Source organism: Neofelis nebulosa, chromosome 6, assembly GCF_028018385.1.
Source record: "Neofelis nebulosa isolate mNeoNeb1 chromosome 6, mNeoNeb1.pri, whole genome shotgun sequence".
NCBI lineage: Eukaryota > Metazoa > Chordata > Mammalia > Carnivora > Felidae > Neofelis > Neofelis nebulosa.
Window position 1 is genome coordinate 54,079,080 of NC_080787.1, and position 72,089 is coordinate 54,151,168.

At 41.8% G+C, this 72,089-nt stretch overlaps 1 protein-coding gene across 3 annotated transcripts; it reads right to left on the reverse strand.

The window, feature by feature from the left end:
* Nucleotides 1-4,409: 4,409 nt before the first annotated feature.
* On the reverse strand, nt 4,410-54,933 carry GCM1 (glial cells missing transcription factor 1). 3 transcript variants are annotated; one of them, XM_058734266.1, is made up of 6 exons: nt 54,611-54,933; nt 23,003-23,218; nt 11,088-11,340; nt 9,935-10,047; nt 8,787-8,915; nt 4,410-7,036 (listed from the first exon to the last, which is right to left on the reverse strand). In XM_058734266.1, exons 2-6 carry the CDS (start codon nt 23,075-23,077, stop codon nt 6,299-6,301), a joined length of 1,308 nt encoding a protein of 435 aa, XP_058590249.1. In that variant the 5' UTR covers nt 23,078-23,218; nt 54,611-54,933; the 3' UTR covers nt 4,410-6,298. The 3 variants fall into 3 exon arrangements, with proteins under 3 accessions (XP_058590249.1, XP_058590248.1, XP_058590246.1); XM_058734265.1 differs by lacking the exon at nt 54,611-54,933 and adding an exon at nt 52,158-52,523; XM_058734263.1 differs by lacking the exon at nt 54,611-54,933 and adding an exon at nt 26,447-26,874.
* Nucleotides 54,934-72,089: the final 17,156 nt, after the last annotated feature.

Consider the following 72,089-nt stretch of genomic DNA (forward strand, 5'->3'; position numbering starts at 1 on the left):
GTAAGCACCTGGTGCTTATATAAAGACCCACATCAAAGCTCATTAGCATGAAATCTCAGATAATCAGAAATAACAAAAAATATCTTAAAAGCTTCTAAAAAGGGGGGTACCTGGGTGGCTCAGTGAGTTAAGCGTCCAACTCTTGACTTTACCTCAAGTCATGATGTCACAGTCATGAGATCGAGCCCCATGTCAGGCTCCACACTAAGCATGGAGCCTACTTAAGATTCTCTCTCTCTCTCTCTCTCTCTCTCTCTCTCACATAAAATAAAATTTTTTTAAAGCTTCTAAAAAGAAAAAGTAGGCCACATTCAAAAGACCAGAAATCAAACAACATCCCACTATTCTCAATAGCAACATGGAAGGCTAGAAGATGACAGAATACTTTCAAATTGTTTAGTGAAAATACTTCCAACTTAGACGTCTTCTTCTTCTTCTTCTTCTTCTTCTTCTTCTTCTTCTTCTTCTTCTTCTTTTCTTCTAATTTTGAGAGAGAGAGAGAGAGAGAGAGAGAGGGAGGGAGAGAATCCCAAGCAGGCTCCATGCTGTTAGTGCAGAGCCTGACTCGGGGCTTGATCTCACAAAGTGCAAGATCACGACCTGAGCTAAAATCAAGAGTCAGACGCTTTATAGACTGAGCCATCCAGGTGCCCCACAACCTAGACTTCTATTCTCAGCTAAAGCCTCAGTCAAATATGTGAATAGAATTAAGACATTTTCAAATATCCAAGAGTTCAAAAACTATCTCTCATCCATCTTTTCATAGGAAACTAGTGGGGTGTGTGCTCCACCAAATGAGGAACTATACCAATGAGAAAGATGTGGAATCCCACAAAAAGGAGAAGAAAGTCCAAAGAAGATGGTGAAGAGAAACAGCAGGACAGGAGAGCATCAGGATTATTGCACAGTCTGTCCACAGTTGAGGAGAGATGGAATGTTCCAGGATTGCCTTTCAGAAAAATATGAGGGGCGCCTGGGTGGCTCACTTGGTTGAGCATCTGACTCTCGATTTCAGCTCAAGTCAGGATCTCATAGTTGGTGAGTTCGAGCCCTGCGTCAGGCTCTGCACCAATAGCGTGGAGCCTGCTTGGTATTCTGTCTCTCCCGCTCTCTGCTTCTTCCCCACTTGCACCTCTCTCTCTCAAAAATAAATAAACAAACTTGAAAAAAAAAGAAAAAATATGAGAGAAGGACTTGGGGTGCCTGAGTGGCTTAGTTGGTTGAGTGTCCAACTCTTGATTTGGGTTCAGGTCATGATCTCACATTTCATGGGTTCAAGCCCAGCATCAGGCTCCATGCTGGCAGTGTGGAGCCTGCTTGTATTCTCTCTCTCTCTGCCCCTCCCCTGCTCACTCTCTCTCTCAAAATAAATAAATAAACTTAAAAAAAAGAAAACAACTTGTATAGCTTGGACAGTGTTTGAGGATAAACTATTGCTATATAGAAAACTAAGCAATAAAAGGAGACAATTATTAACTCTGGGATAAACAATCTGTTGTTTAAGAAGGGAAAGATAATTATAGTACACCAAATGGTCTACCTGTAACCATAGTCATAAATGCAGAAATTCTGAATATTCATTTAACCAAAGATAATAATTAAAATTTGATTCAACAAATGGTGCTGAAACCATTTTACATCCATGTGCAAAATAAAATGAAGCTCAGTGCTTACCTCATACCTTATAACTAGAAATGGAGCAATGACCTAGATTTAAGAGCTGAAAAATAAAATTGCTAAGAGAAAATCTTGGTGGTCTTGTATTTGATAAGACACAATAACTGGAGAAAAAACATGCAAGACATGTCCAATTATAGACTTTTATCGAAAAGATATAAAGGAAATATCTAGGGCACCTGGGTGGCTCAGTAGTTAAGCATCTGACTTCAACTCAGGTCATGATCTCACAGTTCGTGAGTTCGGGTTCCACATCAGTTAAGCTTGTGCCCCACTTTGGGTAAAATGCAAGCCCCAGGTGAGCCCCGCTTCTATCTCTTTCTCTGCCCCTCATGGGATTCTCCTTCTTTCTCTCAAAAAAAAAAAAAAATCAAACTTATATCTGATAAGAGACTTATAACCAGAATATATAACTCTTACAATTTTTTTATTGGGAAATCAACCCAATAAAAAAGTGGACAGGGGCACCTGGGTGGCTCAGTCAGTTAAGCGTCTGACTTCGGCTCAGGTCATGATCTCGCGGTCCATGAGTTCGATCCCCATGTCAGGCTCTGTGCTGACAGCTTGGAGCCTGGAGTCTCTTCAATTCTGTGTCTCCCTCTCTCTCTGCCCCTCCCCCCACTCGTTCTCGCACTCTTCCTCTCAAAAATAAATAAACGTTAAAAAAAAGTAGACAAAGGTTTTGAATAGACACTTTACCAAAGAGGATATACAAATGGAAAATAAGCATACAAAAAGAAGTTCAACATCATACATCATCAGGGAAAATGCAAATTAAGGCCACACTGAAATAGCACTACCTACCTATTAGAATGGCTAAAATTTAAAAGACTGGGTCAAGAAGCAACGGGAACTCATGTACATTACTGGTGAGAATACAAAATGATATAGCCATTTTATAAAAACAGTTTGGCAGTTTCTGCTAAAGTTAAACATGCACAGGAGATAAAATGAAACTATATATTTGCAAGTTGCTAAGAGAGTAGATCTTATAACGTCTCATCACAAGAAAAAAACTTGTAACCCTGTGTGATGATGGATGCTGACTTATGGTGGGGATCATTTCACAATATATACAAATACCAAATCATTATGTCGTGTAGCTAAAACTAATATGGTAGGGTCAATTATATCCCAGTTAAAAAAAAAAAAAAGTTAAACCCACACACTAATCTACTCCATCCCTGCTCAGAGGTGGAACAATAAAAGAATAAGAATTCTCCCTTTGAAAAACAAGGAAAATCAGAACATTCAAGGTACATTAAAGTTCACTTTAAGTCTATTGTTTTTATTTGGTGATTATGCTCTAAAGAAAAGAACCTCCCTTCTCTGCAAAGCAATGAAAACATGCTGGGTAAACTTTTGTTTGGCAAATAGTAAGAGAGATTCTTGTGTCTTCAGACACTTGTTGCACAAGTGACCTTTAAACTTAGCTCAAACTCTCAGATTCAGTGGTTGTATATACTCAAGGACCATGCAGGATGAAGAGATACAAAATCCTGGAAATCTCAGAGAGGAGCTGAATTTCATGACACACTACTTTCTCAAAGAATTTTGAGCCAAAATTTTTAGCAAGCAGACACCTTATTTTAGAGCATGGGAAAAAGACATTTGGGGTGAAATAAAAATAAATTGAGGAGCACCTGGCTGGCTTACCATGTGGCTCTTTATCTTAGGGTCAAGTTTGAGCCCCACGTTGGGTGTAGAGATTTCTTAAATAAAAAAACTTAAAATAAATGTGGGGCACCTGGGTGGTTCAGTCGGTTAAATGCTGACTCTTGATCTCAACTCAGGTCATGATCTCGCAGTTCGTAGTTTCAAGACCTGCATCAGGCTTTGTGCTGATGATGCAGAGCCTGTTTGGGATTCTGTCTCTCCTTTTCTCACCTGCTTGTGCCCCTCACCTGCTTGTGTTCTCTCTCTCTTTCTCAAAATAAATAAATAAAATTAAAAAAAAAACCTTTAAGAAAATAAAACTTCCAAAAAGAAAAAATAAATAAATGTAATGTAACAGTGAAAATAACCAGCTACAACCACACACAACAATCTGATTCTTACGGACACAATGTTGAGCAGAATATATGCTAACCAGGTGATGGCTAGATTTGTGTGTGCTTGTGATTTATTGAGCTGTAGACTATGATTTGTGCACACTTCTGTACGTATGTTATATTTTAATACTTTTTTTTACAGTCTCCCATATGATTCTATTTGTTAAGTTCCCCCCAAAAGACAAAACCAAACTGTCCTTTAATAGTCATGCAAAGGCAGTAAAAATATAAAAAGTCATTCCAGCAATTACCTTCAGGATACAGGAAGGGGTTTAAGATCAGGAGTGGGTGAGATTGGGGGCTGCCACCAGGGGACCTTGATTTACTGAACTAGCAGGAAGTTCTATTTCTTGACCTGGATAGTGTTTGTATAAGAATTTGCTTTAGAACTCTGCTAAACTGAACATGTAAGTTTTATGCACTTGGACAAAAAATAAAGTAGATTCAACCCAATCTAAATGTCTACTAATAGGGGACTATTTAAATTAACTATAATACAGTCATGTAATGTATTCTGTACCATTGAAAATGAGGCAACTGTGGTCCTATGTGCTTACAAGGACCTGATGTCCAGATTGTGTCCCCAAATGACAAGAGACATGCTAGCAATGAACCTGGTATGATTCTCTCTCTCTGTCTCTCTCTCTGTCTCTGTCTCTGTCTCTCTCTGTCTCTGTCTCTCTCTCTCTCTCTCTCTCTCTCTCTCTCTCTATATATATATATAGAAGAACAGACAAGAAATGAGTCAATATTCCCTTAAGGAGGAGACCGGGAACCAAATTTTGTATTACGTCCATTGGTTATCATTCAAATAGCAATGCAAATTAATTTTGGAAAATATTTGTTTATTGCACAGTTCTTTCCAGATTCTATGTCCAGGTTCATCTTTCACTATAAAATACTTTAGCAAAGAAGAGGAACTGGCAACCAGATACAGGGGGCCAGCCATGGCCATGTTAATTACATAAGGACTTTTCTAAGAAAGCATTTCTCAAGCACGTATCATGAACTTGGCACTGGTTAGGCCCTATAAAAGCAAAGGTAAGTAAGACAAAATCTAAGACTTCACGGAAGGGGAAGGCAGCGGGGAAAGAAGATCAAGAGGCCATTTGGCCCCATGGGAAGTTTTCTTTCTGTGGCTGTTTAATCTTGCTGCTCATGGTCTTAGATGCAATTAGTTCATACTCCTTGTCTTGACAAGTCTTAGAAATCAACCAGAAAACACATATTTCATGAACAAATCCCACAATACTAGACAAAGCATTAAATACCTCAGTGGTAGAATCTTCATCTTTCTACACCTCCGAAGCTCTTTTACCCTTAATCTCTGTTGCTTCATCCTCAGTTTTCAAGAAGGCATATGTGAGTTCCTAGGTAGGTGGGCTTTTCACATCTCTGCTGTTTGATAGGATTCAAGGACAATGAAAATGTAACAGTTAAGGCAGCAGAGGTGCCGAGAACCCCACGTAGTGTGGGGGGAGAAAAAAAAGCAGAGGCCATTTCCTTCCACAGACGGGACGAGTTCCTCACTAAGCATGGGAGGACTGGAATGGAGGAGCACCCAAATTCCTTGTGTGAGGAAGGAAGTTGTGCCTTCTGCTTGTTGTCATAATTTCGATTTATGTGTGGTTATGTTTTTGAAAACTCTTTCCCAAATAAATTCTTTCAGCAATTTAATAAAACAGTTATTTTGAATGGTTGTAAAAAATCTGGGTCACCTTTTTCTTTTCTTCCAGTTTTATTGAGATACAATTAACATATAACATTGTATAGGTTTAAGATGTACAACATAATGACCCGATATATGTATTACCGCCAAATTTTCACCACAAGAAGCTTACTTAATATCCATTGCTTCACATAGTTACAAATATTGTTTCCCTTGTGATAAGAACATTTAAGATCCACTCTCTTAGCAGCTTTCCAATATACAATGATACGGTACTATTAACCAGAGTCATCATGTTGTACATTACATCCCCAGAACTTAGTTTATCTGAAAACTGGAAGTTTGTATCCTTTGATCTCCTTCACTGAATTTTACCCCCCACCTCTCATCCCCCACCTCTGGCAACCACCAATCTGATCTGTTTCTAGGAGTCTGCATTTATTTTTTTATATTCCACATGTAAGTGAGATCATACAGTATTTGTCTTTTTCTGTCTGACTGATTTCACTTAGCATAATGCCCTCAAGGTCCATCCATGTCATCCCAAATGGTAGGATTTCCTCGCTTTTGTGTGGCTGAATAATAGTCCATTGAATATGTGTGTGTGTGTGTGTGTGTGTGTGTATACACACCATATTTTCTTTATCCATTCATCTGTTGATGGACACTTAGGTTGTTTCTGTACTTTGGTTATTGTGAATAATGTTGCAGTGAACATGGGAGTGCAGGTGCCTCTTTGAGACAAGGATTTCAGTTCCTGTGGATACACACCTACAAGTAAAATAGTTGGATCGCATGGTTGTTCTACTTTTAGTTTTCTGAGGAACCTCTGTAACTGTTTTCCACAGCGTCTGCACTAAATTACATTCCTACTAGTAGTGTCCAAGGATTTCTATTTGGATCATCTTAAAGGACAGAGGTTTAGAAGCATCTCATTGTTGTAGTGATCCAAACCCATGCCCCTCATTTCTTCATTAAAATCCCACTCGCTGCTCTTGCCTGTCAATGAATATTGATGGTGGGGGTGTGGGGTATAGGTGAGGAGAAAGGGGTCTTCCTGACGTGAGTGGCATGTGGTGGAAGGGTAGCAGCTGTTAAAATCCACATGCACCTTCTCTTCGTAAAGATCACCCCCTGGATTTGGCCAGAGTGGGTGACAGCTACTTTCGGCTGCAGGTGGTTCCACGGGAATCTGCTGGGAAAAGGGTTCTGAAGAGTTCTGAGAAGGGGAGAAATCATAAGGCCAGCTGGTCAAAGCAAAAGGATAATTGGGACAATGATTGTCATTAAGAGAATTTCTCCCCAAAGCAGTGTTTTTATTCCATGTTTGCCGATCATCGTAGTCAGAGAAGACTCCAGAAACAGGATGAAGCAGGTCCCCACTATTATAAATCCAACTACTGGACAATTTGCATTTCTCATAGAGTTTAGTGGGGCCCAAGGTAGAAGCGGGGTCTACCAGATCAGTGGTTCCCCCCAAACAATAACTCTTGGAGAAGAATAAGGAATCATTCAGTGACTTCTGCTGGGGAGTGTTAGCTATTAAACGTCCACCGTAACTACCAGGCAATTGGATGCCTTCCTGGATAGACCAAGTTAAAGGTAAACTTCCCCAACTTTGTGTTTCACCTGGAAGAGACTAGAAAGGAAAGTGAAAAGCTCACATTAATAAGTTAAGCAAATTGACACAACTACCACAGGCACCCAGAGTTACTCCACACAAATCAGTGCTCTGTCCGATTTTCCTCATTCCTCACATACTTGAAGCACAAATGCACAGGGGAGTCTTACCACAACTACTTAAAGCCTGAAAGAAGCTTCTTCCATTTCCACTCTAAAGCCTACTAACCAGTAAGAGTTGAATTACTCTTACTCCTTTTACTCTGAGGAGAGTGAGTGTGTTTAAAATGTTTCATCCTCAGGGCGCCTGAGTGGCTCAGTTGGTTAAGTGTCCAACTTCAGCTCAGGTCATGATCTCACAGTTTGTGAGCTCGAACCCCATGTCGGTCTCTGTGCTGACGGCTGAGAGCCTGGAGCCTGCTTCGGATTCTGTGTCTCCCTCTCTCTCTGCCCCTCCCCGCTCACACTCTCTTCTCTTGCTCTCAAAAATAAACATTGAAAAAAAAATCATAAAAAAAATAAAATGTTTCATCCTCAAGCACAAATCTGATATTCTAACTGCCTTTGTGAGGAACTTGCAAGAGACTATTTAAGAAGAATCAAATCATGGCTTCAAAGATTTATATTATACTCAGTATAACTCTCAGGGGATCTCTCTCTCTCTCTCTCTCTCTCTCTCTCTCTCTCACACACACACACACACACACACACACATATCACTTCCCTCCTTGACTTCCCTGTATTTTAGTGCTGTTTCCAGTCTGAGAGACTAGGGTTATTTATTTTTTTCCTTCAAGATTTTTCTCTGAACTCATGGGAATTTTGTTGAATCATAAATAGGACCTGTAGAATATATAAGTAGTAAATTTATTTTTATAAATGAAGGAAGTGTACTACCTTCCAGTAAGTCACAGGAAAAGAATCTGGTTGAGAATTAAGTTATCCTTTTGTTTATGTAACAAGAGGGTAGAGGTGGAGAGACCATGACCAGCCAGAGTGACTGGGAGGAAATGTCCTTCAACCTGTCCCATGGCTTGGAGAAGGGACGAGGGACCAGCCATTTGGTTTCAAGGACTCACATTTCCCTACAGACTCAAATGACAATTTTTTCCTATGTGAGACACATTTACAACCTCTAGGGATGGACTGACTCCATCTCTGTTCTCATGAAAAGAAATGTAGAGCCCTGAGCAGTAGTAAAATACAGGAATTAGCACCACTGTGAGGCAGACATACCCACAAACCTATGGTATGATGCCCACAGACCCACAGACTTCACTTCACAGTTTGGCTTTCCCACCCCAACCCTCCAGATGGCCATTATTTTCAGAAGAGTGGGTTTTTCATCTTGAGACAATGTGCTGAGGAAATATTCTATTTAGAGGAAGAATGGAAATTTGGGGTAAAAATTCTAAACACAAGGCTAATTATTTTGTGGCGATCATTTTAGGTTCCTTTCTGATAGAACCGAAAGATAAAGTGCCAAATATAGGTTAAGTACTAATCCAAATCTTTTTTTTCAATTGTAGTGGGGATGATGATTCTAAAAATATATGGGATTTAATGAACATTTGAGAACATACCACAAAGATGGTAGAAATTAAGAGGAAACCCCCAGATTCCATTTGTTTGGTGGATGCTGGCTTGTAGATGAGCTGGATAGTATGATTTTAACTTCATTGGTAGGTGGGAAGGGACCAGGGACATCTATTGCCCTCACCACATGGATGGTGAGTTGTATGTTTTGAACAAATAGGGGGACAGGTTACCTTTGTTTCTGGGCTCCCCTTCAGCTTTAAGGAGACAGAGGAGGATGCCGTCTGTGCCCTCTTCATTGCTCTTCTTGCCTCAGCTTCCAACTTGGTTTCTGGTTTGGGATGATCGTGTTCTCCCTTTGACTTATAGGAGACAGGGAGGTAAAATAAATAACAAGATTGTACTTCACGGTATATAAAGGCTTACCCTGTGCCCTGCCACCTGACGGGGCATTGTTGCCATTGATGACTGTCATGAGACTGATGAGACCTCTTAAACCCACCATGTGCTTTCCTGCCTGCCTTTGGTCATGGTGCCCCTTCCTCCCATGGTGCCTCTTGCACATCTGGCCAAGTCATATCCACAATGATCACAAGGGCCACTTTCTAAGTGCTTCCTATGGTACGTAGAGGATGCGGTCACAAACACATGATCTCATTTTACCTTCAAGCACATTAGTATTACCACCATTATTACTGTCCCTCGCTCACAGAGTAGGAAACTGAAGCATGGAGAAACTATACCAGCCAGGCAACCCCCTTAGCAAGTGGGGAGCCAGCTCTAGGACCTGCAGGAATTCTGTGAGCTGGCTGTTAAAAATGGCTGGTGGCTTCAAGTGGGCCATGGTGGAAATAGTTGTAGCACAGATGCTGGCACACCCTAGCAAATCAGGACATTCTCTTTCTGCAGGGACACTGATCCTGACACCCAGGCAGTCTGCCATCAGAGGCCACACTCTATCCTGTTTACACCACCGCCCCCCGTAAAGTCCTTCTTAACATCCGCATTTTATGTAAAACTGTGGGCTTAGGGGAGCAAAGTAACATGTTTAGGTTTACAGAGTCGGTTAGAGGTCAGAGCTGGTATTCGACCTCGGGTCTGTTGAAGCCGACTGCATGCCCCTGCACTGCGCTAGCCCGAGTGGGATAGGAGTACTGACAGCTGCCTCTCCCAAGAAGCCCGAGGCAGAGTCAGCTGGCTCCCTGGTACATGGTGCATCTGCTGAGGTATGGGTACAGACATCTGCTTGCCCAGCGTGGCCCTCAGGCTTGGTACAGGCTCTCCACCCGTCCACTTCCTGTACGAAACTTCTCCCTGTGCTCTGTACACATTTCTTGAATGAAAGAGAAATGGCATCTCTTCACTCTAAATCCAGTCCAACCTGGAAAAATATAAAGCGTCCATCGTGCCTCCAGAAGTTGGTGACCGGGAAGCCCCCATGGCCTCGGCAAGGAATCAGCTTGAGAGGCCCATCACAGTTGGGACAGCGTTTCCCTGTAAGAGAGCAGAGGAGGGAGGCCATGTCAACTGACTCCTGACTCTGTGCGACTCTAGCAGTGCAGGCCTGATTCCAGGATGGCAGAGAATATAGGTGGGCACAGCTTTATGAGCTTTCATCCCGTCCTGGGCATTACCCCTGACCCTAGGAGGCCTGGCCATTGAAGTGTCCCAGCCCAGGTCTCACACAGGGGGAAAAGGAAGCAGTTTCTTCCACAGCAGGGTATTTCACAGATCAGGGGAGAGCTCTTTGAGCAGAAAATCCCTCCCTACTTATTTACTGATACTTGAAATTCTTGGTAGAGAAGAGGAAAGAATTCTTTCACTTCATAATTAGAATTAAGGGTCAAGGAGCAAAGTCACAGGAGAGAAAGAGCACAGCCACGAAATTTTCATTAAAGTGTAAATGACTGATAGCAGATCCTTTCCTGAGAGCAAGTTTTAAAGACAAATTACAAGGACAGAACGTGAGGTAACTTGGGGGCTGGAGTGGGCGAGACACAGGGAATGCTGAACGTATCTGCTTCAAAATCCCAGGAACACGATAAAGAAAAACCAAGCAAACGTGATTATGGCATGGATCTAAAGGACGTGGCATGGAGTCTCATCTCAAACTCAGCCCTGCCGCTCCCACTCCAGATCAAAGCATTCACTGAGTTCATCTTCGGCCCCATTCCCAAGATGGCAAGTGTGGCGAACAACTTTCACCTAAACTTTCTGTGGGTGCACGATGAACTCATGTCCGCCCCTGAAGTAACACGTCTGCTTTCTAACAGAGGCCTGGAGTCAGGTGCCTTGACCCAGGGGAGCAGTTTTACTGGTGGGTGCTCTGGGCACGGCAGATCCGTGGGGCAGATACTGGGGGTTGAGGAGGCTGGTCGGCTCTCCATAATGTGTTCTACATAAGGAACAACCTTGGTCTCCACACACTCCACACCCCTCGAGATGTGCTGGGATGTGCTGGGATGTGCTGGCCTCTGGGGAGGAGCCTCCTAGTGGATGTCAGCTTCCTCACTGTGCCAGGGGACCCTACTCACTCTGCTGCTTCTGCCGGGCTTTGTCGCAGATGGCAGGTCTCAGGTAGATCTTGCGCCCCTCCTCGGCGGAGCAGTCACGGCTGCACACCACCACGCCCAGGCAGGACTTCTTGAGGATGCGCGAGTTGTGGTTGTTGGTGTTGCGCATGGCCCAGCTGCTCAGGTGCCGCTGCGCATTCCTGTCCTCTGAGCTATAGATGTGCTTCTCATAGGAATCTGGCCACTCCTGGAACCAGTCGGTCTTTTTCACGTTCTGACAGAAACACAAACAATGTTGCTGTATTTTAAGCGAGAAAACACAACTGTTCATAGATGCGAAGATGGTTTGGCACCAAGAGCTGCCGAGACCTTTGGCAAAGACCAGCCAGGGTTTCATTCTGACGGCAGGAGCTGGGCACAGCGCGGCGGCAGGAACAGAAGATGCTGTGTCTACAGAAGACTTGCTCCCCGGACCAAAATGAGTTGTAATTTCGGAAGTTGGAAGTCTCCCGGCTTCCCCTGAATTCTACCCCACTGATGTTTCTCTAGAACTTGGTGATAAGACTTAACTGACCATTTCCCACTAAGAATTTTTGAGGGTGAGGGGTGTCTGGGTGGTTCAGTTGGTTAAGCATCTGACTCTGGCTCAGGTCATAATCTCATGGTTTGTGAGTTCGAGCCCTGTGTCGGGCTCTGTGCTGACAGCTCGGAGCCTGGAGCATAGAGCCTGCTTCAGATTCTGTGTCTCCTTATCTCTCTGTCCCTCTCCTGCTTGTGCTCTCTCTCAAAAATAAATAAATAAACATTAAAAACAAAGAATTTTTGAGGGTGAAGTAATATTTTTGTGCTCTTACACAATCACAGTGGAAAACATCGTGGCAGGGTAGTGAGATAATGTCTCATACCACACTGTAGATACCTTATTGGGAATGCTAAGGGTTTAGGCAAAGGCACCAGAGATAAGCATTGGGAAAACTGAGGAGGCCTGGTTAGGGAGGGTTCTGAGAGCTGCTGTCTCTCCTGGGGAGATTTTCTTCCTTTTTCTCTGCTAGCATATCTATGGGCCTCAAACAAGGCAGAGGAATAAGGAAGAGTTTACTTTGGCTGGAAACTTCTGTTTATTGCCCAGCCACTGGCAGTATTTCCGATACATGAACATCTAAGCTCTCCTCAAAAAGGTCAGAGAGACATTACATTCAATCCTTATAGCATATGTTGTTGGGCTTTTTCTGCTTCTGTTTCTTCATCTGCAGAAGGATAATGAGACCTGCCTACCTCAAGAGTGGTTCTGAGAAGATGATAATATATAAAAATACTAAGCATAGCACCAACCATGGATTACATTCTAAATAAATGTTAGTCACTGATGCTGAGCCTCACATTCCTTTGGCCCTTTGGTGCATAGATCCTGCATTTGACAGATCCCTCCTAGTTCTTAAGAATGACAATCAAAACATAAAAGACTCTTAAAAACTGAGAATAAACTGAGGGTTGATGGGGGGGTGGGAGGGAGAGGAGGGTAGGTGATGGGTATTGAGGAGGGCACCTGTTGGAATGAGCACTGGGTGTTGTATGAAAACCAATTTGACAATAAATTTAATATTAAAAAAAAAGAATGACAATCATTAAGTAGTCTCTATACTCAAGCTTAGATTGTGTCCATCCCCATAGCCCTCAGAGACCTGGCATGATATAAGACTTTTCATCAAGAAGATTCTAAAAGCTCAGAGAGAAGATTCTATAAGGTTCACAAGAAGACAGGGTGCTTCTCCTTTGATTCCCCAACAAGAAAGCACAAAATAGACTATGAGAAAAAAGCATTTTAGAAGGAAAAAAGCGAACATCAACATTAGAATGGAAGGGCAGCATGGGAAAGTTGGTGTTTACTGAGTTAGATCTCAAGTTTAGAACATGCCAAAGAACTTCGTAACACAAGACCCTGGGCAAGTGACTGTCTCTGAAGCCTCATTCTGCTCTTTTCTAAAATGGAGACAGTGAGGGGTGCCTGGGTGGCTCAGTTGGTTGAATGTCCAACTCTTGATCTCGGCTCAGATCACGATCTCACGGTTCGTGAGTTGAGCCCCACGTTGGGCTCTGTGCTATCAGTGCAGAACCTGCTTGGGGCTCTGTCCCTCTCTCTCCCTGCTCCTCCCCCACTTGGTCTCTTTCAAAATAAATAAATAAATAAACTCTTTGGACAGTGATAAAACATTCTTCAAAAAATACTGCGAAGAGCAGATGTGTTGTAAACTGTAAGTTTCCTAAAATGACAGTTGCCATTTGAATGGAATGTCGTGGGAATGGACAGGAAACTGAGGAAACATAAATGAGAGGTTTCATGTACATGAGGTGTAGTGCTAGTTAACAGTTAAGAGCTGGGGTCTGCAACCTAGGGTCCATGGGTCAAATCCAGCCCACTATCTGTTTTTGTAAATAAAGTTTTATTAGAACACGGCCATGTTCATCCATTTAAGTGTTGTCTGTAGATACTTTCACACTACCACGGTAGAGTCAAGTAGTCATAGCTGAGACTGTCTGGCCCATTACAGGATGGTTCCTAATTCCTGGTTAAGACCTGTGAGGCAGGGGTGCCTGGGTGGCTCAGTCGGTTAAGCATCCAACTTCAGCTCAGGTCATGATCTCACGGTTCGTGGGTTTGAGCCCTGCATTGGGCTCTGTGCTGACAGCTTGGAACCTGGAGCCTGCTTCGGATTCTGTGTCTCCCTCTCTTTCTGCCCCTCCCCTGCTCACGCTGTCTCTGTCTCTCAAAAATAAATACATGTAGAAAAAAAAAAAAAAAAAAAGACCTGTGAGGCAGCCAGCCTTGTGAAGTCTTAACAAAGTTCCTTGTCCTCTCCGTGCCTCCACGTCCTGCTCTGTAAAACAGAGGGAACAGGAGTACCCACCTCATAGGGATGTTATGAGATTGAATGAGTTACCATACACAAAGCATTTGAAACAGTGCCTGGAGCACAGCAGGTCCTGTATCAATTTTAGCTGTTACTTTACTAGATCTGAGGCCACAAGCAGTGTTGTTGTAAGAGCCACTGACTTTCAGGAGAGAGAAGACCCACAGAGATGTCACTTCATGCTTTCAACTTTGCCAAGCCAAATGCAAGATGGGCGTCCAAGCCCCTATAAAGCAAAAGCTTTAGTGGCACAACTTCTTCCACAGCCTTCTTTTTCAGAATGGCACAGGTGAGCCCTTCCTGTGCCACACTGTACCTGTCGTGGTGTGGGAACAGGAAGCTGTGCAAGGAGAAGGCAGTATGGTGTTCAGAGAGTCCCCTCTGCTCCACAACAGAGCTTCCAGAAAACACTCATGCCCAGGCTAAGGTGCAGAATGGATTGTGGGCTTTTTCCAGGTCTTTCCTCCCCTCCCCCAATTCTCTGGTAATTCTGAGCTAAGTAAGTTTCACCTCAGGCAGCCCCACTCCAGCTTGTTCTACCCCCCACCCCTTCTCTTCCTTCTAACCCAAGGCTCTAAACAATGTCCTCTTGTTTTCTGTGGTCACAGTAATACCATAGAACACACAGTATTTATCTTCTGAAGTAATAAAAATTCTGGTTAAAACATTAAAATGTGAGGGCACCTGGGTTGCTCAGAGTGTTTGACTCTTGCTTTCAGCTCAGGTCATGATCTAACAGTTTGTGGGATGGAGCCCCAAGTTGGGCTCTGCACTATCAGCTCGGAGCCTGCTTGGGATTCTCTCTCTCCCTCTCTGTCTCTCTCTCTCTGTCTCTCTGTCTCTCTGTCTCTCTGTCTCTCTCTCTCCCCAAGTTGGGGTCTGCACTGTCAGCTTGGAGCCTGCTTGGGATTCTCTCTCTCTCTCTCTCTCTCTCTCTCTCTCTCTCTCAGAAATGAACTTTTAAAAAAACATTCAGATGTGGATCTTTAACAATTTGGACTATAAAGATCTACTGGTCAAACACAAAGCACAACAGTCAGGATAGCAGAGAAAAGGGCAAAGCAAACTTGTAGAAAAATGGAGATTTTCATTTTAAACGTGAGTGGCCCCTGCAGGCTGGTCAGCACCATAAACTGCACAAACCAGGAGGGGAACTTATACGTACAAGTGTCTCAGATGTTTGGAGGAAGAAATGATCTCCACTGTATTTCCCCCCAGGTCAGTTTAATGTATCTCTCTTGGAAGCTTCCTCTTTGACTTACGGATTATTTAGAAATATATTGCTTAGTTTCCATGTATTTGCAGATTTTTCTATTTCCTTTTGCTATTAATTTCTAGTTTGATTCCTTTGTAGCTGGAGAACACTGTGTGTTTTCAATTATTTTGACATTGTTGAGGTTTTAGAGCTTACGGTATTTTCTACATTTGACTGTCTTTTTTTTTAAACACTTTTTTTAAAGTTTATTTATTTATTTTTAGAGAGAGAGAGAGAGAGAGAGAGAGTGAGCATGAGAGCAGGGGAGAAACAGAGAGAGATGGGGAGAAAGAATCTCAAGCTGGCCCTGCTCTTGTCAGCTCAGGGGCCCAACACAGGGCTTAAACTTGAGAACTGGAAGATGATGACTTAAGCCAAAATCAGGAGTTGAACTCTCCACTGATTGAGCCACTCAGCGGCCCCATCTTTTCATTTTTTAAGGTTTTTTGTTTTGTTTTGTTTTTTTGTTTTTTTGTTTTTGTAATCTCTACTCTCAATGTGGTGCTCAAACCCATGACCTGGAAATCAAGAGTCACAGGCTCTTCTGACTGAGCCAGGCAGGTGCCTCTACATTTGACTATCTTTTAAGGTTTTTTTTCCCCCTGATAGCCTCTCCACTGACAGCCTACTTTTCCAGTTTCATCAGTAATGCAGTAATAATTCTGACAATGTATGGACTTGAGAAAATTACTAGGAGTAAATGTATTCGTGTCAAGCTACTCTCTATGCCCAGTCTTTTGAGTCGGATGCTTAGTGGACGTGGAAATTAAGACAAAACCCAGATTCCAATAATTCAAAGGAACTCAGGTGTCAAATCAATGATAGTGATCTCTGAAAGCCTTGTAAATTTAAGGCACCAGACAGGTAAAATTTAAAAAGAAAGAATAATCATTTCTTAATCTTGTTTAGCAAATCTCCATAAAATATTTTCTTCTTTTCAAGAGATCTGTTTATTTTAATTTCTAACTTTTCATAAGTAACTCTTTATTTTTCCTCTTGGTTAAGAAGTTTATAATTTAAAGGGAATACTCTTAAGGTTTCCAACATGTAAATCTAAGTAATTTATATTTTATAATCTCATGGGTAACATCACTGGGGGTTTAACTAACATTTCTATGACTTCTCTAATTTTTTTACTAAGAGATCTAATCCTCTCACTAAAAATCTTTGCAACTCCATGGAATTCTGGAGCACCCATCCTTCCTCTTTCTGCTTAGTTTAACTGCTTAAAGTTCTAATAGGGTCCCTTAAGAATTAAATATATACTATTATATAAAACTAATAAAATGAAAACCAAAATTCTGAAATAAGGCATCAAAACACCTACATTATCATGTTGTTACTTACATTAAAATAAATTTCACTTAGAATATAATCCACTCTCATATAAAGCAATTATCTGCAGATTTTCTTTAATGCTAAGAATAGCTTAATTCTTTTTTTAAAGTTTATTTTATTTTGAGAGAGCATGCACAAACTTGCATATGCAAGTGGGAAGGGGCAGAGAGGGAGGGAGAGAGAGAATCTTAAGCAGGCTCTATGCACAGCATGGAGCCCAAACTGGGGCTCGGTCTCACAACCATAAGATCATGACCTGAGGTGAAATCAAGAGTCAGATGCTCAACCGATTGAGCCACCCAGCCTCCTCATAGCTTAATTCTTTATAATTAATGTTTCCAAATAAAACAGGGATAGCAAACAGATATGCCTTTAAGCAAATCAGATAAGAGTGAAAAAATTAGATGTTACTTATGGAACACAGGGAAAAAAAAATTCGACCAGCATTTTGATTTATATACAATTTTTCAGGAACTTAGCTCTTCTGGCCAACTGGAAACCAAACTTCAAGTGTTATGAAAGGAAGAAATTCAACTCAACAAAATGTTTTCGAGTTAGCTCACAAATAACTTCTTAGGCTAACACGGCAATTTCCTACCTTCGTTAAAGGGACAAAACTCAAAACAAAAATTTCCTTATTTGCTTGGACAACACTAAGGTGGGCCAGAGTACCCCACTGTCCATATTCTTCATCACCTACCTCTCTCTTCTCTTCTTCCTTCCCTTTTCTACTCTACCTGACTAACCAAGGGACCTTCTGGAAGGCACCCAAAGAAGAGTTTCTCCTACCACAGATGCAGTAATGTTCCTATCCCCATCACACCAGAAGCACGGGGTGGCAGGACTGGCTCCAGCAGTGGGGATTCGATGACCAAGGGGGCCCAGCATTGATCAAGGAGAACACCAACAAGGAGGACAAAGTCACAGGTGGCCCTGTCATACCAACAATGCCTGATCACGCAGGCAGATAATAATTGACAAGAGATCCAGAATCTGGTTTACCTGACACCAAGACACATTTGATTACGATTACTGGCTCACTGTGATTACACTAACCACATGAATTCACTGAAAGAGCTCAAAGGTTCACCTTTGCTTACAAGTTTAAGGCAAAGACAACCTTGCTGGCTAAAATCACGGTCCAGGAATTAACTAACTGAAGACATGGCTTTTTTTGTGGTTGATTCACTAGGTTTTAGGTTGGCCTGTATTTATGTTTAGCCTATGTACATTTTTAAAAAATCTTTTCTTTATGAAAGAATGTACTTAAACCTTGCGATTTTGTGAGTTAATGACTTTGTGTGGCTTTGGCCATGGATTTTTTTTTTTTAATTTTTTTTTTTTTAACATTTATTTATTTTTGAGACAGAGAGAGATAGAGCATGAACAGGGTGGGTCAGAGAGAGAGGGAGACACAGAATCTGAAACAGGCTCCAGGCTCTGAGCTGTCAGCACAGACACCGACGCGGGGCTCGAACCCACGAACTGCGAGATCGTGACCTGAGCTGATGTTAGACGCTTAGCCGACTGAGCCACCCAGGCACCCCGGATTTTTTTTTTTAAAGTAAGCTCTAACATGCATCCCAATGTTTACAGCAGCACTATCAATAATAGCTAAATTATGGAAAGAGCCTAAATGTCCATCAACTGATGAATGGAGATATATATATATATATATATATATATATATATATACATATATATATTATGAAATCTTGCCATTTGCAACAACATGGATGGAACTGGAGGGTATTATGCTAAGTGAAATAAGATAAATATCCTATGATTTCACTCATATGTGGAATTTAAGAAACACAACAGATGAACATAGGGGAAGGGAAGGAAAAATAAGATAAAAACAGAGAGGGAGGGAAACCATAAGAGACCCTTAAATGCAGAGAACAAACTGAGGGTTGATGGCAGGGAGGGGAGAATGGGTGATAGGCATTGAGGAGGGCACTTGGGATGAGCACTGGGTGTTGTATGTAAGCAATGAATCATGGAAATCTCATGAAACCAAGAGCACATTGTATACACTGTACGTTAGGTAACTTGACAATAAATTATATTTAGAAAAAAAAAAAAGACCCAAGTGAAAAGTTATGAATGAAAAAAAATAGAAAAAGTAAAGTAAGCTCTATACCCAATGTGGGGATTGAACACACTACCCTGATATCGAAATCTGCATGCTTTACCAATTGAGCCAGCCAGGCACCCTTGGTCACAGGTTTAATCTGAACACTGCCCCTGCGTAGGAACAAAATGATTCAGGGTTTGTCTGCTGTGGTGCCACTGGAACACCATGTATTTGTGCTCACAGAAACTGGCACCCTGCTGAAGTGGCTACTACTTAGGAAGCAAAAGAAGTGATTCCCTTCCCAATTTTCAACCAACAAAAAGAAAAAAAGAACTTTCCTAGGTATTCAAGGCTGTCAAGTGTTAGAGTCATATTAATGAGATTGTGCCACTTTCCAGGAATTTGTAATTAACATTTTTTTTTTTCAATGTTTTTTAAAATTTATTTTTGGGACAGAGAGACACAGAGCATGAACGGGGGAGGGGCAGAGAGAGAGGGAGACACAGAATTAGAAACAGGCTCCAGGCTCCGAGCTGTCAGCACAGAGCCCGACGCGCGGCTCGAACTCACAGACGCGAGATCGTGACCTGGCTGAAGTCGGCCGCTTAACCGACTGCGCCACCCAGGCGCCCCTGTAATTAACATTTTTAATGAAGGTAAGACTAAACCGACACCAGACATTTGCTGCTTGGACCAAGCAAACCCTAAAGCAATTATATTTGAACTTTTAAAATGAAAAATGTAATTTAAGGAGAAATAAAACAGGAAAGCAAAATTGGTATATCACATTACACTGGAATAGAGACATTTTATCAATGATGCTTTTGAGTAAGTTGAGTGCCTGCCATTCTGGGTTGGGTCCCCGGGGGCTGGAGTAAGGAGAAATGGTATAAAAATAACCACAAGTTAGAGGAGCGACCAGAAACAAGTGAAATGAAGACTGATAAAGACATACATGCAGCTGAAAGAAGGAAGCACACATGAAACAAATAGAGGGGAGAGATGACTTAGCAAGGGCAAGTGGACTCTGAGCCCTGGATCTGATCATGATCCTGTCCAGCCCCAAAAGCCTAGTGGCTGCCCACTTCCTAGAAAACAATGGAATCCTCTTAGGATAGCCTGCTTCCAAGCCACCTTTCCTGCCAGTAACTTCCCAAATATCCTGGCCGAATGCCTATGCACAAGCTCCCTCAACTGTAGAGGCTGAATAGCCTTCGGACATTGGTGACCTGCTCTACCTTGACTGTCCTGTTTGCTTCCTTCCCCTGCCCTAATCCTTTTACATTTTACAGCTTCTCCAGAGAAAGCCCTTTGCCAGAATCTCTGCCTTGCTTCCCATGCCCAAGGGGCCCTGAATTACAGACTTCCTCTTTCAAGTACCTCCAGCGTTTTTCTGTACGACATAGGTTTTCCGTTCAGGCACGGACCTTGTTACATTTGCCCAGATGATCATGAGCCCTTCCATGAAAGTTAACATAGCTTCATGGCCTCTGTATCCCTGGAGCCTGCTGTAGTGTCTGGCACATTCTAGTCATTTGGAAATGTTAGATGTCCTAATGAGGACGTCACCATTCACTGTTGCCAAAATTTAATCCATATATCTTGACATAACTGAGATGTACAAGGGGACATGGAATTTAGGGTAACAGAAGATGCAATTAACATTCAGGTGACCATCCTGAAACTTGAAGCATGTGAGTAGATTAGCAGGAAAGAAATTGGTCTACAAGTTATAGGTATTCGCCTACACACTGCAGAAGTAATCATTCTGGCAAGAACACAAAATCATGAAAAATAAATTCTAAATTCCTTGTATGAATGTGACAAAGAATGACACTGGGGAAATTTATAGCAATGACAAGCAATTGCATTTGATCCTTTAAACCACATTTTTTGTGCCCAAACAGGTGACATGAGGAACATTACTCGCCGGCAGGGCTCCACAAAGAGGGCTCTAGAGCCAAAAACAAGTCAGGGCCAAAGTGCCTAACACAGCCTCTCCTTGGGAGCACTGCCATTGTATGGATGGAAGTCTTCAAGTCTGCAGCAAAGAAATCTGTTTAACTTTGTTGAATCTAGTGTTTCTGTTTTCTCTTTCTTTATAATACCCACAAAAATACCTCGTCACTTATACTCTATAGAACATACTTTGGGAAACACTGCTCTAAAGAGTTTAGAGACTGAGGCAAGGTATATAAGGAATTACTATTTTCCTTTTACCGAGCAGGTAACTGAGACTTGAGAAAATCGATTTGTTTAGAGTCCCACAGACTCTAAGCAGTGGAGCCATTCGCTAATGAATTCCACATTTGTCATTTGCTGGCATGTTAACATGCCAGGCATTGTGTTAGCACTGGGCCCCCAGTTCTAGAGGGCAGGCTGCCTTCCTAACCTCAGGTCACAGAATCCTAGACCATTAGAACTGAAAGCTTCTATAAGAGACTAGTGAGTACAACTGCCTCATTTTCAGAAGGGGAAAGGGAGTCTCAGTAAAGGTAAACAACCCCCTAAGGCTTTACAGGTTAAAAAAAGAGGCAGAACTGGAATCCCAAGCCAGGCATTTGTCTCCATACCCTGGTTTACACAATGTAACCGCTCAGCCTCCAGATATGCTCACAAAATATACAACTTAATCTGCCTCGAAATCTTTTTATTTTTCACTTCGGCTGGTTCTTGATAGGATTCCAGAGCCAGCACATACCCACATTGGGATGGTGTTGTTTCTGCTTAGAAAATATTAAGAGATTTTGCACTTTTAATCAGTTCCCTGGCATATTTACAAGGGCACTTGAGGGTCACGGAGTTATTTCCATGAGCAATCAAACTTTTTGATTAACTATAAATGATACATTTTCAAAAGTGAATGTGTATTTTTGCTGTGAATTTCTGAATTTAATGTGTTGAGTAGCTGAGACTGTTTTTGTTTTGGGAAATTCATGGGGGAAAATGAACTTTTATGAGCTCTGAATTTCCCTCCAGAGAAGTGGTTCTTCCTTTTGTCTACAGATCTGATGAATCATATGGATCTTCTGTCCCAGAAAAAAAAGTGCATGTTAGTACACAGTGTTCCCTCCCATTTCAGAGGGTTCTCCAGCCCTGTTAAAAACCCCTGCTCTAGGATGTGACACTGTAAATTTTCTATGTATCTGCTTACTTCCACTCTTGATATTTAGGACACGCACCTTCTACTTGTGAACTACATCAAGAAATCAAGAAAAGGACTAAGCATCAATATAGGTCCCTGAACCAGGAATAACTAAAACGTACTTTCAAGTTTCCCCGAAAACAGCTACAACAATCATAAACCATTAAGAGAAACCATAAGGACAAATCCTTACAATAGGTACTTATGTGATTTAGCTATGGTTTATTTAACTATCCTTAGATGAGTGGAAAGTAGGGTACACTTTGTGTCTTCCTGCTCCTCCAAGACCTACCAAGAGGTAATGGAGAGGGGAATTTAAGGAGAAAACAGAAACAAAAGAAAATATTCAGTAGAGTGAAATTTGGAGTGATGTGAAAGTCTTTATTAGAACGAAATCTGGAATGGTTATAAATCAAGACTATGGAACCTCATTTTTTTCTGCTCCACTTGGGATAATCCAAATTTCTTGTTCCCTGGAATCAGGAAGACTAGCTTGGCCTTTTCATTACAAGGTACTGCTGGTCTCCAGTCAACCTTCCCAACACCCTTTCCAACAACCTCCAAGGAAAGCATCCTTCAAATGCCAGAAAGGGCATCAGTTTTAAACAATTAATGTTTTCCACCAAATTAAGAATTAAAAAGTCAAGTGCCAAAAATAAAGGTAGAGAAAATATGAAATGAAAGTCACCCTGTCACTGGAAAACACCCAGCATGTATGTACATTGTATTACTCAACAAAAGTTCTAGAAGAGCTGCTAAGTCCCATGAAAGCACTATCATTTGGACATTCCAGTTACAGATTTAATTTAAAATCATTACTATAGCAAATAAGGTTGTATGAGAACTTGTGTACTCTGCAGAGTCAATCTACGGGCAAATACTTTATCATAGATTTTATTCTACTAGCTAGCTAAGTTGGGGGCAACATCAGCCAAGCCAACTTTGAAAGAGAAGGGAAGTCGCATTTTCTTTGTTTCAGTCTATAACTATTGTGTGTGTATGTGTGTGGGGGGCATCTGATAAGTAAAAACCCACTCAAATTATAGGTCATGGTTTCCCCTCTTAAAATTCCTCAATTGGATGCCCAGCTGAAGCTTTCAGGAGAGGAATTTCCCCAGCTTGGACTCTCCAATTTCCTTCTAGGTCTTAGCAAGTCAAGAGTCCAGCTTTATAGCCACATGCTGAAGGCAGATTCTTATAACAAGTACATACCTGTGGCAGCTTCATATCATTAATATCCCAGCTTAACATCTCTTTTTCCTCGGAATCAAAGTCCTCAGGCTCCATGATAGTCAGATCACCCACAGGTTTCTGTCTATCCAACTTCCCGCAGAAGTGGTTGAGACTTTTGCTTTCAAAGGCGCTTCGTAGACTTGATCAGTCCACTCTTTATTCAAGCAGCTTAGACCTGGAGACTGATTCCTGACACTAAAAAATAAATGATAGTAACACTGACCATTAGAAATAAAAATCAGTGCTTGTCTGCTAGAAAAACCTGTTTCATTGACATTTTTTCAAGCACCAGCATACAAAAAAAACCAATGTAGAAGCCATTAGTATCTTGTTGAAATAAAGCTTGACCATGGGGAATCAGAAGCACCATGATCATCGTTTTCACCTCAGGCGTGGGCTTCCTTTCTCACAGCTAGACGTCTCCAGGTTGGGAAAGCCTGAGTAGCGACCATTGTCATCTGCAGCCAATGACTAGAACCTTTTCCCCCATATTCCCTGGGGCAGGATGAAGAACTGGCTTGGAGTTATTTTCATGGATACACTTTTGTACATTAGCTAACATGTGGTTCAAGTTACAAGTGGGAAACATCACAACCAAAGGTATCTAGAAGAATTTTTTAAATCTAAATTGCCACAGAGATTATTTTTCCTCTCCTCAATAAATCCAGTGTGCACTTTGTATCTTCAAATATTATCAATGGATATCCTCATCAGATTCCTCTAAAGCCTTGGCATTAAAGACATTTTAGACCTGATAATTCTTTGCTGTGGGGGGTTATCCTGTGCATTGTAGAATGTTTAATAGCAGGGGCACCTGGATGACTCAGTGGGTTAAGCATGTGACTCTTGATTTCGGCTCTGGTCATCATGATGTCATGGTTTGTGAGATAAAGCCCTGAGTCAGGCTCTGCGCTGACAGTATGGAGCCTGCTTGGGATTTTCTCTGTCTTTCTCTGCCCCTCCCCCGCTCATGCTCTCTCCTCTCCCTCTCTCTCTCTTTCTCAAAAATAAACAAACATTAAAAAAAAAAAAAACAGAATGTTTAGCAGCATCCTCGGTCTATGACCATTAAGTGTTAGTAGCAACCCATCCCATTGTTGTGACAACCAAAAATGTCTCCAGACATTGCCAAATGTCCCCTGGGTGGCAAAACTGTTTGAGAACTATTGCTTAAAAATAATGTTTCTACTATAACTCAAAGCACTCTTCAAGACTTTCCGATAGCAATCTCCTGCTTCCCTCCCCCCTCCAAGAAAATTCCATCTCACTTTACTTTGATTAAATTATTTATGTAAATGATAGACATTCAAAAATGTTTGTGCAAACTGCATTTCTTCCCCCCCATTAGAAATACCGCTCTAGTTTCTAATTGGTTAAAGAGGATTTACAAAAAAAGAAAAGAAAAGAAAGGAAGGAAAGAAGGAAGGAAGGTAAAAAAAGAAAGAAAGAGGAAGGAAGGAAAGAAGGAAGGAAGAAAAGAAAGGAAGGTAGTTCTACTCTGAGGAAAAATTAATCATTTTGCAGATGAAATATGCTTATTAGAACACTAAGTGAAACATGTTTACAAGTGTGACACTTCCACTGCTGGTGCCCTTGTAAAAGCAAGGGACATAATGATGTTACATAAAACAACTTAATAGTAAACTTGAACTAAAAGTTTAATAGTCTCCACCTTAGGAAGTTCATGAGCTCTGTTCCTTAGTTATGTACCTTTATTTAACTATATAACCCGGGGGACAAAACAGAAGAGACTCATAAATATGGAGAACAAACTGAGGGTTACTGGAGGGGTTGTGGGAGGGGGGGATGGGCTAAATGGGTAAGGGGCACTAAGGAATCTACTCCTGAAATCATTGTTTCATTATATGCTAACTAATTTGGATGTAAATTAAAAAATAAAATTAAATTTAAAAAAAGACCTAAAAAAACCAAAACCAAAACAAACAAAAACTATATAACCCTAATACTTGTCAATCACTGAGATATGCTGAGGGAAAGTATCTGGATAGAGAAGACTGTTGACCTGAACATATAACCATTACATAACAAGCTAATAGGGGTCTCTTCTCTCCCTATCCCGTCTACCACACTCACCTATAACCTAGTGGTCAAAGACTCAAAGAGCATGTAGTCCATCACCTTCATTTTATTTTATTTTTTTAATTTTTTTAACGTTTATTTATTTTTGAGACAGAGAGAGACAGAGCATGAACAGGGGAGGGGCAGAGAGAGAGGAAGACACAGGATCTGAAACAGGCTCCAGGCTCTGAGCGGTCAGCACAGAGCCCGACGCGGGGCTCGAACTCACGGACCGTGAGATCATGACCTGAGCCGAAGTTGGACGCTTAACCGACCAAGCCACCCAGGTGCCCCGATCACCTTCATTTTAAACGCTGCTTTGTAAGGTTAAATCCCCAGGAGTTTTAAATCAAATTCTATGTTTGGGGAATAAACATTGAGTTACCGAAGAAATGCTGACACAGACAGACTTGAATTCAGAAGATTTAAATAACAAGTCTGTGAGACACAAAGATCAAGTGTAAATGTGATGGCAACAGTTTTATGTGCTTACCTCTTTAAACTTCAACAACAGTAACTCAGATTGTCTAAAATTTGTTATAGCTAATTGGAATAGATTGATCTTAAAAAAAAAAAAAAACCTTGAATGACAAGATTCGTATCTCAAAAATTCTAAAGCATTGTCGCATTTTCAGTCTATGCGACATAGACATAATTCTTTTGTTTTTAAATTAAGGGGAGGGTAGAGGCACCTGGGTGGATCAGTTAGTTAAGCACCTGACTCTTGGTTTAGGCTCAGGTCATGATCTCACGGTTCATGAGTTCGAGCCCCAAGTCAGGCTCTATGCTGACAGTCTGCTTAGGATTCTCTCTCTCCCTCCCTCTGCCCCTTCCCTTCTCTCTCTCTTTCTCTCTCTCTCTCTTGATCTCTCCCTCTCTCTTTGCCCCTTCCTTTCTCTCTCTCACTTTCTCTCAAAATAAATAAATAAATTAACACACACACACACACACACACACACACAAATAAATTAAGGGGAGGGGAATAACAAATCTTGCTGCATGAAAGCTACACTGCTCTTTTGATTTTCTCAGATATAAATTTTTGCCAAATGAACAAACATTAATTTACTATTTCCCTGAAAGTTAAGAACAAAACATAGTAAAGACTGCAGCCTTTCAAAAATAAACAACTCAACTCAGTTTTCCTCCAGAATTAAAGAAAATAAATCGTAAAGACTTCCTTTTTTTTTTCTTTTTTAAAACAAGTTGGGCCAATGTGTATTCAGATTTCATCATTTCTACAGAGAACCAAAGGAAGTAAAACAAATGAAATTCAGTAGGAATGGGGTGCCCATGGTCCCATTCCTTACATTCGCTTCTCCGCAGGATTTGTGGCTTCCTTACCTTCTGACTTCTTCTGGAGATGCAGCCAACACTGTCATAAAAATCTCATCTCTGGTTCAGGTCCCAGCAGCTTCTGGTCATTTTCTACGCAGGAGCTGCTGTTCCCTAATCCAGGTCAAGGTACGCTATGCTAATGAGCTCTGGCAGCAGTCCAATCAAAATCCAGATGCTCTCAGCGTCATCAGATAGGGAAGAGAGATCCAGGGAGTTACTTAACGAGTCCAATTGTCCCCAGTCCAACTGTGATGGATATCCTATAATTCACCCCTAAACTCTTCCCTCCTTTATGTTAAGAGGGGATTTTAACTGAAATGGGCATTGAAAAGAGCCTCATGAGGAAGTACAGGTGTTTTCCTGCTCATAATTTCATAGGTTGGGCCCAAAGCAGATGGATTAACAGTAGATTCTAATTCTCCTACCACTTACCCCTGCCTGTGTATGAGAGAGAACAGACGGACAGAGGTAGGAAAATATCATGCAAATGGAACTTACTGGGATAGATATTAGATTGCAAACATTCCTAAGCCAGAAGTGCTAAAATGCTATTTTATACGTACCAATGATGCCCCCGCTAATTCTGAGTGTTCCAATCCTCTCAAATCATACCATTCTTGGGGCAACTCAGTGGCTCAGTCGGTTGAGCATCTGACTCTTGGTTTCAGCTCAGGTCATGATCTCACAGTTTGTGAGATCGAGCCCCACCTTGGGCTCCATGTTGTCAGTGCGGAGCCTGCTTGGGATTCTCTCTCGCTCTGCCCCTCCCCCACTAGTGCTTTCTCTCAAAATAAATAAATAAAAACTTTAAAAAAATAATACCATTCTCCCTTCTAGAGATATCCTCAGCCATCTGGGCAGAGCCTAAGTCAGTTCAGCCCACCTGCTATGTCCCAGGCTGTCTGCAGGGCTCAGGGAGAATTAAAGCCATGAAGAAGTTTAATAGTGGAGGGGCACCTGGGTGGCTCAGTAGGTTGGGCGTGAGACTTCAGCTCAGGTCATGATCTCATGGTTCCTTTAGCTCAAGCCCCACGTTGGCCTTGGTACTGTCAGCTCAGATCCTGCTTTGGACAATCCGTCTCCCTCTCTCCATGACCCTTTCCTGCTCACACTCTGTCTCAAAAATGAATAAACATTAAAAAAAAGTTTAATGGAGGAAAAGATGAATAATAACACTAAATAAGCCGAAGATAACACATGGTATAGAGGCAGTCTAGAAAGAAGATCAAAGGGGAAGGTATGAAGCTGGAGGGAAAATAATCTGGGGAAACTTCTTCCACCATTGTGATGCCTGATCAGCCTTTTAAAGGACAAACAGATATTTGTCAAGGCATCAAAGAATGGAAAAGTATGTTCCAGGTAGTGGCAATACTGTGGGCAAAGGTAAAGTGGTGTGGAAAGTGCAGTGTGCTCAGAATTAGAAGTAGGTGCCTGTCAGGAAGGTCCTGGCCATGTAAGACAGACTGCGGAGGAAGGGATGAGCAGGCCAGAGGGCAAAATCCTTGGGAAGACGCTTGGCAATCTTTGGCAATGTTGAGAAGATTTCTCACTAGTCTTTCAGGTCATGAATGAATTTCTCTTCTGCCTGGAGGTTGGGACCCTGAAACATTTTCTAGTGCTTTATCTTACTAATTTGATCTGCTTTTTGCAGTCCCTCCTTGGTCAGGGAGTTCTTTCAACATCCCCAAATATGCTGTAGCAGGACAAAGCCTACTGCTGTGCCAGCTGGCAAGACAGAAAGGTCTATATGGTTCAGTTCCAGAATCACAAAGCAGGGCCAAGAATGGGTTTTAGACCCAAGAGGAAATAAATTGGTAACTGGCACACCAATCATGATAATCTACTCCCTTAGGTCTTCTGCCATCCGTGTCTAAATCCTATCCATCCCTTAGGAACCTCCCAAAATGCCACCTCCTTATGGATCTTCCCATATTATTCTAGAACACATGGTTTCTCATTTCTATGGTGTTCCAGAACTCTTAACTGAATGACATGCTGTCTTAGATCACTTATAACTAACATCTTTTTCTAATTATAAAATAAAGTCATAATCTTTTTTTAAAACATCATGTTCTCATCTCCTAGATATCCCCACTGTTAATATTTTGGTCATGTCCTTTCAGACTTTTATTTTCCCCTACATACATCACCAAACATAGATATTACTTTGCAGAATTATAAGAGTATATGTACATACTATTCTGTGAACTCTTCATGAGTTTTAGTCCTGGCCCCCCAGCTAAGCTGCTAGTTTCTTTACGGAGAAGTTGGTATCTTCCACTTCCTGTCTCCTCACACAATGACCTGCTAGAACCCCATTTCAACATCACATCTATCCTCCTCCCAATAACCAACCCTCCTCTGACACAGGAAGGAACCGAGGAGCTGTCTCCACACTCTGATTGGGCTGTGACCTAATGTCCCAGATTGGTAACAACACTTCTACTTTCTTAAGGCCAACGTCCTACCTTTTTAGCCAGATTCTCCTAAATGGATCTCGGTCATTGTTATTAATGACAACAATAATCATCGCTGCTTCCCTTGGTGGAACTCTTACAATGTTGGCAGGTGCCATGCTAAAAACTTGATCCTTACAGCACCCCTATGTGGTAGATGCTATACTCATTATACCCCCTTAACAGGGGAGTTAATCAAGACTTACAGAAATGGTATCTCACAAGCATGTAGGTGGCAGAGGTGGGGCAGAACTTAGATGAACCCGCTGGCCACGGTCCCACATGAACCATCCAGTGCTGTTCAGAGTCTTGGAGTCTTTGTCTCTGCTCCCATATACTCAGAGCTCCACATCGCTCTTTTCAGTCTCTGTCTCCTTCCAGAACACAGGAATCCTGCTCTAAAAGTCAGGTGCCCAGAGGCCCTATTGCGTGGTGACTGATCACAACCACAGAAGCTTGGATTTCTCAGTACCTCTGTCTTGCGTTCCTGGTAACTCTGGGGCCTGCCTCCTGAGGTCATTCTGGTTTCTTTCATTGGTGGGGTGCTTTAGGCATTTTTTAGTGATAGTTCTTCTCTGTATAGGACTGTCCCATAAAAATACTGTTTCCCTAGACACTAAAGTCCAGAAACACATCCAAGTCACAATGTCAACCATAACCTCCTACCCCTATATTTCCAAATGTTTAAAAAGGGCCAGGGAGAGAGCGGTATTGTACTGCCTCTGCTTTAGGACAAGTATGCCAGACCCTCAAAGTAGACCCTCAAGGTCTAGTTGCTTGCCTAGAATACCACCTGTGGTTTCCAATTCATAGCCTTCAGACACCTTGCTGTACTAGATGAATGAACTTTTCCAGTATCTACAACTCTGTCAATCCTCCCAGTGCCTACCTTATCTCAATAGAAGTTCCAGGCCCTAGCTCCACCCATTGTCTGGTCCCTCTACCATGAACTAAGCCATCTATTTAACCCTTGTTGTATGTCCAGCATTGTTCTAAACATTGAGTCCTCACAATGACCTCATGAAATACAGTATTATTAAGCTACATTAGTCTGAGAAACTGAGGCACAGAGGGGTTAAGTAACCCAATCTCTACAATATCATGAAGTAGCCAATCTCTTGGCATCAGTAATCTGATCTTGGTCAAAGGAGAAATATCAACTAGAAAACTATGATGTTAAAAGGCATTCCCTTCATGGTAGAGTAAATCTCTTTGACACACAAGCCCTTTCTGGTATCAACTATCCCTTGCCTCCTTACCTCACCATTTTTTAGGAAACTGCTCTTCCCCCAAAGGCTGTCCATCAGAGTTTTCTGTTCCTTCCAGCACAGGACCCAGTCTGACCTACACTATCCTTCCCTAGAATTTCCCAAGTCAGAGGTGGAGAGATTGCTCTTTCATTTCAGATGCCAAATTGTAAGCCTGGCTTCAGAGCTGTATGGCTATATCTCTGCTGTCACATGGCAAAATCTGAGCAATGGGGGTGCCTCGGTGGCTCAGTTGGTTAAGGATGCACACACATGGGGGAGACTCTTGGTTTCCACTCAGGTCATGATCTCACGGTTCATGGGATCAAGCCCCACATCAGGCTCTGTGCTAACAGAGCAGAACCAGCTTGGGATTCTCTTCTCTCTCTGTGCAGAAGAAGACAGACAAAGGGAGAGCAAGGAATGTGACCTGCATTCAGGCAAGCCTGTGGCCAACTCCATTTCTCTTATTTGGAATTATAGGATCCACAAATACCACATACACTTTCACTCCTTTCAATGTAGATCTTCAATTTGCACCTGTTAAAGATCACCTCACACATCTCCCATCTAGGTAAGCCTAAAGTTAGCTCAGATTTCAAAATAAATCATTCTCCTTTTATTTATCCTTTGAAAGGTGGGCACCCAAAGGAACTCATCAGATACCCCTTAAAGTCAGAAAAATGCTTCGTAATATCTCACCTGAGTCAAATGTGCAGGACACAAAGAATTGTCATCATCAGCCCAATTAGACACTAAACCAGCACATGCATTTTTTAAAAAAATGTTTACTTATTTATTCTGAGAGAGCACGCACAAGCAGAAGAGGGACAAAGGAAAGACACACACACAGAATCCAAAGCAGGCTGCAGGCTCTGAGCTGTCAGAGCCTTGACAGCTTGAACCCAGGAACTGCAAGATCATGACCTGAGCTGAAGTCGGACTCTTAACCAACTTAGTCACCCAGGAGCCCCCAGCATGTGTAGTTCTTAGAGCAGGTAACCAACGGACTTCTCAGAGCTTTGCAAAACTGAACTTTGGATGTTTTCTTCAGGGTTTCTCAAATTTTAAGTCATTTGTGGCTCTCATGTGGAGAACTCTCCAAGTTCTGTATAATATACTTCAGTTATAAAACCACCCTGCATCATCTTTGGATTCTGAGCTGCATCTGTTGTGAGAAACAGGAGGCTGACTTAGGGTTCTTTTTTTCAGTCTCTGGGCAGACAAGACAGACTTGGCTGACCATTGAGATCTCTAATTGGTGGTTCAGGTAGGGAAGCCCCTGGATGCCATGGTGTTCTCTGGAAACTATTGTGAAATTTAAAAATATTTACTTTAGAAGCATCTAGGTGCTCAGTTGGTTAGTGACTGACTTTGGCTCAGGTCATGTTCTCACGGTTCACAAGTTCAAGCCCCGCATCAGGCTCTGTGCTGGCAGCTCAGAGCCTGGAGTCTGCTTCAGATTCTATGTCTCCCTCTCTCTGCCCCTCCTCTGCTCACACTCTGTCTCTCTCTCTCTCTCTCTCTCTCTCTCTCAAAAATATAAACATTAAAAATTTTTAAAAAATATATTTACTTTAAGGGGTACCTAGCTGGCTTAGTCGGTTGAGCATGTGACTCGATCTCAGGGTTGTGAGTTCGAGCCCCACATTGGGCACAACGCTTACTTAAAAAAAAAAAAAAAGAAAAAGAAAGATAAAATATTCACTAAGACTTAAGAACTGTTTCACTTATAGAAACTATGACGGATAGATATGTATGTAATATCAAAATCACAACCATGAACCCAAGTGTCAACCCCTTACAAAAGAAAAAACCAAAAAACAAACAAGCTTTCAAATTCATAACAGTGGACTGTTGGGACACCTGGGTGGCTCAGTCTTGGTTAAGCGTCTGACTCTTGATTTTGGCTCAGGTCATGGTTTCACAGTTCATGAGACCAAGCCCCGTGTTGGGCTCTGGGCTGATGGTGTGGATGGAGCCTGCTTGGGATTCTCTCTATCTCTCCCTCTCTGCAACTCTTTCCGGTGTGCACACGAGTGTGTGCTCTCTCTCTCAAAATAAATAAACATTAAAAAAATAATAGTGGGGGTGCCTGGGTGGCTCAGTCAGTTAAGCATTCAACCTCAGCTAAGGTCACAATCTCACGATTTGTCAGTTCAAGCCCCACATCAGGCCTTCTTCTGTCAGTGAAGAGCCTGCTCTGGATCCTGTCTCCATCTGTCTCTGTCCCTTCCCATTCTCTCTCAAAAACAAATAAACATTAAAAAAAAATTGTGGGTTGTTTCCAGTTTCCTATAATATTTTGTTGTCCTTTTGTACTAAAAAGCAAGAAATGGGATGTCCTACAGCTTGATAACAATGTGAGTAAAAGCAGAATTGAGAAAACTATTGTTTCTTGAATAATTTTGCTAATTAGGAAATCAACACCAACTTTTTAAAATTTAAGAGTCACAGATTAAAAAAAAAAAAGAATCATAGAATAGCTAAAGCAGGAATAGGATTTTACCATTTCCAGGAAGGAGTGAGATACCCAAACTGTATTTCATAAAAACTAAAATTTTTATGGTTGTTTTCATAAAAACATGGTTTTACGGTTATTTTTCATAAATGTCAACATAAAATATTATCTATATTAAAATGTAACAAGTTGTTACTGTTATTTGAGATGAATTAATAAATATTTCAAACTGTTTTCAGTTCTGATATCTAACATGGTAAATATGGGTAGATAGAACCACATAATCAAAAGTTGTTGAAGGTTCTTATTAATTTTGAAGAGTAAAAACAGACCCAAAAGTTTGACGACTGCTACTGTAAAGTACTAAGTCCTAAAGTACTAAACCTTGGTCATCTGGAGGAGAGTGGCTTCTGGTGATATTCAGCACTCAGAGTGTAAACTGCCACATCTCTAGCCCGTGGTGGGTTCCTATTTCAGGACTAGAAAGATGGCAGGAAGGGAGGGGGGCTGGGAGAGGGTAAGGAGAAAGAGCCGCTTTTAGTACAATGGCCCACTGACAACGTCCATAAGACAAAACATCCCAGGAGGGAGGTCCTGCCCACAGCAAGGCTCTTCTGCCCCCAGGGCTGGTTCCAACACACCCAGCACCCACCGCTTCTGCAGCCTGAGGGTTCCTGCTCACCCGCAGTGGAGGGAACGAGTGTGCCCTTTCGGAGATGCAGGACAGAGCAACTGGGGTATCCTTCTCTGGTAGGCTGTGGAGGGAGGCTCTAGCAGCTACTGTCCCCAAACAGGGCAGAGCAGGAGAGGGAGAGTGGTGGATGAATGTGGTAACTCAAGAGACTCAGTGATGAGCACACACGAGAAAACACAATCCCAGAGAGAACTGTGCGGAGCTGGGATCCTGCAGGCCACAGGCCAGCACATGACACCCTTAATTGATGCCACCCAAAACTCTGAAGCCTGGCAAAATCACAGCTTAGATATTTGTAATGAAAGAATACTGATGGGACACCTGAAAATAACGTAACATAGTGTGGTAATGACACCTTCATTAAAAAATATAAATAAAAGAATAAAAGAATACTGAGAAAAAACACAACAAAAATGGTAACCAATAACGGGATTATTGGTAATGTTTATTTCCTTTTTTATATTTACCTGTAATTTTCTAAATTTTCCATAAGAGGGGTACCCCGCTGGCTCAGTCGAAGGTGCATGTGATTCTTAATCTCAGGGTTGTTATTTTGAGCCCCAGGTTGGGTGTAGAGATTACTAAAATAAATTAAAAAAAAAAAACTTACAGAAAAAAAATTTTCTGTAAGAAATGTGCATCCTTTTCTATCATGAGATATATATATACATATATATATAATATATATATGTATATATATATTTTTTTTTAAATTTTTATTTTTTATTTTCGAGAGTGAGAGAGACAGAGCATGAGCAGGGGAGGGCAGACAGAAAGGGAGACACAGAATCCGAAGCAGGCTCCAGGCTCTGAGCTTGTCCACCCAGAGCCTGATGTGGGGCTCGAACTCACGAACTGTGAGATCATGACCTGAGCCGAAGGTGGACGCTCAACTGACTCAACCACCCAGAAGCCCCATGATATATATATATTTTTAAGTTGGTGATACAAGTAAAAATATCTACTATTTGTACAGTACTTTATGGCAGCAATGCTCAAATATTTTTACACTCTTAAGAAATAATGGGAGGAGTGCCTGGGTGGCTCAGTCGGTTAAATGTCCGACTTCGGCTCAGGTCATGATCTCACAATTCATGGGCTCAAGTCCCGTGCTGGGTTCTGTGTTGACAGCTCAGAGCCTGGAGCCTGTGTCTTTGGATTCTGTGTCTCCCTCTGTCTCTCTGTGCCTCCCCTGCTTACACTGTCTCTCTCTCAAAACTAAATAAACAATAAAAAAATTTAAAAAAAAGAAAGAATGAGAATCTCAAAAAGCTTTATGTGGTTACATCCGTCAATATTTACCAGATTAGAAGTCAGAGCTGAAACAAATTTGAAATATTTATTAATTGGTGTAAAATAATAGTAATAACCCAGTACATTTTAACACAAATAGCACTTCTGTAAAAAATAACTGGGTCTTCAAAACAAAAATTCATAGAATGAGTTACTGTAACATTTTTTGCCAATCTTTAATATCTAACCTAATAGAGTGCAGTGGGACATCTCATACCTGCTTCTGTGTTCCATCTATTACAGTGCATGTGAATGTCATGTAGGCTCTGGGAACCTCACTGAATATGTATAAGAGATTTATAGTGAAGAAAAGTAAATAACATCTTAGTATATCCATGAAAACAGTTTTAACGTTGTAAACCTCCTGAAAGGGTCTGGGCGACCCCCAAGACTCTGTGGCCCACACTTATAAAAACACCATTTTCTTTATACTGTACAAAATACCTTCACAAACAAATCTCATTTGACTCACAAGAACTCTTGGAATTGGGCATGTTTTTAAACAGAGGAGGAATCTGAGAGTCAGAGAGGTCAACCAATTCATCCACCATCACATGGATTCCTGTCTCTAGAGTCTGAGTCTTGGACTCAATTCCAGATATCCATCACACCAACTCTGAGAAGCTTTTTAACCACCCGCTTTTTCCCAGAGCACTAGCCTGGGGGCACACTCAAAGATTTCTTTTTTACACAATAATTAGGATGGCTAATACATGAACTCTAGAATGTGCTAGAGAAACGAGATCTTGGGACTTATGGAAAACAGAGTATGACATAGCAGAAATAAGCCCAGGTCCTGGTGGGCAGGAGCCCCAAGTTCTGGACGCCAACTCCTTCACTTATTGTGTGACTTGAGACGAGGTTCTCTACCTCTCTAAGCACCAGGATTGCCTCATCTGCGAAATGGAATGATGATATCTTATTTGCCTGAAGGCATGGTCCGGACAAGCCGATTGCCCAAGGTCCCTGCTAGTGCTGTCATTTACCAAAAATTCCAGTCATTTGGAAGGTAGGAATACAAACAACTCAGCTGAAATGGACTCTCCTTTTGAAACTATAGTTCCTGTAATTCTTCCTCTTTCTCTAGAGTAATATTTGGAACTTGGTATTTATGGAAACGTATTTCAGTCACCTTTCTTGTAATTTCTTCAACCTTTATCCAGAAAACCTGGCCTTGAGAACAATTCATGGAAATCACTTAAAAAGTTGATATGTGGAGACCAAATGCAATTCGACAGGCCCCACAAGTGCAATGAATGCCTACTGTTGTGCTGCAGACACGTAAGATTCTAGAGAAGCATGCACACCTGATTTTTCTGGGAATGCTACTGGACTTACACATCTATCATGTACTTAAGCTGCTTTATGTTTCTTATTTTTTTAATTGTGGTAAAAAATAACATGAAATTTACTGTTTTAACAAATTTTTAAGGCTTATTTCTTTTTGAGAGAGAGAGAGAGAGAGAGAGAGAGAGAGATACAGCATGAGCAGGGGAGAGGCAGAGAAGAGGGAGCCACAGAATCTGAAGCAGGCTCCAGGATCTGAGCTGTCAGCACAGAGCCTGACGTGGGGCTCGAACCTACAAACCATGAGATTATGACCTGAGCTGAAGTTGGCCACTTAACCAACTGAGCCACCCAGGCGCCCCAGGTTTAACTATTTTTTAAGTTTATTTATTTCGAGAGAGAGAAAGAGAGCACAAGTGGGGGGGGGGGTGGGCAGAGAGAGAGAGAGAGAGAGAGAAAGAGAGAGAGAGAGAATCCCAAGCAGGTTCCACAACCAGCACAAAGCCCAGCTCGGGGCTCGATCCCACAACCTGTGAGATCATGACCTGAACTGAAATCTAAAGTTGGATGCCCAACTAACTGAGTCACCCAGGCACCCCATTAACCATTTTGAAGTAAAGTTCAGTGGCACTAAATACATTCACACTGTTGTGCAACCACACCAACATCCATCTCTAAAACTCTACATCTTGCAAACCTGAAAATATACCCATTAAATAAGAACTCTCCTTTCTGCCCTGGCAACCACCATTCTACCTCTGTCTCTATAAATTTGACAACTCTAAGTACCTTATATCAGTGGAATCATACAGTATTTGTCCTTTTGTGACTGGCTTATTTCACTTCACATAATGTCCTCTGGGTTCAAGTTGTAGCAAGTGACAGAATTTCCTTCCTTTTTAAGGCTGAATCCTATCCTATTGTATGCATGCACCACATTGTGTTTATACATTTATCTAAAGATGGACATTTGGGTTATTTCCAGTACATTTAAGCTTTCCAAGCCTTTGTTTAAACTTGGGGTGCCTGGGTGGCTCAGTTGGGTAAGCGTCCGACTTCAGTTCAGGTCATATCTCACAGTTTGTGAATTCGAGCCCACATCTGACTCTGTGCTGATGGTGTGGAGCCTGCTTGGGATTCTATCTCCCTCTCTCCCACTGCCTCTCCCCAATGGTTGTCTCTCTCAAAATACATAAATAAACTTTAAAGAATAAATAAAGATTGGAGAAACTCAACACAGATAAAAAAGAAAGGAAACGAGCAGAAGACATGGCTCAGAGAAGTATGCACGGAGTTCAGACTTGAGATGTAAATTCTAGTACTAAAACAAAAACCCGAAAAACAGATTTTTGTCTTTGTTGTTTTTCCCCTTCTCTAAAGAACTGTTACTAAATTGTGTCATAAGATCATGGAATGTACTGCATTTAGTTTCACATTCCACAGAAAATGTAGCAAAATTCCTGAAAAATTCCATTAACTTTATCTTTGAATATATCAATGTAGTGTACAATTAGGGAAACATTTTGATCTGAATGATCACACTTGATTTTACGAGAATCTTACAAGATAGTCAGGGTGAGTTATTTGTGCAATTTCATAGATGAAGAAGCTGAGAGTCTCAGCCATTAGCTCATCACCAGCAACATGGGGAAGGGGACACCATTGAGGTCTCACAAGAACTCCAGCTGTGTCCCTCACCCCTGTCAGTAGCTGTGAATGAGGATTTGAAGTCATGTCCTAAGTATGATTTCACTTCACCCTGAAGCAAAGAAATACAAGCTGGACAACATCTTAAGATCATTCTAATCTTGGGGCACCTGGGTGGCTCAGTTGGTTGGGCATCTAACTGTGGCTCAAGCTGTGATCTTGGGGTTCATGAGTTCAAGCCCTGCTTCAGGCTCCTTCGAGCCCACTTCGGATCCTCTGTCCTCCTCTCTCAGCCCCCCCCCTGCTGGGGCTCTCTGTGTCAAAAAAACAAGCACTAAAAAAAAAAAAAAAAAAAAAAAAGATCCTTCTAATCTGGTGATTTAATTTGACAGTTTTCCATGACAGTGAGCTCTTTTTTTTTTTTTTTAAATCTGGTGTGTCTATGTGAAAGCACCTATTAATGTATATATTTAGTTAATGAAATCATCTCAAGTTCTGTTAAAGACTCTGCAACAGTGAGAGAAAATCAGCAAAAAATGACAGGGGAGTGTAAGGTTATACAGGTTGAGTAGGAGGAACATTACTCTTTGATCCTCATGCTTAGTTTAGAAAAAGTAGGTATAAAGTTGATTAAGTGTATGATGGTTGGATTAAGTTGATGGTTGGCACAAGTTAGGAGTACTTAGAGCAAAGCTATGAAGTGGTCAGATTAACTGCCCATTGAGTGCTCCAGACTCCTTGCAAACCCATGGATTGTACCTTTCTCAGCTTTACCCAGGGATCTGGTGCCTTCAAGATGCCTGTCTACCCAGCCCTACCATGCATACTGAGCCCCTTTTCTGGATAATGCCCCATCTTCTGCACTTTTCCCATCTCCTCATCAAAACTTGCCTATTTGAAACTTCTAGCTAATAATGGCAGATTGTCTCTAGACATTTATTTCCCCTCCTTTCCCAAACCCATTGCTAGAGTAACTGTAAAGGAACTTTAAATGATATTAGGCTAAAAATTAACAACCACAACAAACAGGCAAGGAGGCCACAGTAGAAGAGAGATTTCAATGATTTTTTGGAAAGACAAATTAGACATCAGGGGAACCAACTTAGGAAGGGGAGAATGCTCCAACTTAAATGGAGGTGGATGTAGACGAAAAAAGAAAGCCACTGGCTCACAGGCTGAGTGCCTGGTGACCCCAGGGACTGAGGAAGGACAGGCTTGAGTGAGGCAAAAGCACTGGTGGGAGGACTGAGCAGTTGGGTTGTTTTCCTTATTCTGCTCATGAGATAATAATGCCTCCCCAGCAAGCAGGAGAGCTGAGGTTTGTTCTCCTGGGAAACTGAACAACCAAGGGTTTGGATTTGGAGACATATGCCATCTGGGGACACAATAAGGTAAGGTGGAAATGAGAACCAGGCTGAAATTAGCTTAATTAAATGAAAGTCTACAAATTAACTGTGGGGACCTTAGCCTTTTTCCCAACCCTGCTGTCAGAAGATCAGCAATGGAGCCTATGCTTGGACACCACGCTGGCTGTAGGAAATAGAGGACCCTTCTTTTCTACAGAAATTGAGCAGTCTTAGAAAAATGAACTGCAAACAGTTTAGGGTTCTATAACAAAAAGGACAGCTCAATAACCAGTCCCCTAAAAGAGAATCCACCAGTCCACAAGTTTAACCTACACATATAAAGCTACACATCAGCTTTTAGAAAAGTGATCTCACTCTTAAATATGAACAAACAGTCAAGGGTGACTACAGATTTGGAAAAAGCCTGTAACATGAAAGAGATTTAAAACTAACCAACTAACCAAGCCTTGGAGGAAGGAGAGTACAGGAAGATGTTGAAGCCATGCCATTAAAGACCCTGAGGATGGGACAACCAAGATGTTATAGGAAAAAAAAAAAAAATTCAAAAAGTAAGAAAGGACTCTGGGAAATCATAAATACAACAGTCAAACTGAAAAAAAATCATAAAAAGTTAGGAAATGGAAATCAGGGAAACCTACTAACAACCAGAAAGTTAAATCAAAAGTGAAAGAGCGGAGAAGATATTTACAAATGACATATCAGATAAAGGGTTAGTATCCAAAATCTATAAAGAACTTATCAAACTCAACACCCAAAAAACAAATAATCCAGTGAAGAGATGGGCAAAATACATGAATTGACACTTCTCCAAAGAAGACGTCCAGATGGCCAATCAACACATGAAAAAATGCTCAACATCACTCATCATCAGGGAAATATAAATGAAAACTACAGTGAGATACCACCTCACACCTGTCAGAATGGCTAACATTAACAACTCAGGCAACAACAGATGTTGGCAAGGATGCAGAGAACGAGGATCTCTTTTGCATTGTTGGTGGGAATGCAAGCTGGTGCAGCCACTCTGGAAAACAGTTGGAGTTTCCTCAAAAAACTAAAAATAGAACTACCCTACAACCCAGCAATTGCACTACTAGGCATTTACCCACGGGATACAGGTGTGCTGTTTCAAAGGGACACGTGTACCCCCATGTTTATAGCAGCACTATCAATAATAACTAAAGTATGGAAAGAGTGCAAATGTCCATGGATGGATGAATAGATAAAGAAGATGTGGTATATATATATATATATATATATATATATATACACAATGGAATATTACTCAGCAACTAAAAAGAGTGAAATCTTGCCATTTGCAACTATGTGGATGGAACTGGAGGGTATTATGCTAAGTGAAATTAGTCAGAGAAAGACAAAAATCATATGACTTCACTCAGATGAGGACTTTGAGACAAAACAGATGAATATAAGGGAAGGGAAACAAAAATAATATAAAAACAGGGAGGGTGACAAAACAGAAGAGACTCATAAATATGGAGAACAAAGTGAGGGTTATGGGAGGGGTTGTGGGAGGGGGGGATGGGCTAAATGGGTAAGGGGCACTAAGGAATCTACTCCTGAAATCATTGTTGCACTATATGCTAACTAATTTGGATGTAAATTTAAAAAAATAAAAAATAAAACTTAAAACAAAAACAAAAACCAACCAAACAACAACAACAAAAAAAAAAAAAAATGAAAGAGAACAGGGGCATCTGGGTGGCTCAGCCAGTTGAGCATCTGACTTTGGCTCAGGTCATGATCTCATAATTAGTGGCTTCAAGCCCCATATCGGGCTTTGGGCTGACAGTACAGAGCCTGCTTAGGATTCTCTGATTCTCTGTCCCCCTCTGACTCTGCCCCTCCCCTGCTCATGAGTGTGCGCATTCTCACACTCACACACACACACACACACACACACACACACTCTCTCTCTCTCTCTCTCTCTCAAAAAAAAAAAAGTGAAAGAGAACAAAAGTAGGAAACAAGTTTAGAGGATCAGATTAGAAAATCCACCCAACTAAAATTGAAAGCTACCAAAAAGATAAATAATTGAAAGAGGAAAATAACAAAGCGATACAAGAAATTTTCCCAGCCAGAATTGAAGGGCATGAGACTCCAGACTGAAAGTTGTACTGAATGCTCAACGTGGTAAGTAAGACCTACCCTGACATATCACTGCAAAATCTCAGGACACTGGGAGTCAAGAGAAAGAATTCTTACACTTCCAGAGAGAAAAAGCAGGCAAATCAGAATTTTACTGGATTTTTCAAAAGTACCAACTCTTCCAAACCAGCAGATGATGGAGTGATGATGCCGCCAAAATTCCAAGAGAAAAGTATCTTCAGCCCAGAATTCTAGAGTGAGCTATATCATTCAAATGTGAGGGAAGAATAAAAATGTTAAATATTCAAAGACTTTAAGATTTTGCTTCCTGTGCACTGGAAGCTACTGAAGGATATGCTTCCCACCCACCCCCACACTCCCACACTCCCCCCACCCCCCAACAGGGAAAATTGGATGAGAAAGGGTTCCAGGAGAGCAATGAAGAAAAGCCCATCAGGGCAGGTATCTAGAAGGCCATAATTATGAGCAGAGACCATAATCATGAACAGAGGATTCTGGGAAAGAGAATGTGATAGTTAAATTTTATTTTTTGTTTGGTGATGGTTAATTTCAATGCGTCAACTTGGTTAGTCCAAGATCCTGGATATTTGGTTAAAAACCAATCTAGATTTTGCTGAGAAAGTACTTTTTCGATGAGATTAATGTTTAAATCAATAGAGTTTGAGTCAAGCAGATTACCCTATATAGTATAGGTGGGTCTCATTCAATCCATTGTAGGCCTTAAGAGAAAAAAGAATGATGTCCTCTGAGCAAGAGGGAATTCTATATCTAGACTGCCTTCAGACTTGTGCTGCAATATCAACCCTTCTCTAAGTCTGGCCTACCAGGCTACCCTACAGATTTGGATTTGCCAGTCCCCAGAAATCATGTGAGCCAATTCCTAAAAATGAAATCTCTCTCTCCATATATATATATACATACATATACATATATATATATGTATATACATATACATATATGGATATATATGGATATATGTATATGTACATATATATGTATATATATGTATATATATATATATATATATATATATATATATGGATATATGGATATATTCTGTTTCTCTGGAACATGCTAACTAATACAGAGGTCTACAGGAAAAAACGAGAAACAGTGCCTTTGCAAGGATGGAAAATATTACCAGTTAGTGTGTGGCAAAGATTCAATAAAGTAAATTAACTCGGGGAACATGGAAAATGAGGCAAATAAAAAATAAGATAATTATTAATTCCAGGAAAAACAAAGGATTGTACCTCAGCAATGAATAGTGGCTTGTCAAGGAAATGTAAATGCCTACGATTGACTAGCCAAAAATCTTTGTATAATTATCTGAGGAGAGGGAAATTAATCAGTAAAATCTAAAACTGATAAATTGAGAAACACAATATAAACATATTGTTCAGAAACATGGAGATGAATGCTAAGAAAAATTGCCAAAAAAAGGATACGGGTAATTTTCCATGAGTACAAGGGTAGGAGGTAAGAAAAGGCAGAACAGCTAGAGTTTTTCATCATAAACCTTTTTAACTATTTGAACTTATATTCAGTTATTATTTTTATAAATATTAAAATTAACTGAAAAATGCTTGCCCACTTGCAGCTCCATTCCTTCTGGTAATTAATCTGATGTAGCCATAAAATAAAGCTTGATATGTTGTCCACTCCTGTCAGATAATTTATTTAATTTTTAAAGGGTTTCAGTGCTATTATACTAAAAAGACTAACTGTAAAAATTTTAAATCAAGACAGGCAATATGTGTGAAGAGTGGAGAATATTCAAGGCTTTTTAAACCAAACCACTGGGTGATGAGTATGTTATTTGAGACCTAGGGCATCATGGTGTCTTAGTGAACACCTAATTTTTTTTTTTTTACATTTATTTATTTTTGAGACACAGAGAGAGACAGAACACAAGTGGGGGAGGGGCAGAGAGAGAGGGAGACAAAGAATCTGAAGCAGGCCCCAGGCTCTGAGCTGTCAGCACAGAGCCAGAGGCGGGGCTCAAACTCACAAACCATGAGACCTTGACCTGAGCTGAAGTTGGAAGCTTAACCGACTGAGCCATCCAGGCGCCCCATCAGTAAACATCTAATATAAATTCTGATTGAAAAACCTTAAAATAAAACTTGGGACGACTGGGTGGCTCAGTTGGTTAACTGTCCGACTTGATTTCCCCTCAGGTCATGATCTCACAGTTCATGGGATGGAGCCCTGCATTGGGCGCTCTGCCCTGGCAGCAGGAAGCCTCCTTGCGATTAAGATTTTGCTTCCTGTGCACTGGAAGCTACTGAAGGATATGCTTCCCACCCACCCCCACACTCCCACACTCCCCCCCCCCCAACAGGGAAAATTGGATGAGAAAGGGTTCCAGGAGAGCAATGAAGAAAAGCCCATCAGGGCAGGTATCTAGAAGGCCATAATTATGAGCAGAGACCATAATCATGAACAGAGAATTCTGGGAAAGAGAATCCCATGCATGCATGCATGTGCACTCTCTCTCTGTCTCTGAAAAATAAACAAACAAACAAGCAAAAAACAAAAAACAACTCATGCTCAAGACTATTCTGAGTGTAGTGCCTCATCTGCAAGGTAGTATGTGTGTGTTTGTGGGGGGCGGGAATGGTCACACTGCAGACCCTTGCAATCTAAAATATTTCCTCCATTGGTTTCCCATAGGACACTTGAAATTCAATGACTTTTTCATTTCCTTGGTTCTTGAGGGCTTTTTGATATTCAAAGTTGTCTGCTAAAATGGAAATCTTCCCAGGGAAGGAGAGCCCCTTAGCAGGAATTACTTTGCTTGCTACCGAGCATGAGAATGGAAAATTGAAGGGTGGGGAAAGGCTAAGGTGGTGGCCTCCTGGGACTAGCTTTTGGCCAGGTCTTTGTTTTTCCCAGTCACCAAATTAGGTCGGTGAGAAAACAGTAGAGGTGGGCCTGGTATGTTTGCAGTAGCAGCAACAGGCCAGGAGGTAGCAGCCCTGTGTTATCTGGAGCCTCAGCCTGGGTTGCCGGAGGGAGCAGTACGAGAGCAAACAGGGTCATCCCAGAGGCAGCTGAGCTGAAAGAGCATGTTGATTCCATTGCCGCTGGAATGGCAGTGAGCATTCAGCAAACAGTTCTTGGAACGAGTTATCTCTATGACCAATCATTAAGACTGCTCCCACGGCACATGGGTGGCTCAGTCAGTTAAGCGGCCGATTTCGGCTCAGGTCATGATCTCACAGGTTCGTGAGTTTGAGCCCTGAGTCAGGCTCTGAGCTGTCAGCACAGAGCCTGGAGCCTGCTTCGGATTCTGTGTCTCCCTCTCTCTCTGCTCCTCCCCTGCTTGCACTCTGCCTCTCTCTGTCTCTCTCTCAAAAATAAATAAACATTAAAAAAAAAAAAAAAAAGACCACTCCGTTGAATACACCCTCAACGTTTGTAGGTCTGGGTCATTCCACTCTCCACTTACCCTAGTCCTGGCCCATAGCCACAGAACGTGGTCAAAGAAAACATACCACCGTGCTAACCGCTCTCAATTTAAACCCGTGTCCACAAATACCCAGAGGACCCTCAATCATCTTTTATGTCGCCGTGTGTTCACTCTCACACCCTCTCCTAGTCATCTATTTTATACTTTCAACTCACTCCGCACACCTCCAACGTCCCCACTCTGCCGATGGGCGTGCTTCCCACTTCACAGAGGAAATGAAGCAGCTGGAAGAGAGCTTCCCAGACACCCTCGCCAACAGCCACACCCTGATAGTTGGCTTTCCTGCGTGTTACTATAGAGGAACTGCCCAGGCTTTTAGGGGCAACCCTGCCTGTGCCTCCGATTGGAATCCTCTCTCATCTCTATGGGAACAGGACTCCAGCAATTTTCCACCTCTTTGTCCACATCATCAAGTTTCCTTCTCTCCTGTGTGACTCTCATGAACACACAAACCTGCTCTTATTTGTCCCAACATTATTTATAGTCTCTCTTTTAGCCCCAATTACCTATCAGCTTATGGCCTCATCTCTCTCCTTCCTTTTCCAGTAAAATTTTTGGAGTTTTCCACGCTCGAGGATACTGTCTCCAAAGCCTTCCCCACCTTTCTTCGTTAAACACACTGCTATCAGGCTTTTGTTCAGACCATTCCAAAGAAACTCCTCCTGATCTGCACATCACCTAAATCCAACTTGGTCGACTCTGTCCTCGTCTTAACTTTACCTACAGAAAGCACTTGACACAGTTGGTGACTGGCTTCTTGATGACATGTTCTTCATTGTCTCCTGCGTCACCATTATCTGACTTCTCTGTCTTTCTTAGGGTTTTTTTTGCTGATTTTTCCACCTTTTCTCCCCAGTCTCTTATTCTTAAACTCTGTCCTTGGACTTCTTTTTCTAAACATAATCCCACTCCCTTGGTGAGCTCCTCTAGCCTCCTAACTTTAAATACCATTTAGATGTTACTGTTCCCAAATATACACTTCGAGCTCAGACTTCTTCCCAGAGCACCATACTTTACACATCCAATTGACTACTCATTATCCACATGACCATTCAATTGACACCCAAATTGATGTCCTGATATTCCACTGTTCTGTCCATGGTCTTTCTATCTCAGTTAATGGCAGTCTGTTCTTCCAGTTTCTCAGACCAAAATCTTCAGACATCTTTGACTCCTTCCTTTTTCTCATATCCCATGACTATTCCTGCAGGAAATCCTACAGGCTCTACCTTCACTTATATCCAGATTCCACTCTGGGCTAAGCCACCATCATCCCTCCCAGAATTAGTGCACAGCCTCCTGACTGGTGTCCCTGGTTCCACATGTGAGTTTCTGCAATTTCATCTCAATATAGCAGCCAGACTAATCCTTTTATAAAAGGCCAGATCATGTCTTTCCTCTGCTCTAAACTCTCCATGGTCTCTCCATTTTAATCAGAATAAAAGCAAGGTCCTTAGAAAGGTATATAGGACTCTAGACCAGCACTGTCTAATAGAAGAAATATGATAGGAGAAGGGTGCCTGGGTGGCTCAGTCGGTTGAGCACGATTCTTGATTTCAGCCCAGGTCAGGATCTCATTGTCATGAGATCAAGCCCCATGTCGGGTTACGAGCTGAGCGTGGAGCCTGCTTGGGATTCTCTCTCAAAATAAATAAATATTAAAAAAAAAAATATATATATATAATATATATATAATTATATATATATATAATATAATATATTATAATATATAGAAAATATATAATCTATAAATGTAATCTATATTATAAAATATATAATATATATATATATATCTATAATATATTAAATATATATATAAAATAGGTGCCACATGTGGCATTTTAAATTTTCAAGTAGTCATAATAAAAAAGTAAAAGGAAACAGGTGAAATGAATTTTAGTAGTATATATTTTTCCAAGTTTTTTAAGGGGCATCTGGGTGGCTCTGTTGGTTAAGTGTCGGACTTCCCGCTCAGGTCATGATTTCACTGTTTGTGAGTTCGGGCCCCAAACGGAGCTCTCTGCTGTCAGCATACAGCCTGCTTGGGATCCTCTATCTCCCTCTCTCTCTCTGCCCCTCCCCTGCCCCAACCCCTGCTGGGAGGGAGACAGAGGATCCCAAGCAGGCTCCATGCTGTCAGTTCAGAGCCCAAGTCAGGGCACTGTTCAAGTCATGAACAGTGAGATCATGACCTGAGCTGAGATCAAGAGTGGGATGCTTAACTGACTGAGCCGCCTAGGTGCCCCAATTTTAATAGTACATTTTATTTAGTGTGGTATCTCTAAGACATCATTATTTCAACATGGACACCATATAAAAATTGAGAAATTTTACACTCTCATTTTCATTCAATGTCTTTGACGTGTGGCACGCCCTTTAATCATACAGCACATCTCAGTTTGGACCAGGCACATTTCAAGAGCTCAGGGGCTACACATGGTTAGAGGCCACCGTGCTGGATGGTACAGCTCGAGCCCACATCTCTTGTTGGGGCCTCCTGCTCCCCCTCACCTGGCTCATTCAGCTCCTGCCCGCTGGGCAGGCTTCACCTCAGGACTTTTGCACAGCCCATTCCCTTTGCTCTTCCTCCTCTTTCCCCTGACAACCTCACAGATGCCTTTTTCACCTCCTTGTCTTCCCTTACGTGGCCATCCCACTTAAATTGAAACCAGCACACTTCTCATTCTGACACTTCCAATTCCTCTTACCTGCTTCAATGTCTTCCCCTAGTACCTATCACTTTCTAAAAGCATTCTCTATTTGCTCACAAGAGAAAAGTTCCACAAGGGCAGGTGTCGATTTTGTTCGGTGACATGTTCCCAATACTTACAATAGCACCTGGTACATAGTAGGTGCTCAATAAATGCTTCCTTTTTTTTTTTTAAAGTTTATTTATTTATTTTGAGAGAGAGAGAGAGAGAGAGAGAGAGAGAGGAGGGCCAGAGAGAGAGAGTCCCAACCAGACTCTGCACCACCAGCTCGGAGCCTGACGTGGAGCTCGAACCCATGAACCATGAAATCATGACCTGAACCAAAACCAAGAGCCAGACACCCAACCTACTGAGCCACCCAGAAGCCCCTCAATAAATGCTTCATGACTAAATGAATCGAGGAGAGCATAACTTTATCTTCCCATAAGGGTTCTTGTGGCTTGGAGCCGGCATCTCACATGATGCACTACCAGCACACAATCATCTTGGGGTGACTGAAACGGGAGCTGTTTCATCTGTCAGAAGTTGTTGTGAGAAAAGGCAAGGATAGGTCTGATGCAGCAAGCACTGAGTGTCCACTGTGTGCACGGCTGTGTGGAATGGCAACACAACGATCATAAGGACGATCACAGGGCAATCATAAGGACGTGGCCCCATGTCCTACAGGCAGGCCTGGATTTCCCCCGGGGCAGCTCCAGAGGCCAGAGCCAGTGCCAAGGTGGGGCAAATTGATAGAGACTAATTTCACTTTTTTGGAAAGAATCTTTTAATAATTAGCACCATTCAAAATGAACAAGACTGTCTTAAGAGATCTAATTATGGTCCCCAATTTAGAAGTCACTATTGCTGAGATGTGGGCTGTACTGAGGGCTGGACTAAAGTCACCTTTACCATTCTAAGATACTTGAGCCTAAATGTTGGTGGAGTAGAAATAATATGGTTTATTTTTTTAATTTTTTTTTTTATTTTTAAGTGAACTCTGCACCCAATGTGGGGCTCAAACTCACAATCCCAAGATCAAGAGTTTCATTCTCTACTGACAGAGCCAGCCAGGTGCCCCAATAATATGGGTTTTGACATCTGATAGTCTGGTTTGAAGTCCTTATTCCACTGTTTACCTGCTGCTGTTTGCACATTGTTACATTTTTTCAGGATGTGACCTGAAATCTCCAGGGATTTGTTTCCAGGTAACACATACAAAACTGTCTTCCACAGGAGTCGACATGTAGTGGAAAGCAAATGACTTTTTTAACTTTACTTGGAAAATTCTCTCCTAGGTTCCAGAGTTTCCAAAAATGTTAAAGACCCCCCCCCCCCTTTAATTCTCAAGTTATTTCTAAAAACCTGCTCCCACCAATGACTGCTCCCTAGGTCTTTTCCTAAGGGCAACAGCAACAGTCACAACTTTTAACTGTGAAGTGCTATCTCATTTGATCTTTGCAAAAGGTGTGGAGGTGTTGACCAGAATTAGTCTCATCATTCAGATGAGGAAATTGAGGCTCAGGGATGCGAATTAACTTGCCCAAGGCCACATATCTGGTTAATAGTCAAAAACAACTTAGGAGGGGCACCTGGCTGGCTCAGTCCATTAAGCATCAGACTCTTGGTTTCGGCCTAGGTCATGATCTCTGGGTTCGTGGATTCCAGCCCTGCCAATGCAGAGCCTGCTTGGGATTTTCTCTCTCCCCTCTCTCTTTGCCCCTCCCCCGCTTGTCGTGTCTCTCTGTCTCTCTCTCTTTCTCTCCAAATAAATAAACTTAAAAAAGATATGACCTAGGAAATTCCAGAGAATTTCTTTCACTATTCTGTATTCATTCATTCACTCAACAGGTATTTACTGATCCATCAGTGCCAAGAGCTGTGCTAGGACTGAGGATGCGCTCTGCACAAACTCCTTCTCTGCTTTCTGTGCCTTAGTCTCTGGACTTAGGTTGGGGGTTTTTAAGCATCACCTGTTCCCGTTCACTTAAGGCTTGGGCATCCCTTCTAGGCCCCAGTAACGGTCTCTGCAAGTGCTGCTGGTTTGCTGCTTTTCTACTGAAGCAGCAGTTTCCTCCTGAACTTAGTCTATCAATACTGTGCAAATAAGCCAGTAATTTTCCATTTCTGACTGGACAACAAGGTGAAGCTTACTTCTCCTTAAGCAGCGGCCGCACATCGTAGCCAACATCTTGCAGAACGCGGACTGTAGTTTGAGAACTCGGCACCTCTAAAGGCCCCTTTATGTCTTCCTTGACTTCTAGTTTGTTTCCAAATGACAGTTACAACTTGTACCTACTATTTGGTGGGCGGGGGGCAGTGAGTGCATACTGAAGCAGTACAGAGACATTAATTAGCAAAAAAATGTTAGCTTACCCCTCCTTCTTCTCAAAGGTCTGACCTGACACCTCGGTTCAGGTCACAGACCCCGCCCATGCTGGCTCCCTCCTTAGGTCAACCCCTCCTTAGGTCAACCTGGAGGGGCTGGCCACAGGTCGGTGCAAATTTTAAGGGCGCAAGGGCTTCCTCTTTCTGTTCAGTATGATTTTACTCACTTGTTCCAGTCAAAAAACAAAACAAAACAAAATCCTTAAACTCTTTTCTAAATTACTTTCATTTTAGAAGTAACCAGAAGATTATGAAAGCTTAAAAAGAACCAACTGCAATTTACCCAACCCCAGTTTATGTAATATTGTAACATAATGTTTAGAGTCCATATTTAAAACCTCTCTGGGTGTCTGGCATGCAACTCCTGATCTTGGGGTTGTGAGTTCGAGCCCCTTGTTGGGTGTAGAGATTACTTAAAAATAGAATCTTAAAAAAATTTAAAAATAAAAATAAAACCTATCATATTCAGGTAGGTCAAATGGATGAGTTGTGCTGATTTTATTATTTCTTGTCATAGGGGAGGGGAGGGATATTGAACTAATGCTCCTAAATTTCTTAGCCTAACAGTCAAGGACCTCCCTGACCTAGTTCTAAATGGCCTTTCTGTGTCAACCTAGACTCGAACACTGATTCATCTTTATCTCACGTCCTGACATGGTGCTGGATACAAGGGAAGCATGCAATTATTCCAGCCCTCTTCCAGCATTATCAATACGCTACCTATGCATATGATCCCTCTGAAGAAGGGTGAGTTCCGTGAATTCCTTACCAAGGATCTTGTCCTCTACCCAATGTTACTCGCTCATCCCTACGGCTGAACCCTAAACCTTAAACCTTGTCACCAGTAGCTGCAACTGCTCATAATCTCAAGGTCAAGCATTCGATTCTACCTCCTGGCTTCCTGGTGGCCCTCTCCAACATTCTTCCCCCAGACTAGAACCTCCAATCCATTGATGCCCCAACACATAACACTGCCTTGACTGCTTCATGTTCTTCCTCCCTCTTAATCATGCAACATACTTATACTAAAACATTATGTGTTGTTTAGCTGAAATTCAAATGTAACTGGGCATCCTGTTGGTTTATTAGCTAGACCTCACAACCCTACGACTATCATGGTAGGGTCCCCTCCCTAAGGAAAGGAAGAAAAACAAAAACAAAAACCTCAAGGCAACCTGGTTATACACATACGTGACATCCCTCACAACCTTGTAACATGAGACCACTTAGTCAGACTACATGTTTGTATGTAATCATATATGGGAGACAAAGAAGTGGAAAATATGTAAAAAACTATGCCACGTGGCATTCGGGGCTCCGTTCTTCGGTGCAAACCCAAATGAGCGGTGCCGGCAGGAATAAAGTTGCTTCCTGGAAAGAAAAGTCTCGGTGTCACGACTCTCTGTGCGAGAATCCTGCTACACTATCACTCTCCTGTATAAACTCAACTTCTTAGGCCTCCTGCCTTGAAACTCCCTTGGCAAAACCACAGCTGTGAAAGCCCAACTTTCTGACACCTCTGTGTCCCCACCTGTGTGGCCGACTGTGGCTGGAGAAAAACACAATCCCACTGAACAGATCTCCCCTCAGATTCATGACTACAAACCTCAAAGGGGGCCTTCATGCTGCATGGAGAATCATTCTACTTACTAGGTTCCTGGTGAAGTCACACTCTGTATTTTTGCCCTTTCTTCCTCTCCTCAAAACTCTGTACTTTCTCCTCTTTCTCAGGGCCCTACCAAACAGAAGATCGAAGCACTCAGGAGAATTCCCAGATTCTCCTCACCCCACTTATATCCCAGTTTATTTGTATCCATCTGTGTTAACTTTCCTGTCTGTCACCTAGATTGGGAGTCAGCAAACCGTGGCCTGGGGGCCATTCAGTACATCATGCCAGCTAAGGATGGTTGCTGGTTTTTAAATAATTGGGGTGGGGGTGGGGAATCACAAGAATCCATCTTGCAACATGTGAAAACCATCTGAGATTAAAATTTCAGTGAGCCTAAATGAAGTCTGACTGGAACATGGCCATGCCCATTCATTTGTATATCGTGTATATCGGCTCTGCAACACAGCCGAATAGTTGCAACAGAGATTGTATATCCGCACATACTAAAATATTTACTTGTCTGGCCCTTTGTAGAAAAGTTTGCTGACCCCTCATCTATCTGTGCTCCAATCCAAAGCCACCTAATCCCATCCCTCTTCCCTACTCAGGAATATTGCCCTGCTAATTCCACCCAACCCTGCCTCATCAATTTTTCCCAGTCTGCTAAATCACTCCCATGAGCATACCAAAAAGCTGTCGTTTCTCCAATCTTAAAAACAAAACCAAAAAACCTCCCAAAAAACAGAAAGATCAAACCAAAAAATACTTCTTTCTGGCCTCCTTCTGCCCCTACTAATTAACTGCTCTCATTTACAGCAAAAATCCCCAATTATCTGCACCTGAGGGCCACGCGCCTTCTTCCCCACGTCTCACTTATACTTCGCCCTTCACCCCCCGAAGACCTCACCCCACGCACCTCGGTCCCACGGCCACGGTGAGGCTGCACCAGGGGCCAGTTCTCACCCCATCTTACCTGGTGGGGGGCAGCAGGACACAGTGGATCACTCTCGTGGCCCCAAAGCTCCTTTTCACTAGGCTTCAGAGACACCACACCCTCTAGATTTTTTTCCCACCTCCTGAGCGCTTCCTCATTATCTCTTTTCCTTGTTCCTCTTCTCCCCTTATCACCAGAGGCCCCAGGACCTCTGTCCCTACCCCTGCTCTCTGGCGCGCAGGCTCCTGCAGGCTCTTACGCTAATGTTTCCAAATGCACACCCCCAGCCCTGAACCCCGTCCTGAGGTCCGAGCTTCATTACCCAGCTGCCCACCGGCCTGGCCAGGCCAGCTTCTAACAGACAGCAACATCAACTTGGCAGTCCCCGCGTCAGCCCGGGGCTGACACCCACGTTCCTCTCCATCCTCTCCATCCGCGGCCTGTGTTCCCGCTTCCGGTGACAGGCAAGCCCGCCCTTCCTTCCAGGCCTCAATCCTTGCAATCGCTTTGACCGCTCTTCCCTTCTGTGCCACCTAGAATCCGTCAGGAGAGTCCGTTGGCTCTACCTTTACAATTTGTCCAGCAGCTCACCATTTCTCACCTTACCTCCCCTCACTTTAATCTCACCGAGATTAAAGCAAACTCCCCTGGCAGCGCTCCCTCCTTCCGCCCTTGCGTTTTTAAAGGGAAGTCCTATCAAGCCCTCCAGTGGCTCCCCATTTCACTGAGCAAAAGCCAAAGCGGATTAATGGCCTCCAAAGCTCTACTTGATCTAGCGCGCTGCCTCCCGACCCCTCACCTCTCTGACCCCATCCCATCTGTCCCTAACTCAGCGCAATACACCAGCCTGCTCACTGCTTCTGGGACAAGAAAAGGCTGCTCCCCTTGGGGCTTTTGTGCTGGCTATTCCCTCTATCTGCAATGCTTTTCCTTTCCCTACTAGCAGCCTGGTAAACCTCTGTCACCCTCAAGTCTGCTCAGATGTCACCTTCTCAGTGTGACTTACCTTGACTGACCTCCTTACCCCTCAGACCCTGCTCTACTGTCTGACATTGCTTTATTAACTTCTGACATATTGGGGTGCCTGGATGAGTCATACGGTTAACAACCGATTCTTGGTTTCCCCTCAGGTCATGATCTCATGGTGGGTGGGTTCCAGCCCCACGTTGGGCTCTGCCCTGACAGCGCAGAGCCCTCTTGGGATTCTGGCTCTCTGCCCCTCCCCCATGCGCTCTCTCAAAATAAACAGACTTAAAAAAAAAACAAAACACAACTTCTGACTTATTTTCCTAGGTACCTACTTATTCTGCAATGTACTAGAACGTTAACTGCACGAAACAATACATTTTGGTCTGTTTTGTTCTCTTCAAGTATTTCATTCCAAGCCTGAAACCAACACACAACAAATACATGTCGAACGAATTGAATGTCTACTTACTACATGATTTCACCTTCACGTTTTTACTCAATTTTTCAATAGCCTTAAGAGTTACGTGCTATCTCCAGTTTACCTTGTTAACTGAGCAAAGAGGCCATTAGACCGAAATGGCCCTCACACGTTGGTGGCTTTCCTAAGAAAACCAAAACCTAAGCCTGTAGTGCCTCAAGGTTAAGAAATCAAAACCTAAAGATAATCAATCACAGCCAGTTAGGCCTTAAGCGGTAGCCAATCAAATAATTTCCTTTCCGGGCTTCACCCAAGTCTTTCCCCTGCCTCAGGTCAGCAGAGGGCTCCGAAGCACTTCCGGGGTAGGGCTGCCCGAATGGAATCGATTTTTGCTCACTGACTTCAAAACGGTAGTATAGGGGCGCCTGAGTGGCTCAGTCGGTTAAGCATCCCACTTCGGCTCAGGTCATGATCTCGCAGTTCGTGAGTTCCAGCCCCGCGTCGGGCTCTGTGCCGACAGCTCAGAGCCTGGAGCCTGTTTCGGATTCTGTGTCTCCCTCTCTCTCTATGACCCTCCCCCGTTCATGCTCTGTCTCTCTCTGTCTCAAAAATAAATAAACGTTAAAAAAAAAATTTAAAAAAAAAACAAAAAACAACGGTTATACCTCAGTTTGTCTTTTAATGACCTGTCTGGATACCAATGTTCAAAAAGTTTAAGTAGCCTGCACAAATCACAAGTTATTGTTCGAAAGTGAAATTGAGAACTTCAGTTTTTTTTTTTCACCCCACACATTGTATTTGTTGTTTCCAGCTCTCCAGCGTGGCTACCTGTTCCTATTCGTGAGGGTCAGGAGAATGCCAGTTTCACTCACACCCAAGATGCGCTCTTGGAGTCCACAAGGAAAGCAAATTTCTGCAAACCAAGGCAGGACTTCCCAAAATAAGAGCAAAGGAAAAGTTAGGAGTGGACCTTTGCTCATAATTATAATTCCATTTGTCCCTAAAATAATTCACACCTTTAAATAACATTAACTTCAAATTATTTAAATAGGTAGGATTCTTTAAAAAAATACATAAAGAAGTAAACATATAACAAACCACTTACTTTTTTCAGGTTTAAAGGCTTCCTTGATGATGTTGTAGTTGAAGAGACTCGAGGTGAACTGGATGAGGCCTGATGGGAGATCTGGGGCAAAGGGAAATGCTGGAGAATAAAAAACATAGAATGAAGGGAGACAGAAAAAATACAGGGAAAAAAATGTTACCTAAATAATTTGAACAGATCACATTCCCTAGGCTACACCAGTGGCAGATGATCTCAGAGAACCTCTCTTTGTTTTAGAAAATCTAAAGACTGTTTAGAGCACACGATGTCTTTTGCTTTCAGGAGAACCAAACGCCACAGTCCAGATCTAGATTATCTTACCTAGAAGAGAAATTCAGGACCAAACCAGTAGAAAAGCTACTACCAACCCCAAACTCAAGCTCCTCCCACTTCCGCTCTGGAGTCTCAGATTTGCATCAGAAGCTTTGGAGGAGGGAGTCTGGGGAGTGGTAAACAGACTCCCCTGCTGTGCCCAAAGGTACACTCACCCCCTCCAATACGTGGGTATGGCTGGAATTGGCCCTAAGATTTGTAGGGAGAGGGGAGGAAGACAGTTTTATATGTTACCATTAGTTCTCATTAAAACTGCAGAATCTCTACTAGTTAATAATTAAATACAAGAAACATCAATCCAGCAGTAGTAGTATTATGCATTTAAAAAAATCATATGCTGCAGATAACTAAGTAAGCATTGTTATTGTATTAATAATGCAATGTGAAAAAGGATAGATAGGACACTTTAGTGGGCCTGGAGAGCCCCTAGCTGTCTTTCTTCCTCATTGCTCCCAGCCTTACTTGTGTTAGACAGCAAAAACAATAGGCAGGCACATAATCAAATGGAATAGGAGGGTGCAGAGGTCAGGGCCATTTAGACTGAACTGCCCCTCCTACCTAAGATAATTGCATTTAAAGGGCTCCTTGAAATTGTTAAATACAGACCTTTTGAAAAAAGAATTGAAGTGATTCCCAAGGGAAAGTGCCTGGGTCTATTACTGACCTTTGGGACTCAAAACCAGTCCCTGATCAGGAATTGGGTGCAGATGAGTTGACCAATGCAACTCCTTCAACCCAGGTAAAGCTCCCCCGGAAGCCCCAGGATGCGGGATTCTGGTTTGTCTGCCCTGTTTTTTAAAATAAAAGTCAATGGGGGCACCTGGGTGACTCGGTTGAGCGTCCAACTTCAGTTCAGGTTGTGATATAATGGCTCGTGAGTTTGAGCCCCACATATGGCTTTCTGCTGTCAGCCCTGAGCCTGCTTCGGATCCTCTGTTCCCTTCTCTCTCTTCATCTCTCCCACTCATTCTCTCTTTCTCTCTCTAAAAAATAAACATTTAAAAAAAATGTTAAGTAAAACAGTTAAGTAAAATATTCACTAAGTATGATTAAGTATTTATTTAGTAAAATAAATGGGTAGTAATCTAAGAATTAGGTTTTGGCCCCCCTCTGTACTTGATGTGGGAAATATTGAGTCAGATCCCTTTGCAGATGTCTTTATGTTGACCCTCAATGGATCAATAGAATATGTTTGATTAAAATCTGTTCAAAATGTGCTAACCTAAGTTAAGAAGACAGACCTAAACTATAACTATCCTGAGAGTCATGATTATAATTGGAAAACTTGGCTTTAGTTTTGAGCAATTAGTCTAAAAAATGATGTCATGGAGCCAGTATGGAGTGAGCTCTAATGCCTTAAATAATATACATGCTCATTTGCCTTTTTGCTAGACATTACATCAGACAACTGGAATTCAAATCCTGGCTACTCCATGTCACTGCTTACAGACCTTGGGCAAGTCACTTGACCTCTTTGCATTTCATCTGTAAGATGCAAGTGATAATACATCCCTGACTCATTGGTGAGACTAATGCAGCTAGAATGACTGTATTAAATAACTCTATGGCCCTAAATCTCTGTACAAATGTTACTTTTAACATCAACTACTGTAATTGCTAAATGGTGAATATTGGCCAATAGCTACACAGGATTCTTCCTAATCCCCAGAAAGGACTTTTTGAATATATTCTGTATTGTTATATTTTATTATTCCCAGTAGATAGACAATAAGAAAAATTTACTAATATCTGTGAACTTCTATTTATGACCACCAGATAAAACAATTTACATAAAGCCTAAATGTCTTCATTGGAAGTAAGAATGAGAGAAAAATCTTGGAATCAACCTCATTCTCCCCCAACAGGGGTTGATAAAATAAATTATGCCTCATCCATCCTATAGAATACTATTCAGCTTTCAAAAAATAAAATAGGGAAGCTCTTTAGGTAGTTATATAAAGCCTTCTGATATATCTTGTTAAGTTGGAAAAAAGCAAGATGCAGACCTGTATGTTTGTTATGCTATTATTCAGATTAAAAAGGCATTGGGAAGAGGGACAAATTGCTTGTAAAATTTATATGGAAACACAAAGGGCCAAGTAGAGCCAAGGCAACCCTGAAGTAGAACAAAGATAAGGGATTTATTTTAAAAAATTTGTTTTAACTTTATTTATTTTGAGAGAGAACATGCAAGTGTGAGCCTGAGAGGGGCAGAAAGAGAGGGAGAGAGAGAGTCCCAAGCGGGCTGTGGGCTTTTGGCATGAAGCCTGACAGGGGGCTTGATCCCATGAACAGTGAGATCATTGACCTGAGCCAAAATGAAGAGTAGGATGCTTTACCGACTGAGCCACCCAGGCACCCCAAAGATAAAGGATTTAAACTATCAGACATCAAGACTTATTATGAAAAAAAGTTGAATTAACTGAAAAAGAGAATAGAAGTAGCTGCCAGGGACTGGTGGGTGGGGGAAATAGGGAGAGGCTGGTAAAAGGGTACAGACTTTCAATGTAAGAGGAATATGGCCTGAGAATCAAATAGGTAACATGGTGACTTGAGTTGATAACACTGTTTGTATGATTGAAATCTGCTAAGAGAGTAGAACTTAAATGTTCTCAAGAAGTTAAATAAATAAGTAAATAAGTGAAAAATGTGAGTGTGTGAGGTGATGGATGTGTTATATAAATAAGCAAGACAGGGGCGCCTGGGTGGCGCAGTCGGTTAAGCGTCGGACTTCAGCCAGGTCACGATCTCGCGGTCCGTGAGTTCGAGCCCCGCGTCAGGCTCTGGGCTGATGGCTCGGAGCCTGGAGCCTGTTTCCGATTCTGTGTCTCCCTCTCTCTCTGCCCCTCCCCCGGTCATGCTCTGTCTCTCTCTGTCCCAAAAATAAAATAAAAAGCGTTGGAAAAAAAAAATTAAAAAAAAAATAAATAAATAAGCAAGACAATAGGCAGGCACTCACTGTACATTCTAAATATCTTACAATTGTATTTATCAATTATCCCTCAATAAACCCAGAGGAAAGAGATACTGTGAAGCTCTAGTAGTTAAATCTGTGTGTTATTGGTGCAACAAAAGGTAAATAGACCAATAAAACAGAGTCCAGAAACACACACATGTGGGCAACTGACATACAACAAAGGTGTTACTGTAGTGTGGCAGAAAAAAGACAATCCTTTCAAAAAATGGTGCTAAGTTAACTGGATATTCATATGGAAAAAGAAAAAATGAATCTTGACCCCTCACTTACAAAAATCCACTCAGAAAAAAAAAAAATCACTTTGGAATGATTAGAGATCTGAAAACAAAACAACTGAGGTAACAGAAGAAACATAGATAAATATCTTCATGAGCTTGGGAAGGCAAAGAGTTTTAAAGCAGGAAACAAGAAGTGCTAGCTACAAAATAGTGAAATTTACAATAGGACTACATTAAAACTAAGGACTTTTGTTTAGCAGAGGATACCGTCAAGTGGGTAAAAAGGAGGCAGTGGAGAGGAAAAGCTGCTTGTAATATACGTAATAAACATACATAGCCAGAAATATAAAGAACTACTGATCGGTAAAAAATAAAATAAACAGACTGTTTTTTAAAATGGGCAAAGGGCCTAAATAAATACCTATTTACCAAGAGATGATCCAAATGACCAGCAAAGATATGAAAAGTCGTTCAGCTATTATTCTTTAGGAACATGTATGTGGAAACCATTCACAAGAATGGCGAAAATGCAAAAAATAGTCAATATCAAGTATCGTTGAGGACATAGAGCAACTGGAACTGCAAAATGCAGGTCTGTTTGTTAATATGTACACGAGCCAAATATACACATCCTGTGACCCAGCGAATCTACTCCTAGGCATGCAACAGAAATGTTTATGTGCATTCACCAAAATACAAGAGCAATTACAGCAGCACTAGACATTATAGCCCCACATCCCTATGTCCACCGATAGCAGAATGGATACAGTGAGGTATATTATTTATACAATGGAATACTTTTTAGCAACAAAAATAAATCAACTACTACTCCGTATAACAACATGGATGAATCTCACAGACATAGTATTGAAGGAAAGATCTAGGTACATTGGAATACACACTGTATTATATAAAGTTCAATCTATGTTGTTAGAAATTAGGATAGTGTGGAGGGTGTGAGCTTGTGGTCTGGCCATGGACTTTGAGATTCTGGTAAAGTTTTCTTTCTTGATCTAGGATTACATGTGTTCATTTTGAGATAAAATATTGAGCTGGTCACTTGTGATTTGTGCACTTTTTTCTCTAGGCATATGTATGTACTTTATTTATTTATTTAAAAAATTTTTTAATGTTTATTTATTTTGAGAGAGAGAGCACAAGCTGGGGAGGGGCAGAGAGAGAGGGAGACACAAAACTCGAATCAGGCTCTAATCAGGCTCCAGGCTCCAAGCTGTCAGCACAGAGCCCGATGCGGGGCTCGAACTCACAGACCACAAGATCATAACCCAAGCTGAAGTCGGATGCCTAACTGAGACACGCAGGTGTCCCTGTATGTACTTTAATAGAAAGTTTACACTTTGAAATGGGGCAAGTAAATATTCATATTCATATGCATTAAAATCCCTGGAAGAATACAAAAGAAACGTGTTTTAAGGAGGGGGTCCTGGGTAGATGGGGAGGGAAACTTTTAATTTGTTCCTACTTTTTAAAAAGATTTTCTTTTTTTTAAAATATGTTTATTTTTGGGAGAGAGATAGAGACAGAGAGACAGAGGAGTGGGGGAGGGGCAGAGGAAGAAGACACAGAATCTGAAGCAGACTCTGGGGGCTGAGCTGTCAGCACATAGCCCCACACAGGGCTCGAACCCACAGACTGTGAGATCATGACCTGAGCCGAAGTTGGACGCTTAACCGACTGAGCCATGCAGGTACCCCTCAAGGTTTTATTTTCAAGTAAACTTTGCACCCAGTATGGGACTCGAACTCATGACCTTGACATCAAGAATCTCATGATCCACCCGCTGAGCCAGCCAAGTGTCCCTCCAACTTTTTTTGTTTTTTGCTCCACCTACTTTTTGAACCATTGGAATGGATCATTCATTCTGATATTTAAAAAATAAACATTAAAATAATAAAAATTTAAAATATGAAATGAAAATAACACTTTGAAAACCTGAGTAGTTCAATTGCTTTTGGTCCCCCAAATTCTCATAACAAGAAATGAGCAACTAGATATGGAAATTGAAGATAAGACAGTTTATTATTTTGCTAACCAATCAACTTTCTGTCTTTAACAAATGTACTTTGATCTCATGAAAAAGCTCAGCAAAGGGTTTAGGACTGTTAATTTAGGATGAAATAAACAGTTGTGATTAGGCAACTCTCTTCGTCTGAGACATGTCCTGAGGGGGTCTGGGGCTCCAGCCTAGTGAGATATGAGACCCATTTGCCAAGATGGAAATCAGAACAAATTCTCCACTGGCTGGGAAGGATGCTGGGAAGGGAACCCCACTGTCTTCCACTTAACTCTTCCTGAATGTTTCCCCATCAATCCTTAGCCAGACTGCTAGCAGCAAAGATACTTCTTCATTCTTTCATTTACTTAGATTAATAGAGTCAGATTCCTTAACAAAAACCTCTGGGTCACTGCTAGCTTGTTCTGTCCCTGAAACAGGCTGTCCTAGTTATATCAAGGTGATTATCAAATGTTTCAGCCCCTGCTTTCAGCAAACAACACTGATTTTAGGAGAAGAGATGAGAGTAATGAAGAGTAACGAAAAAGGTGAAGAAGAGGAAGAAGGCAGAGAGACAGCGACTACACTGAGAAGGAAGCAGAGCAAACACTGGAGAAAAGGGGAAGCAGAATTTATCTTTTTTGTTTTTCCTCCCTGAGGCTGTGGAAATAGACACAGGGAGGTGGTGGCTCTCAAGGGGAATTAAGACCTTGCACTGGTCTGTGTTCCAGAGGAGTTTTTCTTGGTTTCTAGGCTCCAAGCCTGCTTGGCAGAGTATCTTCCTCTCCTCCTTCTCACTCTCCTTCCTCCCTCCCTCTCTTCTTTAACTCTGGGCTTCATTCTGTTGTGTTTGTTTGTTTGCTTGTTTATTTTCGGAGAGAGAGAGAGAGAACGAAAGCAGAGGAGGGGCAGAGAGAAAGGAAGAGAGAGTCTCCCCCACTGTCAGCACAGAGCCCAACATGGGGCTCAGTCTCACACACTGTGAGATCATGACCTGAGCCAAAATAAAGAGTTGGAAGGTTAACCTACTAAGCCACCCAGGTGCCCCTCTGTTTTGTTTTGTTTTATTTTGTTTTGTTTTTTTTTGATAATTTATTTATTTATTTTATTTATTTTTTTTTTTTGGGACAGAGAGAGACAGAGCATGAACGGGGGAGGGGCAGAGAGAGAGGGAGACACAGAATCGGAAACAGGCTCCAGGCTCGGAGCCATCAGCCCAGAGCCTGACGCGGGGCTCGAACTCACGGACCGCGAGATCGTGACCTGGCTGAAGTCGGACGCTTAACCGACTGTGCCACCCAGGTGCCCCTGTTTTGTTTGTTTTTAAAGACAGGTTTATTAAGATATAATTTACATGGAATAAAATTCACCTTTTTTTTTGCTGGGAAGACCTATGAATTTTGACAAATATAAACAGTTATACATATAATCACCAAGATATAGAACATTTCTATTACTCCCCCCCTCCAATTCCCCTTATCTCTATAGTCACCCTGCCCTTTTAGGCCCTGTCAACCACTGATGACTTTCCTGTCCCACTAGTCTTTTACAGAATGTAATATAAACATATAGGATTTTGGGGAACCTGGGTGATTCCATTGGTTAAGTGTCCGACTTGGGTTCAGGTGATCTCTTGGCTTGTGAGTTTGAGCCCCACATCAGGCTCTCTGCTGTCAGTGCAGATCCTGCTTCAGATCCTCTGTCTTCCTCTCTCTCTGCCCTTCCTGCATGCACATGTGCTCTCTCTCTCTCTCCGTCAAAAATAAACATTAAAAAGAAATAAATACATAAGCTTTGAATCTGACTTCTTCCATTCAGAAGGCTTTTGTCATTCTTCCACATTGTATCATTCCTTTTTGTTGCTGAATATATTGCACTGTGTGGCTGTTGGTTTATCCAGTCACCTGTTGATGAACATCTGGGTTGTTTCCAGTTTGGGGCAGTTACAAAGAAGGCTGTCATAAACATTTGCAAACAGGTTTCTGTGTCTTCCTTAGTTTGTTAATGAATATTCAAGCACATCAAAAGTTAGAAAGAGACTAGTAGAGTGACCCTGCACAGAGTCATTGCCAAAATTCAACAGTATCAAAATTGTGCCAATGTCTTCTATATCTCTCCCTTTTTTCCTTTTTTTGCTAAAGTTTGTTAAAGAAGGTGCTTGAAGTTGTATCAAATCTCTAAAAACATGATAGATCTCTAAAGCATGACACTTTCTTATACAGCCACAGTGCCACTATCACTTCTGACTAAGTGACTTCCTCTTGGTATTACTTACTACATCACCCATGATCAGACTTCCCTGATTCTCTCAAAAGTGTCTTTCTACAGTCAGGTTCTTTGAATGAGGGTCTACATTACATGAGGCTATGTCTCTTTAGTGTTTGCATCTAGAGCAGTCCTCTGTCCTTTGACCCCATGTCATTGACTTACAGCCTTTTTTCTATAGATCATTTGCATATTTTGGACTTGTCTCTTTACCTCCTTTGTGGGGGGTGGGAGGGTCATTGAACTTTCTCCTCTATTTCTAAAAAAATTTTTGGGAATGTTTATTTATTTTTGAAAGAGAGAGAGCATGAGCCGGGGAGGGGCAGATAGAGGGGGAGACACAGAATCTGTAGCAGACTCCAGGTTCCCAGTTGTCAGTACAGAGCCCAATGTGGGGCTGGAACTGACTAGCCGTGAGATAAGGACCTGAGCTGAAGTTGGACGCTTAACCCACTGAGCCACCCAGGCGCCCCTCTCCTCTATATCTTGCATTTCATGTAAGTTCGCTCTGAGGACATGATTAGACTATTGGTGGCGTGGTTAAAAGATAAATGAAGCCACATTAAAAAATTTTAAGAGTTTATTTACTTCCAAATCAGGCAGCGCCAAACCGAAAGTGGTTAGGAGCGCTCCACCAATAGGAGTGGGGAGAGACTTGTGTGCAGAAAAGGTGAGAGTAAGGCAAGGAAATTATTGATCGGCTACAGTTTACAGACTAGTTGGCTGCTTGTGATTGGTTGTCCTTAGGTTTCGGTTTCGTAACGTCGAAGAGCTTTCAGGCTTGGATCTTGTTTGCTGCTAATGAAGACACCGTGTGTTACAGCTGCCGATGTCTAATGGCCTTCCTGTTTAATTAATTTGACAGGAGCAAGACTCCTGCATAGGTGGGGAAGTGGGCTTCCTCTTGCATCTCATTAGGGGCCCCTGCGGACGGTCCCCTATTAGGGATGCTAAATTTGATCAATGTCAGAACACACGCGGCAGATCACGCATGAAAGGGACCATCAAACCGCTCTATTTGCTTGCCCCTCCCCATTCCCTCCCAGGGAGTCACTGGTACAGATATGGAAGCTGGGCCTTCTGGTCCTTGCTCTTGCCCACACATCCCCATCCAGAAGAAACCCTTTCTCCTAACAGCCTTATTTGGCTCTGACTACATTCTACCTGGCATATTGTTTGTGTTTGTGCCCCCAATTCTGCCCCCACTTTAGGGTGCAAGGTTTGGAGGGCAAGGCAGTGGTTTATGTATCATCTTATGCCCATTTTCCTAAGTCGTATGTTAGTGCAGACAGCACAGCTCTTGAGTCAGACAGACTTAGATTGCCTTGGTTTCTACACCTTTAAGCGGGAGTAGTAATAGAAACTTATTCATGGAGCCATTGTGAGAAGTAAATGCAGGCAAACTCTTACTGTGTTTCACTTTATTGCACTTTGCAGACAATCACAATTTTTTTACAAATTGAAGGCAATTCTCCTAGTATTTATGTGTTTATTTTTGGTAATCTCTACACCCAACTGTGGGGCGCAAACTTATGACCCTGGGATTAGGTCTCATGCTCTTCTGACTGAGTCAGCCAGGCACCCCTCAAACTTTTTAAATTATAATTATTACATTTGTTACAGTTGGTTATCTGTGATCAGTGATCATGATTCAGACAATGGTTGGCATTTTTTAGCAATATTTCTTAATTACATTATGAGGTATTTTTTTAGATTGAACACTTAATAGTCTATAGTATAGTGTAAACATAAGTTTTTTAATTAAAATTTTTTTGATGTTTATTTTTCAGAGAGAGAGCATGCAAAGAGGAAGGGGCAGAGAGAGAGGGAGACACGGAATCTGAAGCAGGCTCCAGGCTCTGAGCTGTCGACACAGAGCCCCATGCAGGGCTCGAACCCATGAACAGTGAGATCGTGACCTGAGCTGAAGTTGCACTCTTAACTAAGACACCCAGTTGCCCCCAAGCATAAGTTTTATATTCACAAGAAAACCAAAAAATTCATTTGGCTCGCTTTATTGAGATATTTCCTTTATTGCAGTGGTCTGGGACTGAACCCACACTATCTCCGAGGTGTGCCTACTCTCAATAAAAATTATCTTCAGCATTGGCAGGGTGCATACTGGTTATCTCTAAGTAACTATTTGTCCTAATGGCTGCCAGACATTGGCATATCTCATCATTGGCATATTTTATCTTTGCCTCGTGGTCGGGAACCAGGCACCAGCTTACAGCTGGCTTTCTCTAATTCATAGGATTCTCTGATCACTGAACTGATGTGTACAAGAACTGACCTTGTCCAGACCCCCCACCCGCCTTGCACGAGGGGATAGATATTACTGTTCTTATCTTATACAGGAGCTAACTGTGGCCCTCAGAGGCTAATCCATTCAGACAAGGAGGGAGTGGAAGATTTAATGGGAGAAGAGAAATGATATGTCATGGGATAAATTGTTCATGGTAATCAATTTAATGATTAAACAGCTAAGAAGTGTTGAAAGAAGAGCAGATTTCAGGTCCCCTGCTTCCAAATCTAGAGCTCTTTTCACTACATGTTAATACGTTTTTCTGTTCTTTAGATCTTCAGTGATGGTGGTGAGCGGGTTGGGGACCTTGGGAACAAGCCCCTGTGCAGAGAGGGAAACTCTCTGCAGCCTGAAGGCTGTTAGCACTTTTCCTGCAGAGGAAAGCACCAGCTAAGGAGCAAGCCCAGAACCAGTCCAAACTAGTCTGTGCCGTGAGGGACCTTCACTGTGCTGAACTTTCACCGACTTTCCCCCCTCATTATAATATTAAAAATCACGCCCAGGGATGGAGATTTAACATGTTAATTAGGCATGCGGCTGCCAAAGAAGCAGGACCTTTAAGCACACTGGTGCTAATAAATCCCGGCCTCTACCTGTTATATATATATATATCACCCTTTTCCCACCGAAATTTCTTTGAAAGCCCCTCCCTGACCTCTCCCCGGAGAGTCAGCCTGAGGATTCTTTTCTGCTGCTTCTCTCGAACTCGAGCATAAGTTCCAATAAAGCCTTGCCTGTGCTTTTAAATTTGGGGTCCAGCTGGTTTCTGCCTTTGTGGGGTCCAAGGACTCGAGGCCGGTTAACACCACCAACTGTAGCGATGAACAAAGAATAAATTGAAAGCGGAAAAAAAGCTATAAAGCCAGTGTTGCTTCGACTTCTGTAGAACCTCGTTTGCTCTCCATTTGGCTGTAATTTTCTCTTCCGCCTGCCTATGATAGTGATAAGGGTTTCCATTAGAAAGAGAGAGAAATACATGCTCTCCCCCACGTGAATATCTGTATGGGGAGCCATGGAGCTGTGGTCAGGACCTTGTAGGCGACTTGAGTGACCCAGGCTGGGAATAAGTGCACTGTCACTATGCGCCTTAATCCCTGCCTGTGGGGCCTGTGTCCAAGGCCGGACAATTTAGTGCACCTTAGAATGCATTACCTTCAGGAAGAGACCGCCTACTCACCCCACTTAACCCTAGTGTCTGCACACACAGAATGTTTCCACCCCCACCAGACCCCTGCATCTGAAATACAATTTTGAAAGAATTCTTTCCCTTCAGTCAAGGTATTGTCTCCTAAGATGACTTCATTAAAGTGCAAATGGACCCAATAAAAGATATGAGGGCCATTATATTAATTAACAATGACTTAATGCTCCTTCGATCATTCTGATTAAGTGAATGAGAAGATCCCTAACACTTGCTAATTATCCTTTTAACAAAGGCTCCCAGCTTTCAGCAGGCAATAGCTTTAAAGCAGATTGGAGAATATCCTTTCATTTCTGCTGTATTTCTTTTTACAGTTACTTTATATTTGTACAGTTACTTTATACTTATGTTTCCTTTTATATTAGATGAATTTTCTATTTTATGTCACATGTAATTTTAAGATATATTTATTTAGCTTCTTAAAATGTGAATAAATTTAGTAAAAGTTATTAAGTATACAATAACACAGGTGGTACTCAATAATGGCAAAAATTGAGAAGGCTATGTGCAAATGGCTGAGCATAGAATTATGTCATCCCTGACTTAGTAATAACTTAGTCTAACTTTTAAAAGTTGATTTGAAATTAGAAAATAATGTAACCAATTCAGGCAAAGTTTGAGAACTAGAGAAAGAAAAAAAAAAGGCATCATACATCATCCACTCACACATATTATGTATGCTCTTGTCACACTTGTGTTTTTTGGGAAGGTCTCGTGGAGTGGGGTCCCTGTGATGTAAGAGGCATGCAGGCATGTCGGGTAGTGTGAGCACGTTGGATTACTTCATTAGGACGCGGCTGCCCAGGAGAGAGAAGTCAGGGAAGATGAGAGGAGGGAAAGGGGTGATGTAGGGAGATTGTCATTACAGGAAAAAAAGATTGATAAGGAGCATGTCAGGGGCATCATTCCATAAGTTTGGTAAGCTCAGCTTTGTCTGGGTGACCCTAGGAATTATTCGAAGGAAAAATCTATAGCCTAATTTCCTAATGGCTAGATGTGACCTTCCATTTTCAAGGACCAGCGACACCTTCAGGGTAAGATAGGGAATAACTAAACCACTTGGGAGACTGGAGTGTCCATAGAAAGTTGATGGATGAATGATGATGTAATTTAGTGGGCCAGAAGCACTGTATGGTGCCATCAGATTCCCACACTGTGGTCACGATGCCTTGGAAATCACATCGTGAGCAGAATAGTTATTTTTTTGATCCACTGAAATAATTCACCCTATGCAGGGACCAGAAGTTTTCATAGGAGTAACAAGTGTCTGGCAACAAAAGACAAAACTGCAAGCTGCAAAATAGAATCTGTGCATTTATTTGGGGTCTTAGGGATTATAACTTGAGGGACACATATTCAACTGAAATCAGAAGTGTGTTCTGGAGAGACAAAAGAGGTTAGGGTTTTTCAAGAGGAAAGAAGGAACTTATGTAAGTTCTTTTGAATGAAGGGTAATTGGTGCTGGTCTAGCTGGGCTAGTGTTAGGTGGGGGTCCATTTATGTCCATTGTAACATATAGAACATATAGCAGGTGCCCTGGCTCTTAGCTGAGTTCAGGAAAAATCCCAAGAATTTGACACATAAGACCTGCATAAGCCTCATATCCTCAGTGTCATAGTAGCTCCATCTTATTTATTTATTTTTGAGAGAGAGAGAGAGTGAGAGGGAGAATGTGCACATGCATGTGAGCTGGGTGTGGGATGGGCAGAGAAAGTGAGGGAGAGAGAGAATCCCATGCAGGCTCCACACTGTCGGCACAGAGCCCAATGTGGGGCTTGAACTCATGAACGGTGAGATCAAGACCTGAGCTGAGAGCAAGAGTTGGACACTAAACCAACTGAACCCCCCAGGTGCCCCCAGCTCCATTTGAAATAACCCTCTTAGCAATGCTTACTCCATTTTATTCTTTCCATTATCACAAATGTTTAATTAACAAGGAGGCCATTAGACTGAGGTGGCTTCAGTGCATTAGTAGCCTATTAAGAAAAACCAAAACTGAGCCTATAATGCCTCTAGGTTAAGAAATTGAAATCTAAGGACAACCAATCACAAACAGTTAGTTAGACTTTCCCAAATAAGGCAACCACTTAAGCTATGGCCAATGAAATAGTTGCCTTGCTTTGCTTTGCCCTGTAAGTTTTTCCCTTGGTTCTTGTCAGTGGATAGCTTCTAATCATGGCTGATTTGACATTGCTGGATTAGGATTGATTTTTGCTGAAATAAACCCTCAAAAAAATTTTAAATTTAATTCAGTTTAATTTTTAAGAATGTTTATTTTTAAGAGAGAGAGAGATAGAGACAGAGATTGTGTGTGCAAGTGGGGGAGGGGCAGAGAGAGAGGGAAAGAGAATCCCAAGCAGGATATGTGCTGTTAGCACAGAGCGCTATGTGGGGCTCAAACTCCCAAACCATGAGATCATGAGCTGAGCTGAGATCAAGAATTGGACACAACCAACTGAACCACCCAGGCACCCCTTAAAAATTTATTTTTAAGTAATTTCTATACCCAACATGGGGCTCGAACTGGCAACCAAAGATCAAGCATCACATGCTCTACCAACTGAACCAGTCAGGTGCCCTCTTAAAATTTTTACTGTGCTTCAGTTTATATTTTAACACATCTCTCCCCATCAACACGATTAGAACTGGATTTGAAAGTTAGTTGGTAAATGGAGAATATCATTACTACAGTGTCTGATACACTACCGTGTATCAGGCACCATAGACACTGGGTATTCAACAGACGGACAAGGACTTGCAGTCTAATGGGGACATCCAATAAAATAGTTTGACAAATGAATATATAAGACAATTTCAAATTTTTGGATAGAAATAACTGCTATATAAGCAGAAATTGGTGGAAGGAGGAGAGAGAGAGTGCATGTGTGTGTGCGTGTGTGTGCATGTGTGTATGTGTGTTGCTTCTGTCCACTGGCTGATCAGGGAAGGCCTCTTTTAGGAAGTGACATCTGAGTTAAGCCCTGAAGGATGAAGAGGACCCAGGAAAAGAGCTGGGGAAAGCAATCAAGCTACAGGACAATGCTGAAACAAAGGCAGACCAAGTGGGCCTTTTAGAGGGACAGCCTGAAATCTGTGGGGTTGGATGAGAGAGGCACTGAGGTTAAATGTGTAACGGGAGGCTGTTCAGCACGATGGTTTAATGTTCAAGCTGTAGAGTCAGACTGCCTGAATTCAAATCCCCACTCAACCACAAACTAGCTGTGTGACTTCAGACATGCTACTTACCTTCTCTGTGGTTCATTTCTTTATAAAGAGGAGGAAATACAGGTAACTTCATTATGGAGTTTCTATGAAGATGACATGAGACACTCTAAGTAAAGCACAGAGCTGTCTCGGCACCCGGTTGGTCCTCAATAAATATCAGATATTAGCATTAATGTGTCCCTGTCCGTATAGACTCTAGTCCAGTGGTAATATTCCTTCTCTTTGGGGATGCACTTGGAAGGACACTGCCAAGTTGGGATTCTACGACTACTTTTTCAAAGTTGAATGGTAATCACCAGAGATCAGCAAATTAGAGCTCCTTGGGCCAAATATCTCCTGATGCCTATTTTTGTAAATCCTCAAGTAAGAAATAGTGTTTATGCTTTTAAACGTTTGGGGAAAAAATAGGAATATTTCATGATGAATGAAAAATAGGTGAAATTCAAATTTCAGTTTTCATAAGTAAAGTTTTATTAGAACACAGCCATAGTGTTCATTTACATGTTGTATCTGGCTTCTTTCTTGCTCCAGCAGCAGAGCTGAGAAATATCCAGAGACCATAAAGCCCAAAACATTTATTATCTGACCATTTAGAGGCAATGTTTGCCAATTTCTGTAGTATATCATAATTGTTAGGAGTGTAGATTTTGGAGACATGTTATCTGGAGATTGAGTTTCCTTCTAAGCAAATATCAACTTCCTCAACAGGTTGTGATAATTAAGAATATTTATCCTATAGTCTGAACTCAACAAAGCTTACCCATTGTTTTGACAATGAAGGTGATGATAATGATGATGTTCTTCTAGCCAACAGTCCAGTCTTGGATTGACACCTTTCCTTTATAAATTATGTAGGTATTTTCCCTGGAAACAATCTTTCAAGCCTGTAAGACAGTTTCTCTTTTTTAGCTCATTTGCATTTCCGTGTACCATAATAGTTGAACTGTATGAGGGTAATCTTTCCCTTTTATTTCTAAGTTCTTAGAGGATTTCTTAGCTAAGCCTCCCAGCATTTAAAAATGCCTACAGCTGCAGAGCTTTTTAACTCCCTTCTTCTATCTTTGCCCAGGTGGACAAAAGTTCACAAATCTGTTTGATAAGTAAACAGAATACCTTTATGGCCTCAGTTTATTTAGTTCTTGATTATGGAACAAGATATAGTTTTGATTGTTTTATGTTAGTAATACATATCATTGGAAGCCAAATATTCTCCCAAATCCATTCACTCCTTGTTTCCTTTTAAATGGACTTTGAGGGTTTTTTAAATTTTTTTTTTACATTTATTTATTTTTGAGAGACAGAGAGAGACAGAGCACAAGTGGGGGAGGGGCAGAGAGAGAAGGAGATACAGAATCCGAAGCAGGCTCCAGGCTCTGAGCTGACAGCATAGATCCCAACTCAGAACTTGAACTCACAAACCATGAGATCATGACCTGAGCCGAAGTCAGACACTTAACCGACTGAGCCACCCAGGCACCCCAATAGACTTTGTTTTTTAAAGCAGTTTTAGGTTCACAGCAAGAGTGAGAGTATAAAACAAAGTTCCTGTTTAATAAACAAAGTTTCCATATAACCCCTGGCCCCCTGCACCCCAACTTCTCCCCCCAAACTTCTCCACTATCAATAACCCACATTAGAGTGGTACATTTGTTACAAATGATGAATCTACATTGACACATCATCATTACCCGAAGTCCATTACCCATTTACATTAGAGTTCACTCTAATGAACTCTTGGCATGGTGCAGTCTATGGGTTTTGACAAATGTATGAAGACATGTATACACATCATAGTATCATAGTATCATACCATCCCCTGGCAACCATTGATGTTTTACTGCCTTTTCCAGAATGTCTGATAGTTGGTATCATACAGTATGCAGACTTTTTAAAAAAAAAGTTTTTTTTTTTAATGTTTGTTTATTTATTTTTGAGAGAGAAAGACAGGGCGTGAGTGGGGGAGTGTCAGAGAGAGAGGGAGACACAGAATCCGAAGCAAGCTCCAGGCTCTGAACTGTCAGCACAGAGCCCAACATGGGCTCAAACTCACAGACCATGAGATCATGACCTGAGCCGAAGTCGGAGGCTCAACCGACTGAGCCACCCAGGTGCCCCAAGCTTATTTATTTATTGAGAGAGAGTGAAAGAGAGAGAGAGAAACAGTGGGGGAGGGGAAGAGAGAAAGGGGGACAGAGGATCCAAAGTGGGTTCCGCACTGACAGCAGACAGCCCGGTGTGGGGCTTGAAATCACCAACCTCAAGATCATGACCTGAGCCAAAGTTGGATGCTTAATTCCTCTTTCTTATAGTTCACTGTTGGTGTGTAGAAATACAACTAAATTTTGTGTATTGATTTTGTACTCTGTAACTTTACTGAACTAATTTATTAGTTCTAGCTCATTTCTTTTTACTGCTGAATAATATTCCATTGTCTAGATGTTTCACAGTTTATCTATTCACCTACTAAAAAAGATCTTTGTTGCTGTCAAGTTTTGGCAAGTATAAATAAAGCTGCTATAAATATCTGTGTGCAGATTTTTGTGTGGATGTGTTTTCAACTCACTCAGGTAAATACTAAGAAGCACAATTGCCAGATCACATGATAAGAATATATATATACATACATATATGTATATATATATTTTTTGGTATTGTTTATTTGAGAGAAAGAGAGAGAGAGAGCGAGCGAGTGAGCATGAGTGGGGGAGGGGCAGAGAGAGGGTGAGACACAGAATTTGAAGCAGGCTCCAGGCTCTGAGCTGTCAGCACAGAGCCGGATGCAGGGCTCTAATCACAAACTGTGAACTCATGACCTGAGCTGAAGTCAGATGCTTAACCAACTGAGCCACCCAGACACCTCAAATATATTTTGTTTTGTAAGAAACTGACAAACTGTCTTCCACAGTTGCCATTGTTGCATTCCCCCCAGCAATGGGTGCGA

Excerpts from the sequence above, each read along its gene's own strand:
- GCM1 (XM_058734266.1), bottom strand. The coding sequence starts at position 23,077 with ATGGAGCCTGAGGACTTTGATTCCGAGGAAAAAGAGATGTTAAGCTGG. Across the intron at positions 11,341-23,002 it reads ATGATATGAAGCTGCCACAG|AACGTGAAAAAGACCGACTG; the intron begins GTATGTACTTGT and ends TGTTTCTGTCAG. Across the intron at positions 10,048-11,087 it reads AGCCCGGCAGAAGCAGCAGA|GGAAACGCTGTCCCAACTGT; the intron begins GTGAGTAGGGTC and ends GCTCTCTTACAG.